This window comes from Cyprinus carpio, chromosome B22 (genome assembly GCF_018340385.1).
Source record: "Cyprinus carpio isolate SPL01 chromosome B22, ASM1834038v1, whole genome shotgun sequence".
In the NCBI taxonomy this organism is placed as follows: domain Eukaryota; kingdom Metazoa; phylum Chordata; class Actinopteri; order Cypriniformes; family Cyprinidae; genus Cyprinus; species Cyprinus carpio.
This window is the reverse complement of record NC_056618.1, coordinates 29,477,175-29,539,351: the sequence shown is the minus strand read 5'-3', so window position 1 is coordinate 29,539,351 and position 62,177 is coordinate 29,477,175. Positions and strand designations below refer to the sequence as shown.

Genomic DNA, 62,177 nt, shown 5'->3' with positions numbered 1-62,177 from the left:
TTCTTATTCAAATCCATCAACAAACTGACCAATATTATGCAAACATTCCAAAACAATCACATATATGTGGTGTCGTGTTAGAATGAGCCATTTTAGGGGGGTGTGGTTGACGCTTAACTTTTATAAAGAATATCTCTTTAGATTTGAGACTTTAGTCTTTGCAACTTTAGAGATCGTCTTTATGCACCAAGAGCTTTTAACACTCCAAAGAGAAAGGAAAACTTGAAATTGCATCATATGACCCCTTTAACAAGTCATGGGAACTAATTCTTAATTTGTGACCACAATTTCTTTTCATCCAACATGTCATTTGTACTTGACAGCAGCAGATTCCATTCACATTCATTTTATGGAAAAGAGCAGCAGGAACGTTCTACAAAATATCTTCATTTGTGTTCCACGAAAAAAAAAAAAAAAAAAAAGAGTCAGTCATACAGGTTTTGAAACACGAGGGAGAGTAAATGATGACAATTTTCAGTCTTCTGTGAACTCAAAGTGCCCTGTCCTTAAAACGCAGTGTGTTTGTCCTTGTGGTCCAGCATGGAATTTTTATTAAACTGTGAAAAACATGTATCAGAATGTGAAATGCACTGCAAAGTGTTGTGTTTACATCATCTGCATCTGCCTCATTCATACTCTAAAGCTTGCATATATGTTGAACTTTCTCTGTGGTGGACAAATATAAACTAATTTACACTTCTATTTTAATTTAAAGAGATGTAAAATTATCCTCAGGCTAATACTTGTGAATATTCTGTTGATGCTCTTTTAATAGTTTTTGTCATTCATCAGGTCTTCAGTCTGTTTCATGCTTGAAATATACACTTTTGAAGTGCCTTATAATGTATTAAAAGCCCCAGATGCTTAAAAATCAGCTGAACACAATGGAAAGCTTCTTCTGTATAATGTCTGCCATACTATTTTGCTTTTGATTTTCATTGTTTCTGTACACAAAGCTCAGACTTTAGGGATACTTGAACTGGACCATGTTTATTTATCTAATATCCAATTTATTTAAATCTGAGTGTGTTGTAGTGCTAGTATATTATTGGAATGGTTCTGGAAAACTTTTTCTCCTCCTGTTTTATATTCTGTTAATAATAGCACTCAATTTTATGGAATATGTATAAATATTTTGGGTTGCATTGATGCAAATATTAAATAAAAAATTATGAAAATAATGCTGCTTGATGTTTATGTGAAACGAACGACTAAAGAAGGTGTCCCATGATGGCCCTGAACGTTATGAAATATCCCTGCAACTTTTTTTAACCATCATCTTTCTTAAAACTGGGTCAGATGAATAATTTAACAAGAGAGAGGGACTCCATCCTCACCCATGCGCAATCTGTTACATAATGACATCACTTCTGATCCAGCGTTCATCGCAGAGCGGCGGAAAGTCACGATCTTCACCGAAGACCTCATAGAAAATACGAGAAAGATCGGCTTCATCTGAACTCAATTTTCATTGGCCACTTTGTCATCCGCCTCTATTATTCTAACCAATCAGAGAGCTCGCAGGGCAGCATTACGCTATCGAGTTGCTGGGCAGAGAACACAAAATCAACATCAACGGAGAGTCCGCACGAACTTGGACGACGCGATAAAGCAGGTTAGTAGGATTTGTGCCTTATCGACTGGCCGTTGGTTTAAAGAAACTTATTTTGCGATATTTAAGACTTTTGGATCTTTATTTTAGACGCCGTGTTAAATAAGGACAAAAACGGCGTTTGTTCGTTGCTAGTCGCGAGGCTTTGTTTATGTTTATGTTGCGCTCGTGCACTTGCGCGTGCATATAACGCCATCCATCGAATGCGTGCTCTACATCAAATATTAAACACGTTAATAGCAATTAACATCAAAAAATGAGTTTTTCTTAGCCAAAACACTTTAATTTTGCAGACTGCAGTCTTCTGTCTGCACGGTAATGCGATTCACCAAATGGACGCTGCTGATTGGAGCTCCAATGAGAGCAAATGAGCAGCTGCTTGTTCTCATTTATTTAAGCGTTTTTTCTTCGCAAAGAAATATTAACGTTAATATTTCTGCATCCTAGGTGCGAAGGCACATTTCATACGCTGTTAAAACTTCATTTCCTTAACCATGGCAACTGACTGCGAGGCATGGCTGAATGCAAACCCAGTTGGTAAGTTCAAGTTTATTTTTATCGCGATATTTAGTGATTTTTATATTACAGTAAATGTTTTTAGGTCAGTGTTTCAGTACTGTTTGCCCTCATATTTGGTATACGATATGAAAAGTACTGCAGAATTTGCCAAGGTCGAGACTATCATTTGTTTTTAACTCCCACATTGGGAAGGGAAATAAATAATGCTGTTTTTGAGTGCATATTTAGTCTCAAACTACAAGTTTGATATTTGTATTCGCATGTAAATGGTTCCAAACACTCTCGTCATCCACAGAAGCTGGAGATCTCAGCGATTCCTTCCCCTCTGGGGACGAGGACAACACCTTCACTGGAAACGTCAATAACGAGATCAACGGAAACTGGATATCGGCTCCCACCGGCAGCATCCACGAGGCAAGACTCAAGGCCAAGGTGAAGAGACGTCTGAGGAAGAACTCCTCCAAGGACTCGGGCCGGGGCGACTCGCTGAGCGATAACGGCGATGTGGTCCGCTCTGTGGTTCCACCCACCAGCCCTAAGGGCAAACTGCTAAACAGGAGGTCGAAGATGGGCAAGGGACGAGGCCTGCCGAAGAAAGGTATCATTGCTGTTTGATTCCTTAACCTAGAACTGCAGGGGCTTTTGCGCTGGAGGAACCTTTTCAAAGTTCGTAGCACTACTTTGGAGTTATTTATTCTTGTGTGATAGATTTAGAATGATTATTAAAACGTTATACTTATCGTTAAATTTACTGCTGTTGGCATGAATAGCCCTTTAGTCTGATCTTTTCTGTTTGGAATTTGGATATTTTGATTCAGTTGAACTCGGAATGCACGTAAACATCAACAAATTAGAATTTAGAGTCTTGGAATTCTGAAAGTTCCGGAAGTCCAGTGCATGTGGGATTCATTTATATGAGTTCAGAGCACATGAAGTGTTGACTTGGTTCTGTTCCAGCATCTGCTCTTTCATTTTAGCCAATCGCATGGTTAACAGACATCCGAGCGATTCTTCACACAAGCGGACTGACGCACTTCAGTAACCGAACTCCACCCACGTTCACACTCATAACAGACGGTCGCTTCTATTCATTCAGTTGTTGTTTCGGTCCGTGTTTGAGGGTTCATTGGCCCTGAGTGCAACAGACCTGAACTGATTTGGAAAAGTCTGGCTTGCAGAAATGTCCTACATGCGGTCTGCGTCAAGTACACTATATGTATGCTGACTAAGCTTTCAAAAAAACATTTTGACTCTACTCTCTTTGTGTCTAATGGCGATCATTTAATCACTTAGATGAGATTTGAAGTGTTTTAGTTGTGACCTTTTCACCTCCCCCATTACCCACAAGATGACTTCATGCCACACTTCTGTTTTTTTATTCCCTCAGCGATGGCATATTCGGCCCTGTGTGTGTTATGTAATGGGTGGTTAAGTCAGCCTGAAGGGCAGGGCTGCAGTTCCTGTTAGCTTTTTTTGGCCAGAAGCCTTAAGATGCAGACATTGCAGTGAAAATGTCGTCGGTTTAGAAGTGCCATATGTACGGTCGAATACTCCACTTCATCCATTGAGGCCTGAAAAGTGGATTACAGCACATTGACAATCTTCTTTGGAGGCTTTGTGGTTCAAGCTGAGCAGAAGCCAGTCCTGTTGTTTTGCATTTAAATGGGGGATTACAAATTGATGACAAATATTTTCATTGTCAAATAGTAGTCTGATCCAAAAAATATATAATAAATTATCCTGAATATTAAAAAATATATAATAATAATAATAATAATTCTCTGTGATTAATTGGACAAGATTAGGTATTTTTGAAAACCACAAAAAAATTTAAAATAAAAACACACCCCATATTACACCTAAATTAAATTGTCTCTAAAATATATAAAAAATTTTATATTATATTAAAAAAAACTTTATTAAAAAATATAGGCCTACTTTATTATTAAAGATTTCAGTTCCCTATTTTTGTGCCTGAGGGGGAAAAAAAGTAAACAGATTTAAGTTGACAAAAAAATACATTTCTAAATATATTAGAATTTAATGCTTACATTTATTGCCTATGGAACTGTTTTCAAAATGTTAAGGAAAATGGCATATTCTTATTTTATGAATGCAAGTTTGATGTGAATAACTTGTTTCTATATTCAAAAAAGGTGTTATTTAAAAAAAGCTGAACAGTTTACAAAAGTGTAGCTCATTCATTAAAGATTTCCTCGTTCATATCAAACTTTTGACTTCATTTCTTATGTGGAACCGAAAAGAAGAGATTTAGAAGATGGTTAGGAACCAAACAACATTGGACCCCACTGAAAAAAAATACATTTCTATCTCCCAGGTTTGGAACATATAGGTTAGCAGAACATCTACATATAATGGGTACATTTATTGCCTATGGAACTGTTTTCAAAGTGTTAAGGAAAATAACATATTCTTATTTTATGAATGCAAGTTTGATGTGAATAACTTGTTTCAATATTCAAAAAAGGTGTTATACAACCTTTAAATCCAGCCAAAAGCTGAACAGTTTATCAAAAGTGTAGCTCGTTCATTTAAATGATCACCCTTGTGTCATATCAAACTTTTGACTTCATTTCTTATGATGAACAGGAACCAAACAACATTGGACCCCACTGACCTCCATTGTGTGGACAAAAAACTATTACATTTCTCAAAAAAATCTACATTAATAAAACACAAGAAAAAAAACCCCCCAAGTTAGAAACAAAAAAAACAATCGCCCAAGTTTGGAACATCATGAGGATGTAGAAGAACATCTACATTAATAAAGGCCACGCTAAGCCTTGCGTGCATCAGTTTCTGTTTCTCGTTCAGTATCAGTTTGGCACTTGTGGTCAGAGCTCTGCACATCTCGAAAGGTGATGTCAGCAGCTGTGAATTAAAGGGGCGCGGCTCTGTTTAGGGGAAGGGACGACCCTGTGCAGTTAACATGACAATGACAGGAACAGTATGTACTTTTTATTGGCTACTGCAGAAGGCACTGAAAGAGTCACATGGTTTTCTTTCTTCTTTCTGCTCTGACATGTCATTTTTAAAGTTATTCCAATGCATTTTACTGTTTTTAAAAAAGCTATTCATGTGTTTTGTATCCAAAGGTGGGGCAGGGGGTAAAGGTGTATGGGGATCACCTGGGGAGGTTTACGGTGAAGATGAAGTTGACGTTAAAGACCCCAATTACGATGCGGAGCAGGTAAGAGCCACAAAGGATGCTAGCTTATGTTTTTTTAAAGTAATAGTTTGCCCTAAAATTAAAATTTGCTGAAAATGTATTCACCCTCCGACCATGCAAGATGTAGATGAGTTTTTCTTAATCAGATTTGCCGTCATAATGAAAGTCCAAACAGCTGATAAACGGATCATGATGATCCACAAGTAACCCACACCACTCCAGTCCATCAGTTAACATCATAAGCTGCACATTTGTAAGAAACAAATCCATCATTAAAGCATTATAAATTTAAATCATTGCTTCTGGCCAAAATATGGGTCCATTATCCATATTAATGCTGCTTCCAGTGGAGAAAGTTCTGATCCCCTGTTGTTCTTTCACATTAAAATCCACACATATTTGTTTAGAGATGTTTTAGACTATTTTCGCTTGTAAACAGTTCTTGATCTGTGCAGATTTCGCTCCTGATTCAGGCGAGACGACTTTTTCATTGGAGAAAACAGTATTATGTATAGAGGACTTGAATACTAGAATTAAACAATTAATCAATTTAAATTATAATGTTTTAATCTTTTTTTTTTTAAGTTAATGCCATAATTAAAGCTTTGTTTCTTACAAACATGCAGCTTTTCGCTTCACAAGATGTTAATTGATGGACTGGAGTGGTGTGGATTGCTTGTGGATTATTGTGATGTTTTTATCAGCTGTTTGGACTCCCATTCTGACGGCACCCATTAACTGCAGAGTATCCATTGAGCAAGTGATGTAATGCTACATTTCTCCAAATCTGCGTGTCCATTTTAACCATGAAACTGGCGCACAATCCATCAAATTTTGTTTCTCCAGGAGAACTGCGTATATGAGACGGTCGTCCTCCCTCTGGACGACGAGACGTTTGAGAAGACGGTCACTCCTATTGTTCAAGAGTACTTTGAGCACGGAGATGCTAATGAAGTGGCGGTGAGATTTATTACTGTGTTGTTGAAAAAGGAGATGGCTTTTGCCCTTTCATCATATCTAATCAGTGCCGTGCAGTCCTGTGCACTAATGATTAAACAAACCTGAGGAACACTGCATTCTCATTATAATCAGAACATCTCGCTCTGGTTCTTCAGGAATTGCTTGCTGAGCTGAACCTGGGCTGCATGCGTGGCGACGTGCCCATGCTAGCTGTATCGCTAGCGCTGGAGGCCAAAGCCAGCCACAGGGAGCTGACGTCACGACTGCTCAGCGAGCTCTGCGGGTGTGTGCTCACTGCGGGCGACGTGGAGGCCTCCTTCCACAAACTGCTCAAAGAGCTGCCCGACCTGGTGCTGGACACACCTGGGGCTCCGCAGGTAACATGCTACAGCTACATATAAACACTACCAGTTAGAATTGTGATGTACTTATACTATATATTTATATTATAATAAGTATATTAACTAATATATGTAGATATATATTATAATTATGTGTACGTGTATATATTTTGTATATGTATATATTTTAATTATTTTATTTTTTTAACATCTACTTGTTTATTTAGTTTTAAAATCATTAGTTTGATTTTGATCAATTTTACTATTAATGTTTTCAGTTCCATTTTTGGACCCTGCAGAAAAAACAAAAACAATAATTTAATATTAAAAGTAATTATTTAATGTTTCCAGTTGTTCATACAAGTGTTTTTAATATAATATTTTAATTTTTATTTTCAATTTATATAATAATATTATATAATATTATGTACCTTAACTATTTTAGTATATGTTAGTATTTATAATATACTACTGCAAGAATATTATAGAATTAATCAAAAAGATTAACTACAATATACCGGTAATACAATATTATTATATTATTAAGTTCTATAATATTGTACATTGTTTTATAATATTTATGACAATATGATCAGAAAGTGGACTAAGTTGAACAGAGAAATATTCAAATTATTTGTTTATTAATGAGATTAATATGTAATTAAGTAATATATTTAACATATATATGATTTGTGTATAATATGTATATATAATTATATATTATCTAAATTATATTTAATATATATCTAATAATTTAACATAAATACACATGTATACATTTAAACAGTAAAATATCTGATATTAAAAATTTTCTTTATGGCAGTTTTTAAAGTTAATTGTTTTGTTTTAAGAAAAATGTTAAATTATATTTATATATCGACAATATGAATGAAGTTTAATATGAATTAAATTGTTATTCACGATTGTTTGTATGACATTTAATCATGAGCCGCTGTAGTTGAGGCACAGTTTCTAAGCTGCGGTGCGTCTCTCTGCGTGGCATGTTTACTTAGTTGCAAGCGTGTTTGGTAAGCTGCGGTTGACAGTGAAAGCTCTGCGGTCGGAGCACGTCTGGTGGTGCAGAAGAGACTTTCAGCTGTTTCCTTTGGCTTCATCAAAACACCAGAGCTTGTGCTTTTGTCTGGCTGTGTGCAGAATGCTGGCTCAGCGCTGTGCCTCAAACACACTGTCTGCTGTACAAACAGCAGAGCCAATGTCGCTCCAGTAGCAGGATTTGGCAGAGGCAGCCCTTTCCTGCCCTTAAAACCAATACAGTCTGAATACAAAGGGGAGATGTGCCAAAACGGCACGTGAACAAATATTGACCCCCGACTGCATTAGTATGAGCTGATATGTGTTACTGCATTATCTGACTGTGTGTTTCCTCCAGCTGCACACACGACTGCACTGTTTACAGTACGACACACAAATCTCATGATGGGGCTTTTTTAAACACTTTTCAAGTGAAATTCTGCGGTTAAGTGGCTCAGTTCCTTTTTTGTATCACATGAGGGGTTTCTGTGTGCGTAGACAAGAAATATAGAAAGCTCTTGGAATGAGTGAACTTTAACTGAAAAAAAAAAACTTTTATTTAGATTAGAAAGTTTTGGTTTCATTTTGATATTTTACTATTGATGATTTCAGTTCCTTTTTTGGACCTTGTGGGGGGAAAACACAATTTAATATTACATTTTAAAAGTAATTACTATATTTCCAGTTGTCCGTACAAGTGATTTTAATATAATATTTTCCTTTTTAATTTCCAATTTATAATTATGAAATATACTTATTTTAATATGTTAGTATTTATAATTGTAGAATTAATCAAATAAATTACAATATATTACAATATTATTATACTTAAGATCTCTAATATTATATATAGTTTTATTATATTTATGACCATATGATCAGAAAATGGACCAGGTTGAACAGAGAAATATGCCAATTCTTTCTAAATATTATTTTAATATTTGAGATAGAATGAGTGATCTTTAATCTTTTTCTAAAATGACAGTGCAGTTATTTAGAAGAAATATAACTTAAGAAGAAATTAAGTGTATATTATAAAATGACTTAAATAGAATAACTTAGTCTATATTTAGTTGTTAAATAATCTTTATTTTATTCAGTACAGTGTGATTTGAAAATAGACAAAAGTTGCCAAATAGTAATATTAAAATATATGTATATTTGTATATGTATATTAATATTCAAAATTACTGTTTCTTAATATTTCATACTTTTATTATTTGTCAAAGTAATAATAAAAACAATTAATATAGGCCTATTTGGATTATAAATTATTCAGTTCCCTTTGTAAATAAGTGATCATTACCTGAAAATGATGTTTTTCCATTACACTATGATGGTAAACATACCAAAAAATAACTAATTTTAATACATAATAAAAATTTGTAAAATAATAATGATAAAAATGACTGTGATTGGAAAATGCACCAAAGTTGATCAACCATTTGTGAATATTTTAATATTATAAAAAATGACCATATTTAATATTGCAATTATTTAATATAAAATGTTAAATAATTCAAATATTTTATATATTTAATGTTTGTCGATGTTTTCAAGAGCCTCATAGGAAAAACCATAGGCCTATTTATAAATTATTTATTTATTTTTGTTTTTTTTTCATCCTGTGAACACAGTGGAAGTGTTTTGAGCTGAAAGCTCTCAGAAAGAGTGATCTTTAGCTGGAAATGTTTAACTTTTGTCTTGCAGATGCTCGGTCAGTTCATCGCTCGAGCCGTCGCAGACAACATCCTCCCAAAAAGCTTCATAGACGGCTACAAAGGACGAGTGGACTGTGAATACGCCAGGTACTGCGTGTTTTCCTCTCAGTGCGTCTCTTCTGTGTTTTGATGGGGAGTTTGATGTGGGTTTGTGTCGTTGATCAGAGCAGCTCTGGATCGCGCCGCTGTGCTGCTGAGGATGAGCCGATGGACCGGCCTGCGCATAGACAGTCTCTGGGGCTCAGGCGGCGGACAGAGACCTGTCAATCAACTCATCAAAGAGGCAAGGACACACCCATTCACCGCCTACGACCTTACATAACATCATCCTTTGTCTACGAGCTGGAAGATGTTACAGCATATCAACACATGCATTCAGCCTCTAACTCCAGATTACATAATGGCTGTTGTTGCAGGTTAACCTGCTGCTGAAGGAGTTTCTGTTATCAGGAGACACGGTGGAAGCCGAGCGCTGCTTGAGAGAACTGGAAGTCCCACATTTCCACCATGAGTTTGTGTATGAGGTAATAACGGCAACAAAACAGGGATTTAAGAGGAACGTTTGTGCCTGATTGTTAATTTTTTGTTCTCTTCACATTGTTTTCTTCAGGCGGTTATCATGGTCCTGGAGTCTAAAGGCGACAGGACGCTTCAGATGATCCTGCAGCTGCTGAAGTCTCTCTGCGCCTCCACGGTCATCACTGTGGACCAGCTGAGACGGGTATGACGCCACCTGCTGGTCAGTGTGGATCACCGCAGCTGTGGAAGCACATCTAAAGTGAATGCTGTCCTCTTGCAGGGGTTTGAGAGGGTGTATCTGGACATGGCAGATCTCAGTATTGACGTGCCGTGTGCGTATTCGCTCCTGGAGCAGTTCGTGGAGCAGAGCTTTAACGCCGGGGTCATCGATAAAAAACTCAGAGACCTCTGTCCTTGTCGGTGAGTGGGGTGTGTTTTAACTGTATTTTTAACTTACAATAATAATAATAATTAAATGTATTATTATTATTATATAGAAATATATATTTAGGAAAATTAGTAATATATAAAATTAGATGTATTGTTAATACTGCATCAAAATTCATGTAGCTGAATAAACTTTGTTTTCGTTGTTGTATTTTTATGAATAGTAATGTATTATTATTATTATTATTATTATTATTTTTTATTATTATTATTATTCATTAAAAAATTTACAAATATAATGTAATATTATATAATAATATACAAATATATGTATAATGTTATTATACCTAAAATTATTTGTCATGTACTCAAATTAACTTGCTAATTGATTTTATTGTTGTCAGTTATTATGAAAAGTAGTCATATATAAACATAATTTATTATTATATACAACTATAATAATAATAATAATAATAATAATAGTAATAAAAGTATGAAATATTACATCAGAATTATTTGATTTGTCACTACCAAAATGACCTCATTGCCATTTATGGCATATTTATTATGAAAAGTACTCATATTTAAACATTATTTATTACACAACTATAATAATAAATATTCATACAAATACAGTAAACATAATCATATTTAAATTATTACATCAAACTTATTTTTGATTTGTCATGTACCCAAATACACTTATTGTTTTCATTGTTGTCATATATAAACAGTAGTAATGTGTACACAATTTTTATAGCCATTTATTAGTATTATTACAGTTTATTATTATTATACTACAGATATATAAAATGGCTATAAAAATGTCATGTTGCATATTAAGTTAAGGAAAATGCTTTTTTTCTGTCATATTTATTATGAATAGCAGTAATGTATAAACACGTTTTATATATTTATTATTATTACATGATTATTAATGTGTTGACAAAATGTGTTGTGATGATGATGATGATGATGTGTGTGAGTGTGATAATATCGGCATGTACTAGGGCTGCCCCTAATAGTCGACTAGAAGAGGCTTGGTCGATCAAAACTTTTTGAGTCGCAGAAAAAACAAATAAATAAAAACATATATCCACAGGCGCGGACAGATCGTTAACAGCTGGTCTATGTGGTAATGCAGGACATCCAAACACTCGCCTATCATTCATCGACCTCAAATATGTCTTATCTGAAATATAGAAGTATTAGCAACATTACATGACCGCTAATCTAATGTTAACCTAAACAAGTGTGCGCTGTTTAAGTGTCTGTGCGGAAGCTGAACAGTAGCTCACTGCATAACTCAATAAGCTTTCTACCGCCTCGGCCTCTGTGAACTTGAGCGTGAAACTCTGTGTATATCTTTACCTTACAGACATTAAAAATATGTCTATAGAGAGTGAAATATCTACACTCAAAAAAAAAAAAACAAAAATAAAAAAAAAAAATTAACATACTAAGAAATTCATATCCAACTACTGCGGAGATGACGAGTCAGTGTCACAGAGTTCATCTCTGAAGCTGAAAACTAAGAAAGCACTAGTTTATCAAATTATTAAAATGTTAAAGCGGTCTCCTTACTGTTTTCCCCCTGACACATTCATAATCATTACTTCTGCCGGTGCACTGTGGCAGGCTTTATGCGTGTCCTTGAGCACACTCATTAGGCTATGTATGCGATTTTAAAGGCTCATTATAATGATTTATAAATAAACGTATGATAAAGTCGACTAATGCTTCAAATGAATGACTTCTAGTCAAACAGAAAAATCCTTAATCGAGGGCAGCCCTATCATGTACCCCAATGAACTTACTAGTTATTGTTCTGTTTCGGTCAGGGGCCGTAAGAGGTTCATCAGTGAAGGAGACGGCGGGCGTCTCAAACTCTCGAGCTAATGAGGTCAGGAGTCCCAGCCATTTCCGTGGCAGCTGCTCCAGCCGTGATGCTCACCGGAGCTTTGTATTGCTTTAAGTTGCTTGTATTTGTCATGAAGGTTTAAGTACCAAAACCGTTCCTCCTGTCAGAACACAATTGGACCACAGGGCCAGGCACTTTCAGTCTGAAGGAGACGTAATCCCCCGATCCTTCTGATGTGACTTATATAAGCTAATAAGTGCCACACTTAAGACTTAGTCATTCCATGTTTTGTATTCCTGAGTTCACTGCCACTCCTGTTCTCCAGTCAGCAGTGTTTGTAGAGACTTGCAGATTTGTGTACATAGCTTTATAAGTGCAAGTTCAGAGCTCTTTCTCCTCCTGGGCTGCTTTTGTATACTGTGCTCCAGTTTGTGTTTTCCTTTATTTCCTCTCTGACTTCTCAAAGATGTCATTTCTGATGGTCACTGACGAAAGGACAAACCTGAGCAACGCACAGCAGCTGGGATCATTTCACAGAACATTTATTTTTATATTTCAGTAGACCGGTGGATGTGGAATGTACCCTGACCTACTTGCTCTTTGTTTAAATTGGTTGATGAATAAATAATAAAAAGTTATTGTCATCACTGATGTGGGTGGATGTTCTTTGTAGATATTACGAAAAAAAAAAAAAAAAACATTTTTAGGGACAAAAATCATTTCCATCATGACATTATTTATAACAGCATAAACTGCAACAACAAAAAATTATATTTTTATATATTATTATTTAGCTTTAGGAGTGAAATATGACTTGGGCATTTCCTGAAATATACAGGAAAATTTTTTTTTTTTTTTTTTATAATTAGCAATCAAAAACCAAAGCGGGTGGATGATAGATGTAATGCAATGACAAATGGAACAAAATATTAAAATTAATGCATTTTTAATCAACATTTACTTAATTTTCACTATGTATTGACAACAGTAAATTTTAATAATCCACAATCTAAAAATAGTGAAATATCAGTCTACTTAATGGTGATTTTTTTTTTATGCTTCTGAAAGTCTCTACTTTTTCAAAAAATACAGTAAAATTATGAAATATTATTACAATTTAAACTATGCATTTTCTATTTTAATATATTTTAAGATATAATTTATTCCTGCTATGGCAAAGCTGAATTTTTAGCAGCCATATTTTTTGTGGAAACACTTTTTCATGATTATTTAATAAATAAAAGTAAATAACAGCATTTATTTGAAATAGCGTTTAACTGTCACTTTATTTATTAAATGTTCTTGCTGAATAACATTACACATTTCTCAAAAAAAAAAAGTAGTAGTTTTGAAGTTAAATATATATTTAAATATGACATTTAAAGTGGATGTACTTAAAAACTAGACAGAAGAATGTAAAGACCTGTGCATTATCGCAATTTCATGCATTAATTAGCTGCCATTTTGTTTATTCTACAAATAGCCCAAATTTACAGTGTTTATATATATATATATATATATATATATTAAAAAATTAATTTGAGAATATAGCCTTTAAAACCATGCAACTGAGCTGCAACTGTTATGAATGAATTTTCCTGCATCTGGAACAAAAATGCATAGAAACTAAATAATCATTAATGTGCATATGAGGCCTTATGAACTAAAGCACACCTAAACTCATGCATAAATATCATTTCTACCAAAACGGCAAACAAAAATCAAAACCTTTGATCTGAAAGTTGACCTATGGCTGACTATATTAGTGATATGTGCTGATATTAGGTTGTGATGGAAGTGTGTACTTCATCCCTCAGAAGTGTGCCCTACTCTGCTCTCTCAGACTGCTGCTGCTCCTTCGAAGCCAGCTCTTGTTGTTTGATGATCTCCTGCGCTTCCTGCTGCATCTTCTCCAGTTTCTCCAGAGTCACAGACTTCAGAGGCAGGAGTTTGGGTTTGCACAGGACCATGGTGGGAACGTCCTCCGCGGACAGCTGACCTGCACAGACAAAACACAACACACCCCTCATGCGCTGGGTGTCTGAAGCGAGATCCGGACTAAAGCTGAGCTGTGGATTCCAGTGCTGCGGTTGTTTCGCGTGTCATGTGGGACGTCCTTCAACTCAGTCTGTATAAGGGTGAGGTTTTGAAAGCTGTGCACTACAAAAAATGCAAGTCTGCTGAACAAAACAACTCACCCACAGCAGTGGAAAAACTCACCTTGTTTAGGCAGAACCTCTCTGAACATCGACTTCACTTCAGGCATTGTGCTTCAGCGAGGAACCTGTTAATGTCATGCAAATAAATAAGCATATATACACACATATATACTTATATATGAACAGCAATACAATCTAATCTATCATGTATTATTAGTCACATATAAAACAAAATACACACGCATAAATCTTAATTCATACATGCAATCTTAAGAAATATGCTTCTTTCTTTTAATTCTGAGGTGAAATATGGCAGAAATGCCTTCCTAAGCTTCACCTTATTAACTTTATATTATAGGAGCATCGAGTCGCCGGATTTCTATTAGCTTGTTGACTAACGACAGGCAAACGTGACTGCTCTTAATCGACTGTTAGCTAACTATGCATTTACAGAGATAGTGCACTGTAAATAGACATTAAAAACATAAAGTATGCTTCGTGGATTTACCGCTTATCTCATCATCAGCTGGTGTTATACGCACTTCCGGTTCAGCGTCTTCTACTCGCGCGAGCTCTTCTGCTGCCGCCGCCTGGCGACACTGACGCGTTATCAGCAGACGACGGTAAGTTAGATGTTTGGGCTGATGAAGGTGGTAATCATTTTTGCATGGTTTATTATTTTGGTATAATCAATAGATATTGCCTTCATAAAGCGAGCTGCCTAAAAGTCAGACCTATGTCTGTCTGAATTTGCTGAGGAGATGTGTGCAGAAGAATTACAGTTTGGTTCACTTCACATAATCTACTCAGATAGGCTACTATTTTATTTTTTCTTTATTAATTTCTCCTCCTCCGCCTCCTCCTCCTTCTTCTTCTTCTTATTGTTAGTTTATTATTGGATTTGAACACAGTTATCTTTCACTCCAAAATTATTATTATTATTATTATTATTATTACACTTATTATTACACTTATTGGTCATTTTTTCACTTCATAATTAAAAGAGAATTATAATTAGAAATGTTATTTTACATAAAATACACATACTTCTAGACTACTATTATTATTGTTGTTGTTGGTTTTGAACACATCTGGGATATATTTCACTCCTAAATTATTATTATTAATATTATGGTTATGTTTATTATTATTGTTGTTTTTATATATATTATTATTGGTTTTGAACATATTTTAGTTATATTTTACTCCAAAATTATTATTATTATTATTGTTGTTGTTGTTGTTTTAGTTATTATTGTTGTTTTATTGTTAGTTTTTAACACTTATTGGTCATTTTTTTTCTTCAGAATTAAAAGAGAATAATAATTAGAAATGTTATTTTACATAAAATATGCATACTTCTAGACTATTATTATTATTATTATGATCATTATGATTATTATTGTTGTAGTTGTTGTTAATTTAATAATAAAAATAATATAATAATAAAAAAAAAAAATAATAAATACAATAAATATTATAAAGGTTATGTTTATTATTCTTATTGTATTGTTAGTTTTTAAGATGTAGGCTATTTGTTGGAGAATAATAGTTGGACTATTATTATTATTATTATTATTATTATTATTATTATTATGTTGTTGTTTTGTACTAGTGTGATGATATTTTTACGACATTAAAGTACATTTCTCAATTTCATGGCTTCGCTTGTGACTCTTCCGTCCCCCAAAAAGCCACTTTCTCCCCCGATCCCTCCGAGGGCACTTTATTGCGTCTGTCATCAACATTTTTTAATTGTTTTTATTATTATTAACAAGAACAAGTCACCTGTATATAACAAACATTATACGTGACATAAACAATTATACACTAGAGAGGCTGTATACTGATAGATTTATATAAAAATATTAAAGCGTTTATTTCCCAAACACAAATAACGCGGAGCTGCGAGGTCTCGTGACACGTCCGTGATGCGCGCTGGGGAGGGAGCGGAGCGGAGCTGCGGCGCTGCTGGAGAGGAGGAGGACGCGAGGATGGCGGCGGAGGCACACCTCTGAAGGTAAAGCGCTTTCGCGGCTCTACGCGGCCTCGGATCGCACCTTCCGCGGCGCGGCGTTGATGTTCGGCGCGATGAACGCCCGCTTGCGGCGGCCAGGCGCGATCGACGCGGCGCGGTCCGCGTGCGGCGGGTCTGAATGCGCTCTTTTGTTCAGTCCTGGAATGGCCGCTGCTTTAGTGTGTGTGTGTGTGTGTGTGTGTGTGTGTGTGTGTGTGTGTGTGTGTAGAATGTTTTTTCTTTTCTTTCTTTACATATTCCGTAGGCTTGCGAAGAGAGAGAGAGAGAGAGAGAGAGAGAGAGAGAGAGAGAGAGAGAGAGAGAGAGAGAGAGGAGAGAGAGAGAGAGAGAGAGAGAGAGAGAGAGAGAGAGAGAGTGGGGGAATAAAAAGAAAGGCGCCGAAAGCCAAGTATGCGTGCGGAATGCGTCTGTACAGTAAACAAAAGAGTGATTTGTCCCAAAATGGTCATAGAGTCAGAGTCAGCAAAGCTTTACTGGCACGATTGTTATCATTTACAATATTGCGTAAGCGTTTTTATTTAAAAGATAATAATACTAAACATAAATAAATAAAGTGACAGTGGATGCACAAATGACGGAAAAGAAAGAGACATGGTAAAAAAAAAAAGTTAAAGTAAAAGTAAAATAAATATACCTTCCTAAGTGTCAGTTCAACAGACAGTAGAGCACGACTGCTGCTGCGCGCTCACGCGCACACTGGCGATATGCGATTCGCGACTGAGTCGTTCTTTTGAATCGGATCTTCTTTGTGAATTGACTGAACTGGTGGACGAAAACTAAACTATTTGTTTACGAATTAGCCTAAACTATTCATTCGCAGACTGAATAGGACCGAGTGGTTTTGTCTGCAAATACCCAATGGAACACACTTGTTGTAAAAATGCCAGTGACCATTTTACTGAGCATTTATTTAAACAATTTGATTTTTTTTTCAATATTTTGCACTTGGAAAATAAAGTATAAATATCTGTTCAGTCAGTAGTCTGTATGCAACGAGACACAGTTCAACAGTTGTGTTGCTTCTAATTAGCAGTAGCACACATTTTACAAAATACTACTCATCGATGCACTAATAAAATGTGTAACACTTTACATTTTACTTCCAAATTACAACCTATGTAATATCTTATTAATTTAACTTACAACAGTACTTGGTGTGAACCCGAAGATTTGACTGAAAAGTAAAATAGGTATGTAGAGTATGCAGTATGGTGCGCTGGGATATCATGGACTACTTGAGGACACAATTTCTTAATGACTAAAAGTCACAATAAAAACGGAAGTAGCGACAGACTGTAGTAATTACTGTAATGTATTAACGAAATAAAAAAAATTTAGCGAGACATGGTTCAATGCATTGGTTGTTGATTAGATGTTGAGATGTGGGTGTTACAGTGAAAGGTGGTGGCAGATCAACCCGAGCTTGCAGAGGTGGACTTTAAAGATAGGGCAGGGGATTTTGGAGAGGCTAACAATGCTTTGAAACCGTAAGATCCCTCCCTCTCTGCAAATCACTCTCCAAAGCCACACCTCCTCCAAAACACATGAGCACGCACAGGCAGACCAGAGGCTAACCAGCGACACGATGAGAGATGGCATTGGTGGAGGACTAAATGCAAAGCTGTCTGATTACCACGTCTCATTCACCAGTGAGAAAACATTATAAGACAAAGCATAGGGCTGCACAATTAATCGAATGTTATACACATAAGCATCTTCTCAAATAAGCAGTAAATCTAAACAACATTAAATCACAAGTACCAGCATTCACAAAAAACAACATTAACTAAACGACAGACATACTCCAAATACAATCCACTACAAACAAACGATCAAAACCGCAGATAATTGCACGATTATGAAATTGAAGAAATCCTTCTGCGATAATGAAAGCTGTTTGCGTATCTTCTTAGTGAACTGCAGCTCTGTGTAGTAAATGCTGCTCCATCTGAAAGCACGTGAAAATACCGCATTTAATAACATGTTTTTACTCCAAACTCATTTCATAACGTCAGTCAGGAGTTTGAAATAAATCTTTCTGTGAGATGATGTGGCTTCTTAAACAGATAAGCAGTGATAAAGGCTATGTCGATTAGCATTGCATCATTATTAAAATGAGAATTATAATAATAATTATAATAGGAACTCAGATAAATCATATATTGTCGTAGTCCTGTGTTTATAAGTCATGCTGAATCAATGAAAAAAGTTAAATCTTCTGTTTATTTAGCTAATGCGAGAATTGCTGGATTCTTCTGTGGGGGGGTATTTAGACTTTACGTGCGAGAGCGCCGTCTGGCCAATGGGGGGGAGATTTACTACTAATAAATAAACCACTGGTCAACTAGTAGTCGTTCATTTTAAGCGATTGATTGACTAAACCAAATACTTGGGCTGTCCTCAACTAAAGATTCTTCTGGTCAACTAGTAGTCGTTCATTTTAAGCGATTGATTGACTAATCGCACATTTATTTAGTAAGCCATTTAAATCATAATAATGAGCCTTTAATTGCCCTTGCAAATACATAATTTAACAGGCAGGTAGGACAGCTCATTGTTGCCCTCAGACCGAGGAATATGATTGGACGAACATGTTTGGTCTAAGCCTTCCACAAACAATATAAATACACTTATACGACTTAACCTAGTGATTGCAGTCGGGATGTGAAGAGACTTTCAAAAGAAGAGCATGTCAAAAAAATGTTTTTGAACCAAATCACCTACCCTGCCTTTAAGTGGACTGAATGATTGATCTTTCCAAAATACTATTTTGACAGAGGAGAAAACTGCGGATAAATTAGGCTAGTTTTGATTAACAGTTGTTCTGGTTGTGTATGGCAACAAAACCAGACCTGGCAACCCTGATGTAACCATTGTTCATAGTAAGATCTATAATATACATTTAGGGGAAAAAATGGTTTAATTTCTTTAGGTGCATCCCAAATCATGTACATGTGCACTATTCTATGACATTTTCTAGTATAAATAGTGCAAGTAGTGTACACTGGAAAAATTCCAAAAATAAAAAGTGCTTTAAATATCCAAATAATGCATTTAAAAACAAAGTCTATAGAAATACAAAGACGGTTCACTACTATACTTATGCCGTGTTCCAGGCAACCCATAACCCGTGTTTTTCCAACCTTCTACCCGTTAAAGTGCACCGGAACGGCAGTCAAACCCGTGACTTCCCACCCATGAACTCGTACTAGATCGATGTACTCCCAGTTCCGATCTCTGACGTCACATAGTCCCCAAAAACAACAATGACAGCCCCTACGGATAATGTGGCCTACGGATGCAGTGTTTATGCAAGTGGTACACGTTGAAAGATAGATCTTCGGACAATATAACGTTGCAATAAAGGAAGTCGCTCAGGAAGTTTGGCATGACTTGCCTGGAACGCTACAAAGTCGTGAGTCGTGGTTTGAAGTCGTGACTTACGGGCTCAAAAACTTGCCTGGAACGCAGCATTACGAATGGCAGAAACTGCAACGCGCAATATGGCAGAATAGTCCCGCCTTCTAAATGAAAGAGCCAATCGCTGAATGGTTAAGTCATTGCATCACTGCAGCGGCCTTTAGAAGCTCCGGTTCCCATAGAAACCTGATGCTAGACCAGCCGATGTGCATACGCAGTCATAAGCGCGTTATAACTGCGCATGCGCATTGACTGGTCTAGCTGGAAAAATAAGCTTTTTTTAATGCTATTTGAGCATAAGAAACAACATTCATGGGGGCAGTTCATTTCAGATTTTGTTGCTGATTTGAAATATGTAATTTAATCGTGACTTAGCGAGCAGTTTTTGAGATTTCAGGATTCATTTAGATAGGACTTGGTCTTGTTTGAGCTGCCCAGAGGCATTGCAAAATGGCTGCTGAGTGAACAGACTTTCCTTGAAAGGGTCTTTGACTTAAATAATCAAAAGGAAGTGTGGAAGCTTTAATGACGTAGTGAAGGGGGAAGGGCTGTGAGACGCCATTATAAATGACAGAGGAAATGACCTTATATTATTCCTCCACTACATAGTGCATAAGTACATAGTGTATCGTGTGTCATTTGGGACGCAGCTATGCCGACTTGCTGATTCGGACTCCTTGAATCGAGTGTTTAAAGCGAAACGTTCGAAAGAACCGATTCGCGCGAACGAGTCGGGCTTCCCAGCACGCACGCGCTTGCGGATTGAGCTGCTCTTCCCGCTTCGAGCTCGAGCTGCTTCGAGCGCCGTTTGGCGGATGATGACAGTTTGTTTTCACAGAGGGCCTGTCTGAGGAGAAGAACGAACATTTACGCCCTCAGCTACGGGAACCGAATTGCTGTTCGTCAAGATGAGACCGCTTATTCCCAAATGTACGCGTTTGGTGAGAAGCGTGAGGTGACATTTGTGTTTTGTGCTGTTTTTTTTTGTGTGAGCTCGCGCAGGGCTAATGCTGCTAGCCTGTTAGCCGCAGCTGAAGGGTGGCTAATGCTAGCGGAGAGATTTCCTTAGCCTGTATGTGCCGTCAAATATCACGACACGGCGAATGCGCTCATTTTCGAGTATTTTCGTACTTTTTATCCTTTAGTCACCAATATAATGTAAGTCGACATAAATGACAGTTATGTGGGTTTCTGTGGTTTAATAGCGAGAAACGGTTAGCTAGTTAGCCGTATCAAAACAGACGCTTTGCACTCCGAGCCCCTTCACACACATCAGACAATACTGCGTGTGATTACCATATCTAAACGTTTTATTACACTTGTAAATGTGCGTTAGGTTAATAATCTGCTCTGTTAGTAAACGAAATTAAACATTTGCAGCTTTTGCTGACTCGTTGATGTGTAGAGATATATTAAGGCCCCCAATCTACATCCAGACATGTTCACAAGAAGTTATATGCCTTAACAAAGCTTTTTTGTTCTTATGGTTTTATTGATAGTGTGTCAATGTTCTGTCAGTTTCTCAGAAAGGCTTACATCGCATAGCGAGGCACAGATCATTTTAAATCTGTCTTTCATTTGAGGAGTGTCAGTAAAATGTCTCTGTTCTCGTTCGAGTTTATGCTTGTGTGTGTGTAGAAGTGCATCTGTTACCTGTTTAGAAAGCATTCTGTGGGTTTCTTAGCCTTGTTTTAAAGCCAACATCCTAGTCAAGCTGAGCATAAGAAATAGTCATATTTAGCGAAACCTTGAACTTTCAGGTGTTAAAACACACTTTATGCAACATACCAGTATTGCACACATCCATGCAATATTAAAAAAACAAGAGTCGTTTGCTTTTGTCTTGATGGGATTCGTGTGCATTTGGGTATCTGTTTCATAAATATCAGATGCCTCATCTCTGCGAGCTGATGTAAGTGTGTCCGAAGCGTGGTAAGAAAGATGTATTTTTTCCTGCAGTCGGATGTGAGATTAGGAGAAAGTTGTGCAGGATGACCCCTGCCTCACAGCGCTGTTCAGCAGGCTTCGCCCACCACACACATCCAGAATCACTTCGGTTTTCTGCATGTTAAGTATCCTGTTTTATTTCCTGTACTTTGGATGTTTCATTGGAGATGCACTGCCTAATAGCTGATAATTATGTTATGGCTGATGATGATCAATATTATAGGCTTGGTTTGTCTTTTGTGTGGGCACCAATCTGGACATGTACTTTTACAGAACGATTGATTGTCGTTTGGTACTTTCGTAATCGAACTGTTCCGATTCCACTCAACAGTTCTCTTAGTGCTCTTTATAAAGAAATCTTTGGGAAAACAAATCTAGTGTTTACAGCCTTCTCAGTCAGTTGTCAGAAATGAGGAGATTATTTTGGCACACAGATTTATAACAGAACAGTTGTCATATTTCAGAAATTAATTTTGAGCAGAGTCATACAGTTGTAACCTACCGTAACCTCAGTTTTTGATTTTTTGAAAGAGGGGCAAGTCAAATGTGTTTTTTATTTTATTTTTTGGTAATCAACATTATTGCCACAAAGGCATTGTACTGTAACCAGAATATTTCTTTAAAGGGATAGTTCACCCAAAAATGAAAATTATGTCATTAATGACTCACCCTCATGTCGTTCCAAACCCGTGAGACCTCCGTTCATCTTCGGAACACAGTATAAGATATTTTAGATTTAGTCCGAGAGCTTTCTGTCCCTCCATTGAGAATGTATGTACGGTATACTGTCCACCACAAAAAAAATAAAAAAAACATCAAAATAGTTCATGTCACATCAGGGGGTCCGTTCGAATTTTTTGAAGCATCGAAAATACATTTTGGTCCAAAAATATCAAAAACTAAACTATGACTTTATTCAGCATTGACTTCTCTCCCAGGTCTGTTATGAGCGCGTTCACAACACTGCAGTTTAGTGATATCCGGTTCGCAAACGAATCACTCTACGTAACCGGATCTTCTTGAACCAGTTTAGTTAATCAAAATTAAACTTTAGAAACGGTTCGCGTCAACAATAAGCATTAATCCACAAATGACTTAAGCTGTTAACTTTTTTAACATGGCTGACACTCCCTCTGAGTTCAAATAAACCAATATCCCGGAGTAATCCATTTACAGAGAGAACTGAAGATGAACACCGAGCCGAGCCAGATAACGAACGAAAGATTGACTCATTCTCGAGTCAAGAACCGTTTCTGTCGGACGCGTCCGATTCGAGAACCGAGGAGCTGATGATACTGCGCATGCGTGATTCAGAATGACACACAGCGCGTCTGAACCGAACTGGTTCTTTTGGTGATTGATTCTGAACTGATTCTGTGCTAATGTTATGAGCGCGGGTAAACCGAAGGCTTGAATCAAGGGCAGTCATCGCCAATGAAGTCATTACGTCGAGCGCAAAAGAACTGGTGAACCGTTTTCGGCAACCGGTTTATTGAATCAAACTGTCCGAAAGAACCGGTTCGCGGAAAAGAACTACCGGTGATCCGAAAACCGATGCAACCGGTTCTTGACTCGAGAACGAGTCAATGTTTCGTTCGTTATCTGGCTCGGTCAGCAGTTCAGTCAGTGTACTGTTTGAGTAAATGAATTACTCCGGGATATTGGTTTATTTGAACTCAGAGGGAGTGTCAGCCATGTTAAAAAAGTTAACAGCTTAAGTCATTTGTGGATTAATGCTTATTGTTGACGCGAACCGTTTAAAACGATTCAGTTCGATTTGGTGAACTGGTTCAAGAAGATCCGGTTACATCGAGTGATTCGTTCGTGAACCGGATATCACTAAACTGCAGTGTTGTGAACGCGCTCATTACAGACCCGGGAGAGAAGTCAATGCTGAATAAAGTCGTAGTTTTTGATAATTTTTGGACCAAAATGTATTTTCGATGCTTCAAAAAAATTCTTAACGGACCCTCTGATGTCACATTGGACTACTTTTGAAGATGTTTTTATTACCTTTGTGGACGTGGACAGTATACCGTACATACATTCTCAATGAAGGGACAGAAAGCTCTCGGACTAAATCTAAAATATCTTATACTGTGTTCCGAAGATGAACGGAGGTCTTACGGGTTTGGAACGACATGAGGGTGAGTCATTAATGACATAATTTTCATTTTTGGGTGAACTATCCCTTTAAGCACATTGTCCTTAAATTGGCATGGAATGAAAAATCGCCATCTATTTTAAGTGTATATTACAGATCTAATAGTGAGTCATGCATGCATGCATTTTTGAAGCTTTTTAAAGTTTAAATGGACTAAATGATTGGACAAATCCTGCATACATCACCAGAAAGAAGTCTAAGAATTTCACCGGAAAGCTTCAAAAATGCATGCATGCATGACTCATGTGAACATGAGCTTGCAGAGGGCGGAGTTAAAATTTTAAACTCCGCCCTCTGCAAGCTCATGTTCACATGCCTCAACTTTTTGAGTACCGCGCCCACATCTCAGCATGCATTCAACAACTGATGCATTGAACAAAGTCTACATCCTACATTTTGTTTTTTCAATTCCGATAATTTGTTACAAGATCTATTGTAAAATGTAAGTATTTTACATTTTGACAAATTTGATTGAATTTGTATGTTTTCATGAAATCTCAAGGTTAGGTTTAGGTGTTTTTTCTCATGTTATCGGGTTGATTTTACCCCTTTTTCACCCATAATGTATAGCATGTTTGCTTTCATAGTCTTCAGTTTGCATGGGATTTGGAGAACAACTTTGGACGTGATATGCAATTTTCTAGGGCTGGGAAAATAAATCGATGCATCGCGAATCGAGAAATTATTTAGCATCAATTCTGAGATTTTCAGAATGCATCGCGATTCTTTCTTGAATCGATTCTGAGCAAAGTTTTGAACATCAGATGGCACTCCATGCTTTAGACACAACCGTACTCTGCTTGTTTCCAAATCCTTACACACACTTGAACCTAAAATAATAATTCAGAAAATTCAAAAAGGGTGAAGTGAATTACAAAGTTGTTCACAGTGGGCTGTGTTTACATTAATCTCGTGTCATAAAAGCCTTCTAAGCTGAGGTGAAATTGCATGATATGCCGAATGCACTAGTGCTCTTTAGCCCTCTTCTTCATGAGCATTTGAGTGTGTGGATAAAAACTAGAGCGCCATCTGCTGTTAAAATCTAAGATCAGAATCGATTCCAGAGGAATCGTGATGCATTCTGAAAATCTAAGAATCGATTCTGCATCGATTTATCGTCCCAGCCCTACAATTTTCTAATTTTAAAGGAAATACTGAAAATAAAATTTTTAAACATTTGACTAATCAATAATTTGAAGACATAATCAACAGATTAATCAGTCAAAATCAAAATAATCATTACTTGCAGTTTTAAAATTTAGACCGCAAACTCATAGCTGATAGAAATAACTGAGTAATTACAAAAAAAATATATATATATTTATTTATATTTTGATCATGTTCAATTTAATTGAACGGATAATATAGAACAAATATCAGCTTTAGATATCAGCTAAAACAGGCATATTGAGAAAAAAGGAAATTGTAGCAAATAAAATAAAGAGTAGAAAGTATGCATTAGGGGTGCGACAATAAATCTATTCTGCGATTTTGAGAATGCATCGCGATTCTCTCTGGAATCGATTCTGAGCTTAGTTTTTAACAGCAGATGGCACCCTAGGCTCACGAAGAAGAGCACTTGTGCGTTCGGCTGAGTCATGTAAGTGATTAAATGTACTTGTACCTTGTCTTTTATGCTTTTATGATGCAAGATTAATGTAAACACAGCCCACTGTGAACACTCTTGTAATTCGCTTTTTTGAATTTTATGAATGAATATTTTAGGTTCAAGTGGTGTGTGTAAGGAACTGGAAGCAAGCAGAGTACAGCTGTTTCTAAAGCACACAGTGCCATCTGCTGTTAAAAACTAAGCTCAGACTCGATTCCAGAGAGAATCGCATGCATTTGGAAAATCGCAGAATCGATTTATTGTCGCACCCCTTGTATGCATGGATATGTTTACTCATGTACTCCACATGTAAACCTACAATTTGTGTTTGCATCTGTATATATACATGCATACATTTTTTTTTAATGTCAGATGGATGTTTGTCTGTCACATCACATTTGTATGCTGTTGTTCAGGATCTTGATTTTGATTTTTTTTTTTTTCTGTGTACGTTTAAATATTGATCTGCAAATGTTTGTTTTGTTTTACTCTTCCCTCGTGGCAGACTTGTTCTGCGAAACCAGTGGCTCACTCAGAAGTGGTATCAAGTGGCTTTTCTGCGAAATATCACAGCGTTGGGATTTATAGGGAGCTTATCTGAAGTCGTGTGGGCTTACCTGCATCTAATTTAAAGGAGTTGTCCCGGTTTAAGCGTGTCAGCATCTAAAGCTGACAGTGGAAACATACAGATCCTACAATGAATCAAAGGCATCAAAGTAGCTGACAAAGTGACCTGTTTACAATGCAAACAAAGCATTTTTTTGACTGCGTATAAAGATGCAGGTCAGCAGAAACTGCAGCAGTTCACTTTTGCACTCTGCTCACCTCAAGATGTAACCAAGATTAGTATGTAGAAGGTCGTGAAACTGAAAGTTATTTTGTCTACGCTTCAGGTAAACTCGGTTACACATTCACTGGTAGGGAAGGTCAGTTAATGTTTGACAGATTGCTTGGTCTTAAGAGGATAGTTTACCCAAAAATGAAAATTTGCTGGAAGTTTACCTACATTCAGACCATCAAAGATGTAGATAAGTTTTTCTTTACCAAACAGATTTGGAGAAATGTAGCATTACATCATTTGCTCACCAGTGGATGCTCTGCAGTGAATGGGTGCCGTCAGAATGAGAGTCCAAACAGCTGATAAAAACATTGCAGTAATCCACACTAGACCATCAATTAATGTCTTGTGAAGTGAAAAGCTGCGCATTTCTAAGAAAAAAAATAATTGTTAAAGCAGTTTAATGTAAAACTGTCACTTCTGGCCAAAATATCCAGAATCTATAGTCCATAATCCATAAATTCATCCCTTGTTGTCCTTTCATATCAAAATACACCATCATATTTGTTCAGAACAGTTTCCAGCTGTTTTGTCTTGTAAATTGTGCTTAATCTGTGCAGGTTTCTTTCCTGATTCACAACTTTTTCACTGGAGAAAGCAGTATTTTGGATTATGGACTTTTAGCTGGAAGCAATTTGAAGTTAAAAATGTCTTAATAATAAACTTGTTTCTCAAAAAACACGCATCTTTTCACTTTTACAAGATGTTAACGGATGGACTGGAGTGGTGTGGATTACTTGTTGATTATTGAGATGTTTTTATCAGCTGTTTGGACTCTCATTCTGACGGCACCCATTCACTGCAGAGGATCAATTGATGAGTCATGAAATTTTATTTTTGGGTGAACTGTTCCTTTAATGTGAGGACTTTGATGCACTTGTGGTCTGTCAGTGTCTTAACATGCGAGTCTTCATGTACACATTCAAGATAACTTCATCATCATTATTATTATTATTATCATTATTATTATTATTATTATTGCAGACGAGCCGGACTCTTTGGCCATAAAGGTCTTCTGACCTGTGGGAGGCCTGAGCTTTGAAGAGCACTCCCAAAGATTATTCCCTGCGGCCATTAACCTTTCTGCAGCTCTGATCTGGGCTTGGACTAGGCACACACACGCCGAGCACTTCAACTGCACACACACTTTAGAATTTCACAATACAGGACAGAGGAACACATGCTTATGCAAAGATAGCATCTCGCAGAGTGCTGATGCGTTTCTGTTTAGGGCTGGTTGTGGTTTTTGTTGGATTACTGGGTGTTGAATGTCATTTGTGATTTAAGAAGCGTCTCACAGGTAAAGGTAAAGCTACTGTTCCTGTAATTGATGGAAACCCAATGCAAAGCTGCTTTGTCTTTTTATGAGCAAGTAAACAGCTTTTCAAACTTGGGGCTCAGGGATGCTAACCATTCTGTGAAAAACTGTACCAGAAAAAAGTATTTTAGAAAATGTATTTTGGGGCTGTCATAGTAAACATGCACTTAAGATATAATTATTATTATTTTTTTTACTATATATATATATATATATATAATATATATATTATGTGATGTGTCTGTTTAACTCTGCTAACTCATTTAAATATTTTTTTTACTTTGATGTTTAACAAATGTGATGTGTCTGTTTAACTCTGCTAACTCATTTAGATTAGGCTAATTGTTAGATAATTGATATTTCGATTGAGTTTTGATGGTAAAATAAAAAAATCTGCATATAGTTTTTTTTTTTTTTTTTTTAAGTGTCTTAGATACACTGTTAAATAAAGATGCAAGTAACGATTTTGTCAACTGATTTATCTTTTTTTTATTATTATTATTAATCTAAAGATTACTTTCCTGCTAGATCTATTGATTGTTTTCTGATTAGTCGATTAATCCTTTGGTTAACTCCTATCATTTGACGACGCTCATTTCAGCAAACCTGGGAGCTTTAGCTGCACTTACTGGGGATAAATGAAAATATGATGCATAATTCAACACAAATTGTCAAATTTACGCAGTCAACGCTGACGTGCTAGTCTGGCCATGCTGTCAAACTAATAAGAAACGAAATTATTTTCCAGAAAATGTTTAAATGGATAGTAGCTACACCTAAAAATAAAAAAGGCAATTTTTTAATTACCGTGGTGTTGCTCTAATGGCCACAAAATAAGAAGTCCTGCTTCTCCTCATCCATATAATGGCAGTAAAGAGCAACCAGCTTCTAATTTTGAAAAAAAAAAAAAGATGCAAACATATCACAGAATCATAGCATAGAGTCTACAGAAAAAGTACACATAGGCCTATAGTTTGTTTGGTACAGATGAACTTGAAGTGATGCACTTGTGTGTGTTTTTCTTGGGTGAGACGGAGTGAACTTATGCTCATGAGCAGAAAGACCAACGACCAAAGTCAGGATTTTGGATTTTCATATTACACTGCATTTAAGTTTTGGTTTATTTTTGGTTTTAATCATATACCATCAGAACACTTGGGAGAATATGGCACAAGTAGTAAGGGATCATTCTGTTATAGTTAATTTTTTTTAAAGCTTGAAGCCAGTCACTGTTCACTGGTATTTATATAGACAAGCACTAGCAGACAATTTCTCATTTAGTGTCCTGAAAAACAAATATGCCATTAGAGCAACAAATAATGACTTACTTTTTTTTTTTTGGGGGGGGTGAACCATCACAGTTTGCTCTAGCACAATGACAATATAAAAGCCAACTGTATTATTTTGGAATCAGACAGGTCTAGTTATGCTTTTGATTTAAAGAAGAAAGAAAAACAGCTTGGCTTTTTTCACATCCTCAAAATGGATCTAATGCATTCTTATCAGTGAAACGCTCCCAAGCTATTCCTAGTGTAAAAGCACCCTGTGTAATTTTACTTCCAGGGTGGTTAATAAGTTCCTGCAAATCCTAGGGATAAAGTATCATCGATGCATGGCCGTAAGAGATTCAAGATTTAATTGCACTCGATTGCCTGAAGTGGCTGACCATTGACGGCCTGATGCCGCTTCTTCCCGAAAGAGCTTGTGGTACAAGCATACAGGAAGGAACTGTGTGTTTATTAGTTAGCGGCTCATGCATTTGCGTCACTGAGGGAAGCTCTTACCTTTCTCACATCTGAAATCTGAACACAACTTTTGTCTGCAAGTCATTCCCGGTATTATGCATCCTAACTGAAACCATTTGCTTTGTTTAACAGCCAAAGGATGTGAATCCCGGCGACCCGTCTGTGCACAACAGCTGTAGCCGAGCCGAGGGGAAAGAGTGCAGTTTGAACAAGCATGAGGCTACTGGCCTCCTCGCCACACCAACTACAACAAACACGCGTCGTCCCGGTGGAGTTTTAACCCCTGCAGGAATACAGACTGCTCAGTCCACCGAGGCTGGTGAAGAAACACAGGTATGTATGAGCACACGCAGATATAACCGCCCCTCCCTTTGGTTCGACGCCCTTGAATAGCGAACAAAATACTAGAGTGAGAGAAAGCGAGCGAGAGACTGAGGGTCCCATGTGCCATTGGGCAGCGGGGCTTTCGCCATGAGCAGTACTCTGGGCAAAGATAAAGACTCTAAGGAGAGGGAACCCAAAGCCGAAGGGAAATCCAAAACCAAAGGGAAAGATGCCAAAGACGGGAAGAAAGACACGAGTGGCGCTTCGCCCGCGGTGGCCTTCACCTTGGACAGCACGATAAAGCGACCCAACCCGCCGCCTAGTACGCGCAAAAAATCCAGCAACGCGGAAGTCAGCAAGGAACTGAACAAGTGCCGTGAGGAGAACTCGATGCGCCTGGACCTGTCCAAGAGATCCATCCATCTGTTGCCCTCTTCCATCAAGGAGCTGACCCAGCTGACCGAGCTCTACCTGTACAGCAACAAGCTGCAAAGCCTGCCGGCTGAGGTGGGATGCCTGTCAGGACTGGTGACGCTGGCGCTCAGCGAGAACTCTCTCACCAGCCTGCCAGACTCGCTGGACAACCTGAAGAAGCTGCGTATGCTCGACCTGCGGCACAACAAGCTTCGGGAGATCCCAGCCGTGGTCTACCGCGTCATCTCCCTCACCACGCTCTACCTGCGCTTTAATCGGATCACCACCGTGGAGAAGGACATCAAGAATCTGTCCAAACTCACCATGCTCAGCATCCGAGAGAACAAGATTAAACAGCTGCCCGCAGAGATCGGTGAGTGAGCTGCTGCTTAAGACTATTCCTTTAAAAAAAAGTACATTATGTCTGTGGGGAAAGTTTCAGAAACACTATACAGCACATATTTTACAAATATTTTTAGTACCCGTCAATATTGGATATTGTGTTGTACGCTGTACACCTGTGCATGCTCATTTTCATTATTTTTACATTTGGCATCATGTTACGGTTACTTAAAGTAAACGGACACATTTTTACATATTTAACATTTTAATATCAACTTAATGCAATTTTTAGCAAATCTCAAAATGAATATTCATTTTAATACTGTACATTTTAATATTGTGATGCCTAAATCAGTGTTATTGTAGTGTTTTTTTTTCATATAATGTTGTATTTATTAACATTTTGAATTAGTTCTAAGTTTTAAGTTGAGCTAGAATTAATTTATGGGCTTTTGCTATTTTTAAAAGTTTTTTTGTCATTTTTAGTATTTTTTGTAATTTATTTTTGATTTTATTAATTTAACATTTCTTCAAAAGCAATTTGAATAGGTTTAGTTTTAGTTATGAATAACAGCTCTGGTCTAAATTCACTTGTAGCATTTAAAATGATTGCATCTATTATTGTTTTATCTTTGAATAATTTAGACAAAATTGTACACAATTATAGTTTCATCGTATTATGGGTTATAGGCCATAACATAAAAATAATTATTGACTTATCAATATCTTATCAGCTTCCTGCTTCCCATATATGGGCTGCTCTGGGACCCCTCAAAATGATTGGCAGGCAAAACATCTTCTGATTGGTTTACAAATCTGACCATATCTCATTTATACATGAGTATCATTGTGCAAAATCTCTTGCATCATTATGCATGTGACTGTTCAGTGTTCATTTACGGTGATTCTGCCGGCTTGTGTTATAGGTGAGCTCTGTAATTTGATTACGCTGGATGTAGCCCACAACCAGCTGGAGCACCTTCCTAAAGAGATCGGCAATTGCACTCAGATCACCAACCTTGACCTGCAGCACAACGAACTTCTCGACCTCCCTGAGACTATAGGTGAGGATGTACTCAAGGTGGAATCTTTAAAAACATTTTACTATACAGCTCTGCTTTTGGCCATTTGGTGAGAGTTCAGTTGTTCTTTATAATTAAGTAGCCTATAATCTCATCAGTGGAGAAAGTATGCATAGATGTCCATGTAAATTAGATTAAATTAACAGTTTACACATTTGAATCATAAACTGTTCATTTACTGTTTCAGGTAACTTGTCGAGTATAAACCGTCTGGGTCTGAGGTACAACCGTCTATCAGCGATCCCTCGATCTTTATCGAAGTGCCGAGAGCTGGAGGAAATCAACCTTGAAAACAACAATATCTCAGTGTTACCAGAGGTGAGCCTTGGTTTAGCTCATTACCGCTTTTAATAATTATTAGTTCTATATAATTTATCCTTGTCCCCTTTTATATTAATATTATATTGATCCCTGTCTGTTTTTCCTCAGGGTCTTCTCTCCAGTCTGGTGAACCTGACGAGTCTGACGCTGGCGCGAAACTGCTTCCAGTCTTACCCAGCGGGCGGCCCATCCCAGTTCTCCACCATCTACTCACTCAACATGGAGCACAACCGTATCAACAAGATCCCTTTTGGCATCTTCTCCCGAGCCAAAGTGCTCAGCAAACTCAATATGAAGGTGAGAGCGCATCTACTGTTGAAGATCACTGTTGAAGATATGTAGGTAACAAACTTGCCCTGAAGGACACACATCACTAGAGACCTGGACCAATAGGCTGCACCCTGTCATCACTGTGGTTAGTTTACATGATCAAGCAAAAGAATTGTAAACCATACCATCCTTTTTTGAAACTATGATTATAGGACAACCAGTTAACGTCTCTTCCGCTGGATTTTGGGACGTGGACCAGTATGGTAGAGCTGAACCTGGCAACAAACCAGCTTACCAAGATTCCCGAGGATATCTGTGGACTTGTGTCTTTAGAGGTGACATGCTCTTCTGTATCTTACCATCACTCAGTTTCATGATAGCAACCCCATTTTTGTCATGTGGCTGGGTCTGTATTTTGGCTCATCGTTTTTCCTTTGATTCCTTCAGGTCCTCATATTGTCTAACAATCTTTTGAAGAAGTTGCCTCATGGGATAGGAAACTTACGGAAACTGCGGGAGCTTGACCTGGAGGAGAACAAACTGGAGTCCCTCCCCAATGAGATTGCCTACCTTAAAGATCTTCAGGTAGGACAATTGTCTACAAGATCAGCTTTTTTAAGGCAGTGCAGTTGTTTCCATTGGAGTCTTTTGTTAGTATGTTGCTAAGCTAACAAAAAGTGATAGATACATAAACAAAAAATATTATGGACACAAAAATGTACTGATACTTTGCAGTACTGTGCAGAGCCCCTAAAGGGGACATAGGGATGGGGAAAAATGAGGTAGAAGAAGAATTTATTTATTTATTTTTTTTCACAAAAGTATCGCATTCCCCGAGAAACTTTGTGTTTGTTCAAAAAAGCATTAAAATATAGTTCTTCCTCCCACCTCGTATTATTTCCAGCACTGAAATTTTGTGAGCAAACAAACTTTCTTGGGGGAACGCAAACGTTTTGTGAGAAAACGCGAAACTTTTATGAGCAAGCACAATGTTTCTTGGGAAGATGCAAAAGTTTTAAAAGTGAGTGCAAAGTTTCTTGGGGGGGATGCAAAAGTTTAAGAGCAAACTCAGATGAACAGTTTATTGGGGGAACTTATAAATTTTGCAAGAGAACACAAGTTTTAAGAGCGAACAGTTTCTTGGGGGAAATGTTTCATGTGAGAATGCTAAAGTTTTGAGCAAATGCAAACTTTTTTGTAAGATTTATTTTTGTCATTTTGCCTCTTTAAGATAGACAGAAAGCGAAGTGGGGGAGAGAGAGGGGGTGGGATCAGGACAGGTCCTCAAGCTGGGATTCAAACCTGGGATGCCCGCAACGCAACAGCATTATTTGTTGGCGCACTGCCCACTAGGCTGTCGGCGCTGATGAATGCAAACTTTCTTAGGGGAATGCAAAAGTTTTATTTGCGAATGCTAAAATTGTAAAAGTGAACGCTATGTTTCTTTGAGGAAAGCAAAGGTTTTAAGAGTGAACGAAAAGTATGTTGGGGTAAAGCAAACAGTTTGTGCAAACACAAAGTTTCTTGGGGGACTGCAAATGTTTTATGTAAGAGCACTAAAGTTTTGTGAACTAATGCAAATTGTTTTAGAGGAACAAACATTTTGCAAGAGAATGCAAAAGTTTTAAGAGCAAACGCAAAGTTTCATGGGGAAATGCTTCTATGCATATTCATTCTCAGCCCAAAGTATTGCTAGATAATGCAAAAGCATTGAAATCCAATTTCCCCTATTTCAATACAAATGGATTATTTTGCTTGGTGCAGTGATTTCTGGGATTGCCCCATCTGTGGGGAAACTGAATAGATGCTTTTTATAGTGTTTAGGGTGAAACTCATTTCTCAAAATTTATTTACAGAAACTTGTGTTGACCAATAATCAGCTGACCACTTTGCCGAGAGGAATTGGTCACCTGACCAACCTGACGTACCTGGGCTTGGGAGAGAACCTGCTGCAGCACCTACCTGAGGAGATCGGTATGAGCACACCGCTGCCCTCGAACGCACACGGCCACACCGATCCATACGCAACTCGCTTAAAGCCTTTCTCTCTCCAACCCACAGGTACACTGGAGAACCTGGAGGACCTGTACCTGAACGACAACCCTAACCTGCACAGTCTGCCGTTCGAGCTGGCGCTCTGCAGTAAGCTGTCCATCATGAGCATAGAGAACTGTCCCCTCAGCCACCTCCCGCCGCAGATCGTCGCCGGAGGCCCGTCCTTTATCATCCAGTTCCTCAAGATGCAGGGTCCCTACCGCGCCATGGTCTGAGGCGACTCACACACTGTACAAAGAGGAAACCGATTCGCCACACGACGTTACCTTCGACGTCATTATATCTCGGACAAGAAACTGCTTAACTGTGTTCCAGTCGATGGAGGAATCACAGCCAGTTAGGTCCCCTTTACCCCCGTAGTAAACAATGTCTAGACTTCAGTTGCCAAAATTAATGTACATTAGTGATTCTGAAGAGGCGCTCTTAAAATGTTTCAATCATTTTGCCAATTTATTGAAAGTTATTATAGGGGTTTTGATGCCAGGAAACAGTTGTATGCAAAAACAAAACATTTTTACAAGTTCATTTTTGCTGCTGCTGCCGCCATACTGTATGTGAAGTTTTTTTTTCTTTTTTTTTTTTTTTTTTTTTGTTTAGCCAGAGATTTTTTTTTTTTCTTATCATCCCACAACCAAAAGAATTTTATTGTACAGAGGACCTGTTTGGAAGCAGTGAACAAATTTTTGTTATTTTTTATTGTTATTATTAATTGTTATTCTAGAATTGTGCCTATCCAGTGCAGTTGGGTGGTTTTTGTCTGAACATTATTATCCAAGAGGTTTTTAATACAAAAAGGCTGAATTTACAAAATTATAATTTATTCTGTAATTCCTTTTCATTGTTATTGATTATTTTATCGCTCCCTTTTTTAAATATTTCATTCATCTTCGCTATCGGGACGTGTTGCTGCGCTCAACATTTTAAAATGAATCTGCAATCTTTTTTTTCTCCGAAATAGTGAAGCAACAAATGAATCAAAAATCGTTTTTGACAACGATCACACCATGGGTTTAGCAAGCTAGCGTGTCATTCAGAGGTGCGGGTCTGGTTTCGGGGGTCTTGTGATTGTTTACTTGTTTGCCATATCCACAGTGTTGCGCTCTGCTTGTGTCTATTGGTGAGAGTCGCATCTACATATCAGGTGCTGAACAGTGCTAACAATTAAAGGCCCACGTTTACTGTGAGGAATGCCAAACACCCATTCAACATCACTTCCGTCCCTTTTTCCGTCTGTGTCATCGGACTGGTTTTAAACCGCATGATTTCTGGTTTTAAATTCACAGAATATTAAACAATGGTTACAGTTTTTTTTTTTTTTTTTTCACCATTTGTCCCACATACCTTCCCTCTTATGCTGCTGCTTTTAATGCACTTTGTATTGATATTTGGCATCCTCCTCAAGTAAAAGGGTCGCGATATTTCATGTTACCGATTAAACATATGGAAGGGGGCATTTATTATTATTATTATTATTTCTAAAGTATTTTATCTTTTATTTTAATTCTCTATCATGTATATTTTATAACAGTGAATGAAAAATTTGCCTCAGCAAATTCGAACGATAACATTCTATTAAGAACCTTTTTTTTTCAAGGCTTTGACGCCATTTCTCTTTATTAAATGTTTTGATTTAAACTTCTGTCTGACTAGTTTGTGTTTCTATATGTTTAAAAATTCATATCAGTTTCAAATGGTGCAGATCATCAAGTATTGCAATTAAAAACCCAAATGTTTCCATTATACGAATTGCGAACTTTTTTTATTTCACCTTTTTTAAGAATGGAGCTGTTTCGCGCAAGATGGAATTTCTTTTGGTTTAGTATTATATCGAGTGACTGTAAATTCCCACCTCCACTTTAGTTTATCAAGCCAAATGTATTTTGTATGTGTTGTGTCCACACTGTTTCTTTTCTTTTTTCTTTTTTCTTACATTTCCTCTCGCTTTGATTCGTAAGGACATTGTGTACATCGGCAGCAGTGTAAAGGCTTTGGAGAGGCACTTCGCATTCGTGGGGCCATGAAAAGGACATAAATCGCTGCTTTTTTTTATCAACCAGCAGAACCTGTTGCTGCTTATGGACCTCCTAGAAACGTAATGCTGTAAAAGAACCGGCCCGCGTGAGTCGATACGGACTGGCTTCTCGGGCCGGTTCTACCAGCATAGACGTTCTGCTACAGATGAAATTCCTCTGGACCTGCTCGGTGCATATGTTGCGCCTGACGCAGACACTGAATAAAAAAAAAACAAAAAAAAATACAAACTCTGTAAAAAGGGCTTTCTCTGTTCATGCTTAACTATACACCAGAGGCATTGCATTCCTGGTTTTGTATAAAAGCTTAGAACTGTACATTTGATTTTTCTTTTGTGTGTGTGTGTGTGTGTGTGTGTGTGTGTGTGTGAGGGAATAGTTAGATGTTAACAAAATGGAATTATTATGTGACAATAAATGCCTTTGAGTACTTCAAGTGAGATGTGCATTAGGGATGCGGCTTTGTGACGTGTCCCATTTAAGTTTATTATTTTATTTTATTTTTTCAGCATTTATGTGCCATTTATGCAGGGGAGTGGGGCTGGTTTTTACATAGGTTAACAGTATGATAGGTTTTGGATGAAAATCCATCACAAATCAGGAATGTATACACAAAAAGACAATAAAACATTATAGTTGTACTTTCTACTTTCAATGGTGAATACTGACAGCGCGGTTATAATCAGCCGGGGTGGCGATTTTAATTTTGATCTTGTATTGTTCTGGTGAATCCTTATGATTGGAGCTTAAGGGTATGGTTTATTTTTTTTATATATTGTCTGTGCATAAGGTCATAGAAATTGTGTAAATGAAGTTAATTTTCCATGTTTTTTTTTTTTTTTTAACACATGCTATTAAAAGTAAACAACCATTTTAACTTTACCTCCTATCTATATTAAACAATCACTTTAATTTCTCTCTCCATCTTTCTTTCTTTTTTTAAGATTTCTTTTCTTTCTTTCTTTCTTTCTTTCTTTCTTTCTTCATTTTTTTTTCTTTTTTTAAGATTCATAATTGTCTGGTTGGGTGGATAGGGATGTAAAAAAAAAAAAGTAAACAAGATAAAAATGTTGCTCTTTCGTAACTGCAAAATGTTTGTTTTTGTTTTTTTTTGTTTGTTTTTTGACCCTTCATAGGGTATCAAGTGTTGTGCGGTCATGTCTTAACACACTTTCTCTAGAAAAACAGCCTTAAAGGTGTCTCTTGATTTCTCTTTCTTTCTGACTCAGCCTGAGCAAGTAACAGGACCCTCTTCCATCAGATCAAGTCTTTGCTTTGATAAACATTCTTCAAATAAATGTTCATTTGACTGCCTTACGAATGTCAAATGTGCTCCTCTCTCACCCCTCATACATTTTCAAATGATCAGTTCAGAGTAATAATCAAATCAATAATGCTTTCAAATTATGGCTTCAGCCAGAGTGTATATAAAACTCATATCTATCTATCTTTCTATCTATCTATCTATCTATCTATCTGTCTGTATGTCTATCTATCTGTCTGTCTACGTCTGTATATCAGTATGTCTGTCTATCTATCTGTATGTCTGTCTATGTATCTGTCTATCTGTCTGTCTGTCTATGTCTGTCTATCTATCTATCTATCTATCTGTATGTCTGTCTATGTATCTGTCTGTCTGTCTATCTATTTATCTGTCTGTCTATTTATCTGTCTGTCTGTATCTGTCTGTATGTCTATCTATCTGTCTGTCTACGTCTGTATATCAGTATGTCTGTCTATCTATCTATCTGTATGTCTGTCTATGTATCTGTCTATCTGTCTGTCTGTCTATGTATCTGTCTGTCTGTCTATCTATTTATCTGTCTGTCTGTCTATTTATCTGTCTGTCTATCTGTCTGTCTATCTATGTCTGTCTATCTATCTATCTGTATGTCTGTCTATGTATCTGTCTATCTGTCTGTCTGTCTATGTCTGTCTATCTATCTATCTGTATGTCTGTCTATGTATCTGTCTGTCTGTCTATCTATTTATCTGTCTGTCTGTCTATTTATCTGTCTGTCTATCTGTCTGTCTATCTATCTGTCTGTATGTCTATCTATCTATCTGTCTGTCTACGTCTGTATATCATTATGTCTGTCTATCTATCTATGTATCTGTATGTCTGTCTATGTATCTCTGTCTGTCTGTCTATCTATCTATCTATCTATCTATCTATCATGTATGTCTATCTGTCCGTCTCTGTCTATCTGTATGTCTGTCTTTTTATCTGTCTATCTCTGTCTGTCTATCTATCTGTCTGTCTACGTCTGTATATCAGTATGTCTGTCTATCTATCTATCTATCTATCTATCTATCTATCTATCTATCTATCTATCTGTATGTCTGTCTATCTATCTGTCTGTCTGTCTGTCTGTCTGTCTATCTATCTATCTATCTGTATGTCTGTCTATGTATCTCTGTCTGTCTGTCTGTCTATCTATCTATCTATCTATCTATCTATCATGTATGTCTATCTATCCGTCTCTGTCTATCTGTATGTCTGTCTTTTTATCTGTCTGTCTATCTCTGTCTGTCTATCTATCTGTCTGTCTACGTCTGTATATCAGTATGTCTGTCTATCTATCTATCTATCTATCTATCTATCTATCTGTATGTCTGTCTGTCTGTCTATCTATCTATCTGTATGTCTGTCTATCTATTTATCTGTCTGTCTGTCTATCTATCTATCTGTCTGTCTGTCTATCTATCTATCTGTATGTCTGTCTATCTATTTATCTGTCTGTCTATTTATCTATCTGTCTGTCTATCTATCTATCTGTATGTCTGTCTATCTATTTATCTGTCTGTCTATTTATCTATCTGTCTGTCTGTCTATCTATCTATCTATCTATCTATCTATCTGTATGTCTGTCTATCTATCTATCTATCTGTATGTCTGTCTATGTATCTCTATCTATCTGTATGTCTGTCTATCTATTTATCTGTCTGTCTATTTATCTATCTGTCTGTCTGTCTATCTATCTATCTATCTATCTATCTATCTGTATGTCTGTCTATGTATCTCTATCTATCTGTATGTCTGTCTATCTATTTATCTGTCTGTCTATTTATCTATCTGTCTGTCTGTCTATCTATCTATCTATCTATCTATCTATCTATCTGTATGTCTGTCTATCTATCTATCTATCTGTATGTCTGTCTATGTATCTCTGTCTATCTGTCTGTCTGTCTATCTGTCTATCCATCTATCTGTCTCTGTCTATATGTCTGTCTATCTGTCTGTCTGTCTATCTATCTATCTATCTATCTATCTATCTATCTATCTATCTATCTATCTGTATGTCTGTCTATGTATCTCTATCTGTCTGTCTGTCTGTCTGTCTATCTGTCTATCCATCTATCTGTCTCTGTCTATATGTCTGTCTATCTATCTATCTGTCTATCTATCTTATCTATCTCTCTGTATGTCTGTCTATCTATCTATCTATCTATCTATCTATCTATCTATCTATCTTATCTATCTCTCTGTATGTCTGTCAGTAAATGTGTGAACACATCTGAAAAAGCTCATGATCATACATTTTATCTAAATGCTTAAAATGAGTTTTATAGAAATGTTTAATATGTAAATTAATTTAAAATGTAGACAGAGTTTTAACTGAAGGAAAAGAAAGTAGACAAAGTGGCTACTTTGAAGACGCATGAATGTAAGAGTTTCACATTTTTGTTTCTACATATTTCCCATCTATCATCTTGCAGCTCTGGTCCTCCACTTTCATGCAGTTTCACGCTATTCCTGATCGAACACCTCTTATGAAGATAGTATAATAGTATAAATGCTCCCGTGTTGAATACAGATACCGTGTTAGTAGTGAAGATGCCGTTAGCTCACATTTCCGGTAGATGTCACCGTTTCATCGCTCCTCGCGGCTCTCACTGAGCGAGTCCTCTGCACTCATCCATTGCTTAGCCTGCTACTTGAAAAACTATTTTGCAGTACAGCTTGGGTTCCCACGGTCACGGAAAGCCGGGAAATGTGAGGGATTTGTAAAACGGTTGATTTTAGCCCTGGACACATCATGGAAATAAGAGCTCGTGAATGCAAATCTTTTTAGTCGGGTTAGTCAGCTCAAAAACATTTAATTGACTACATATTCCTAAAATGTGTTTGAAAGTCATCTCAGAGTACATAAAATGGCCTTGATTTATAACGTTATAATGAACTACTGGTGTAACAATCACTTAGTTTATTCTCTCTTGTTCTGGTAAACACTAAAACAAGTAGTTTCATTGGTTTAAACCAGTCAGGCACGTATAAAAAGTGTTTTAAGTTGTTTCCGGACATGATTTCTGCGTTTCCACTGCGCCTCTCTTGAAGGCTGCTAAGCAACGTCAAACCGGGGGCTGGCGTTTCGGGAAAGTGGGCGTGGCTTGCGTAATTTAGACCGAGAACGCGCGCGCACTCACACTCTCCTCAGAGCGCGTCTCTCGCACACGCACGCGCTGCGCGCGCACGCGTAATTTGATTACGCCTCTATTAGCTCAGCGCGCGCACAGCTGAGTGGAGCGCCGGCGACGAAGCGAGGTCTTCACACGCGCCGCCGAGGAGATGCGAGGACTTACTCGTGCAGTTTTTTCTTACGCCGAGCCACTTTAAAAACAGAAGTCACACTCTGAGGAACATTTCTTGGATGTTAGGCTTTTTTCACTAAGGTAAGCTCCATTTCTGTCTTACTTTCTGCTGTTAGTATAGTATTGTGGTATTTTTTTTAACAAAGTATGAGAAAGAAATTGACTGTATGTGACCACAGAACCAGTCATAAGGGTAATTTTTGAAATTGAGGTTTGTTAGGATAATATTTGGCCAAGATATAACTATTTGAACATCTGGAATCTGAGGGTGCAAAAAAATTAAATTAATAAAAATATTGAGAAAATCGCCTTTAAAGTTGTCCAAATTAAGTTCTTAGCAATGCATATTACTATTTTTGGTATTTTTATGTTAGGAAATTTACAAAATATCTTAATGGAACATGATCTTTACTTAAATCCTAGTGATTTTTGGTGATGTTTGACCCATACAATGTAGTGCATGTATGACTGGTTTTGTGGTCCAGGGTCACATATTTTTTGATATTATGACTTACTTTTACATCTAAAAATTTATAAACAAAACATACTTAAAAAAATAATTCTACAAAATAATAATTTTACTCCTTTTTTATATTCCAAAAAGACAAAAAAATAACAAAAAAAGTCTCAATCAACATCAAAAAAATGGAAAAAATGAACTGCCATCAACCGAAAACATAATTTCAGTTGTGAGAGGAAGAGACTGTGAATCTCAACAATGGGGTGTGACAATTCGACCAATGTGACAGGTACGCCATACACCGTGCTGGTGGCCCTTCCTATGAGCGTCCTGGTGGGGTTTCTCATCCTCCTTATTGTCTTTGGCAATGTGCTGGTGATAATCGCAGTGTTCACGAGCCGAGCTCTCCGGGCTCCTCAGAACCTGTTCCTGGTGTCTCTGGCCTCCGCTGATATATTGGTGGCTACTCTGGTGATGCCGTTCTCGTTGGCGAATGAGCTGATGGGCTGCTGGGCCTTTGGGCAGGTTTGGTGCGAAATCTACCTGGCCTTAGACGTTCTCTTCTGCACAGCCTCCATCACTCACCTGTGCGCCATCAGTCTGGACAGGTACTGGTCGATCACGCAAGCCATCGAGTACAACCTCAAGCGCACACCGCAACGAATCAAGTGCATTATTTTTATAGTTTGGATCATCGCCGCCGTGATCTCCTTCCCGCCTCTGATAACCATGGAGAAGGTAGAGGGGAACACCTGCAAAATCAACGAAGAAAAATGGTACATCGTTTCCTCTTCCATTGGCTCGTTTTTCCTGCCTTGCATCATCATGGTCCTCGTGTATGTCCGAATTTACCAGATCGCCAAGAAGAGAACCAGAGCGCCACCTGGGGACCGGATGATAAAGGAAGTGGGCAAGAAGGAGAATGATCTGGAGAGGGATCCCAATGAGAAACTCAATGGGAATCCCAACCCTAAACCGGATGAGGACATGGAGGAATCGTCCTCCTCGGACCACAAGGTCTCCAACCCTTGCTCCCTCAAGAAGAAGAGCTCCAAAGGAAAGACTAAGCGGAGCCAAATCAAACCGGGGGACGGCGACAAGCGCGAGGTCCTTCAGACCACCAAGACCAGCAGGTGGAAGGGCCGCCAAAACCGGGAAAAGCGCTTCACGTTCGTCCTGGCGGTGGTCATAGGCGTGTTCGTCATCTGCTGGTTCCCGTTTTTCTTCACCTACACGTTGACGGCGTTTTGCGAAGAATGCGTGCCAGAACCACTTTTCAAGTTTTTCTTCTGGTTCGGCTACTGCAACAGTTCCCTCAATCCCATTATATACACCATCTTCAATAATGACTTCCGAAGATCCTTCAAGAAGATCCTCTGCCGGAGAGATAACAGGAGAGTGGTGTGAATTGGGTTGCTGTGTTCTTTTTCTTTTTCCCTTTCCTTTATCCAATGTAATATACCACCTGGCGTTTATGGGAAGTCCCTGTGTACAGTAAGCCAGCATGTTATGTGTCATTATACAACAAGTCCGAAGAGGGGGAAAAAAACACTCACATGCTTTGTACAAATGCAACAATGCATGGTTATGCAATTACAGCACAATGCATATTCATCCATTTCTGAAGTGTATTGTTGTATCGTTCTTGATATACAGTGAGTGGTGTAGTCTCATAACTGGTATTTTATCATCCGGAGGGATGTATTTGAAGACAATGCATCATTCTCAAACCACGCTGGATGTTGTTCAAAATGTGAAAAACAATTCAAAAAGGACTACAAACTTGGCCTTCAAACTTCATAATGTGCTGCAAAACTGTCAAACTACGCCGCGACATGCATGTCGATGTGTTCTCGCAGGGCATGTTTATTTTTCATTGTTTAATTAATTGTGAAGGTGTTGATATTGTTTGGTGGACTAATTGTCTTTTTTATCCCTGCCTGTAACGGTTCGTTTAAAATCTCGCTGTGGACCATTAGGCAAAAAGATGTTGAGCTCGTCTGACTGGAACCTGACGGGCCGGTGTCACAACAAATTTCTCCGGCTTCTGATAACAAATTTCTCCGGCTTCTGATATAGTTTATATCTGTCACCATAGATATAATGGATGGATCTTTAGTACCACAACACAAGGGACGGTTACAGTCTGCGACTAATAAACTGTGCGTCAAACAGGCTGCTGGTTTAGCTGGAGAATTTGTAGAAATGCACAACAGAAGAGAGCTGGATATTCAGCAAGACAACAGAGTTTCTCCAGGTCAAGGAGAGGTCAGGCCTCTCGCCGTGCTGTTTTTTTTTTCCTTCGGGATGTGTGGAGTGACCTTAGATATCCAGTTGTAGAGAGACGGAGCGAATCTCCAGTCCAATGCTAAAATGGTCGAAAAGAAAGGTCATGAATGACATCTACAAACTACCTGTCACGGTGCGTTATTGCCATATCTGAAAAACCTTATCATGATGTATGACTCGTTTCGATATATTGGCTGTTTTCTGGTTGTGCTCTCAACGTGTTTAATCACTGAGGTCTGAAAAAAAAATGGTGTTTGCACACACAAAGAGAGAAAACACTCAAAAAATAAATAAAGAGTGCAGAGCCTTTTTTGTCTGTTATCTTTCTGGAGTGGCAACTGGAGATTTTTTCTTAAGAAAAGCAAAGCTTCACGTATGGCAGTGCTTCTCAAACCTGTCCTCGAGTAGCCTGCCCCCAGCCCTGCATGTGTGTCCCTCATCTATCACACCTGATTCAACTCATCAGCCCATTACCGGAGACTGCATGACCTGAAGTGGGTGTGTCAGTCAGATACAGGGAGGCATACAACATGTGCAGTGCTGGGGGTACTTCATGGAAAGGTTTGAGAAGCACTGACTCGTGGGATCAGATTCTGAAAGAGCTGAAACTGTCTTCACAGAAGCAAAAATTGTGTTTACAGCAATGCTTTTTAAAAACGGAAAGACTGTGACAAACATCAAAATACACACAGTTTCAAAAATATAACCACAGAAACGAAGTTTTATATAGACAGATCCCTAACTCACGCCCACTTATTAGACAAGAACAGACATGCAAAGTGACCAATCGCAGCTCATTTTGTTTGTTCATATGCGTTTGTCTGATAATATTCCTTTAACTTCGTTTTTGCACGTTAGATCTTTTCTGATAATCACATGGAATCGCTCAAATCCCTCAGCTTTTTCACAGGTAGACCAATGAACAAACGGCAAAAGTTGCTTTTATCTGTCAGTGATTTTCTCTTCAGTTTCAATTGTTTTGCCCGTCTCCCAGTTCAGTTTGACGTTAATGTCTCAGTTAACCGTTCACCTCAGAAACCCGGTCGATTATGTGCCTGTTTGCTCTGCATGTGATTTACGCATTTCATTTTCCCCTCCGAGTTCAAATTCAGAAATAGCATTTTACAAAATTAGCGTAAAACACTGCCCGCGGTGAAGCTCCCCAGTGGCTGCAATACTTCTATATGCTGGAGAGAATGTACCGAGACCTTCGTAATTATGATGGATCATGATCATTTCGTCTCATCTGTAATCATCATTAAATCGTCAAGACAGCGGGGTGATAATTACGAAGTTTAAAATAAGGTTTTTATTACACGGACCTCTTATGAACTGGCATAAAAGCATTAAATGGCAACTTTAAAGATACGGCAGCGCATTAGCTCCCAATGCGGCAGAGATATATGAGATGATTTGAGCTGGAGGGAGGGCTGTGTGTGTGTGTGTGGCTGTGTGTGGAGACCGCAGAGATGGACATTCAGTGGGAGAGTGCAGGGGGTTGTACTGATGAGCTTAACTTCAAAAGTGTAAATGAGAGGGAAGAGGGTGAAAAAAAAGTAAAAATCTTGCTAGGTAATTACATCAGCGCAGGTGAGAGCTGTGAGCTCAACTGCTGCCAGACAGGTTTTTCAATAGTTTGACAAAGACAGGACTGGGAATCAGTTCATAAATCAATGGATATAAATAATAATACATTATTATTATTATTATCAGGGAAGGTTGTGCTTTATGCCACTCTTTAATGAACAGGCCACCTAGTAAATAAATCTGGACAAAACAGTGCTTATGTCTGTTATGTCTGTTGGAAGTCAGCACGTTTAATTATAATTTCCTTAGTGTTTCTTAAAAACACTTTTTATTTAATTAATAACAAATTAATTTGCGCAGTAATTATTATAATTATGTTTTCAAAAAATCATAAATAATCAACATTAAATGATGATGATAAAATACCTTATATACAATAATAATAATAATAATAATAATAATACATTGTACAATTTTATACAACAACAGTAATGATGATAAAAATAATAATACATTATCATCCTCACCATCAGGGAGGGTTATGAAAAAAAAAGTTATGCCTTGATAAACTGAAATTATAGAAACTGTTTTTTTTTAAATCCCAATAGTTATTATTATATAAATGTTTTTTATATAAATTATAATGTATAATAATCAAAATAATAGTCATCATTATTAAGAATAATAATTACAATTACATTAAAAATAATGAAGATGATAATAATAATAATTATTAAATATCAATTTTCATATATAATAATAAAACATTATTTTTTTTATTAAAATAATAATCGTAATTACATTTAAGATGATTCAACTTAAGATAATAAAAATAATAGTATAAGTAGTATTGTTAATAAAACAAACACAAATCACAACTATATCAAATTAATTAGAAATGCAAGTCTGTGTGGCTCTATTATGGGTTTGGAATTGGCTTACATAATGAAAGGAATGTTCTGAGTAATCTCTATCGACAGCATTTGATTACCATTGTGTGTGACAACAAACACAGATCTCATCTAGAGTAATGAACATAGAAATGCAAGTCTGTGTGGAATTATAACAGCAACTGGGGGCCTTCAAAGAAGCTGGAGCCCCGGGGCTCCCAGGACTATTATCCAATCTTAAACAGGATGCAGGCTAGACAAAATGAGTGAGAAAATGAGGGTTTTGAGAGCTGGCATATGTTGCACTGCATGATAAACTTTATTTGTAACGAACGCTACCTCATCACAGCAGATGAATACACTGAATGACAGAACCAACAGCCAAAATTCTTGGTCTCCAGATGCCGTCTCATTTGAAACTTTTAGATTTGGCTTGCGGCTATCAGCGAGCATAGGTACAACAGATCCGTGTTTGTGCAGCTTTTAAACGATGCCAATGAATTCAAAAAGTTGAGAAGCCTCAAAGGTCAAGCTTAAAGAGAGGCTGAGCGCTTTCAGAAGAGACCCCACTGCGCATTTTTTCATGCAGCGCTGTTAATCAATAGCACTTTCTCTCTCTCTCTATCTATCCTTTTTTTTTACAGCAGGCAAACAAAGAGGCTGACATCTTATTAAAGAGCGCGATGGGAAGTGGGAGGGGGCGGAAAAGAGGAATCTGTTTGCCCCATCCAGCGTGTTTCCTGGACCCTACTTTTTCCTCGCAATCCACCCTGTGGGAAATCAGTTTGTGTTTGTCAAATGAGCAACACACTTAAAGTGAAATGCAGCTGTGTACTAGAGAGTCGGCGCATATGTGTGTTAAGCACAGTAGCTAATGCAGTCTCAAAGCACATTTGAGAAACACAAACAGCAGAAATGCAGCGCTACGAGTGTTTAATTGCAGAATGCAGTTTATAAAATTAGTCTGCGGGGACACAAGCGACATGGGATGAATGCTGATGGGCTCCATTATTCAGTCTGAGAGTGACGCCAAAGAAAATCACAAATAAATCTCTAGAACATTTCAAATGTTTCTTTTAGACTTAAATGAGGTTATATGGTGCGCAATGGAGAGTCTGTGACTTCTCAGATTTGTCTTGTGAGATGCCCATAATCTTGACTATCCAGTATATAAATTTGCCAAGATTGCAGAGCTGCATTAGGCCACCTGAGTTATATAAGAGCAACATCTGAGCAGTAAAAGTTGCCTCTGGGGATGTTTTACTTTATTCAACAACCAGGTGATTGTAAAGATGCTAGATGTCACTTTGAGCTGAGGAAAGCTTGCAAGTTGAGATGTAAAAACAAAATTTGACCTTGATGTTCCACTAAACCAGAATGATTTTTTAGTCCCTGGAGGATGTCTATTAATTTTGTCACATGAACCGAAAATGGCCTAAAGGTCAGATAGCTTCATATCGTTATGAAGATGTTTGGGTTGGTGAGTTCGAGGAAGTCCACAAATGTCATGAGACACTTAAACAGTAAGTAGTTCCTGTGGTGAGCATATCATCATCGAGTAAAATCAGGCTCCGCCGGTAGTCCGTTCACACTGGCTCCGCTGGGAATTGGTAGCTAGTGTTTCAGACGGTTTCCTCTTTGCATCTGTTGCCCTTTTCCCTTGTGGCTGTTTTGGTAAGTGGAAATTTGCAGCAGAAATTTGAAGACCTGCCAGACAGAGAATGTATGTGCATTTGTGTGCGTGTGTACTTGTCAATATTAAAACCGAACAAATTGGAAATTGAGGTAAACATTGTCTCACTGAGGGAACACAAGCAGTGGAAAATAAGTGTTGTAGTTATAATGAGGCCATCTGAAGCTACTGAATAAAATTATTCTGAAGTTTCTTCCAGTGATTTGGAAAGAGCCCCTTATGTGCTTTCCAAAATGAAAAATGAAGAACGTCTGGAGATGCACTTCATCCAAGAAGGTCTTTATTACCTGGAGAAAACTATTCGTTAGCTTTCCCATTTATTTTAATGGCAGATGCATTATTCATAATATTTTCTTTTTTTTCTTGTTGTTCTTCAAAATTGCCACGACTGTAACAAACGACAGATTCGTTTGAATATGATCTTTTAACTGAATCAGGTTCACAAACTGGTCTCTAAACGGTTCATTTACGAACCGAACTAAATGATTCAGTCGCAAATTGGACTGAATCGGTCCAATTTTATACTCAAAATGTCTCGTTCAGAATAATCTGATAGCAGGGCCGTGCACAGACATTTTGAGGGGCAGTGGCCCAAACCAAAAAAAGGGGCACAAGGAAGGTGGGTGCTTGTTAATACAAATTATCAAGTTGTTACAAATATACAATTAAAAGAGAAGACAGCACACTCTGTAATACTTTCAGACTTTATTGTAGATGTTTTGATAAGAATGGGTTCTTCCTCACTCTCTGATCCTGCTTCTGTCTCATCTTCAGTGGAAGTAGGGGAGAGTGGGGTAAGTTGAGCCAGTGGGTAAGTTGACCCACCCCCTGCATTTTAGCAACTGTACACTTTTACTGTCATGTGACCATGTATTTTGGAACCACACATCATTTCTGCCAGACTGTGAAAAGGAGAAACACACGGAGGGAGTTGTAGGCACCACAGCCATAGCGAGGGATTGAAAATTAGTGTGGTCTGGGTGGGAATTGTGCTATAATAATCCACTTATTATATACATTAAACACTTTAAAAGAGACAGATATGTAGATGTTTGTGAAAGATGTTTTCTCTGTTTTGGAGGAATGAGCATTGTTAAATTATATCACATTGCACCATTACTTTAGGTTAGGGGTATATAATTTTATCGGTTGTTTATTATTAATTCAGCAATACATAGTTCTATTACTGTTATAGTTTTCATTAATAACCATTGCTATATAGATTATAACTTTGTCTAGTGCCCTAATAAAAAATCTCATCATGACTTTGTGAAAATGTAACTATAGACTTACTACTTACCTACTTGTTCTACAGATCTCTGCACGAGTGTTATATGCTACTGTTTTGATAGCGTTGATAACATTTCTGACATAATATCAAGATTTTTTTTTTTTTTTTTGCGTTTGCGTTTGCCTTACCGGATGTGGTATCCTGTCAGCAATAACATGTCTGTGGGCACTTTTGATTACTATCAGTTTAAGTTCTGGCAGTGTTGCCAGATATTGCTATGAAAACAAATAAAAATACATAAAAATATCTCACAAATGGCCAACAAACTCTCTGTTTAGTCTGTTTTTAGGAAACCTACAACTTTGGTGTTAAACATTTTTTTCAGAAATGCAAACAATCAAATATTGAATTTTAAACCTCATTTGGTTGGTTTTATGTTGTTAAATTAACTTTTTGGAAAGAAATATGACTGTTTGTAAGAGGAAATTATTAAATTTGTTTTTCCAATTATTATTTATTTCACATGGGTTTGAATCAGATTCAGTCAGATGGTCATTTTACACCCAGATGGTGCATTTTACCCACTGACTCGACTCAAACCCGAGGCAAACTGAGCCATGGGAACACTTTTTTTTTTTTTTATAAGAAGCCATATTTTTTGAACCCTTTGTCATATATACATTCTGATCATTTAAAGTGATAGGAATACTTTCATTTGAATAGGATAGATAATTTCATTGTACTTCTGCATCATTTTAACTTATCTTGAGGACCACAATACAAAAAACCCTATAATCATAACACACTCAACCCAATAATTAACAGAAAAAAAATGTTAATATACTAAAAAACAAATCTATATTATATACTACTAAACTAATTTAGAACATTTATTCTAATTTAGAACATTTATACTATATTCTTAACTATTTATAGGCCTACTATTAATATGGTTTTAATAACGTGTTATAGATTACTAGTATCAAGATAAGTGATTATAATGGGAAATATACTTAATTACAAGAATTAAAGTGTGACCAGCTGCTAAATCTTATATATGATGATTTACCTGCTGGCTTGCTGGAGCTTTGTATTCATGTTTGTAATGCTGAACTGTCTTTAGCAGCCTCCCTTCGCTCTTTCTCTCTCTGTGTTCTTTTTTGTGAAGGCATTTTTTATGTTTTAGGATAATGCTATTTCATAATGAGTTTGAAACGAACTTAAAAACGAATCACAAAAAAAAAAGAAACTGATTTGCCGAAATGAGTCGGATCGACTGTTTTCGCGGTGTCTCAATAGGAAGCCCCGCCCATAGCGAAACCTCATTGGTCGAAAGTCCCGCTTCATGTGACTGTGTATATTAATAATCAAATCTGATTGGCTGTTACTGTTTTACCTCAGGCAGCAGTCTTATTCACACTGTGGACGGACAAATCACTTTTGCTGTACGTTTGACAAGGTAAGCTCTGTCAACAGCATTTAATAATGTATGACAGTAAATATATTAAACAGTATTGACTGTCATAGGAAATAATTTAGATTTAGATTTAGTTTGGAAAAACCATTTGCTACAGCTTCACACTTACAATGGCAGTCTGTGGGTAGTCTTTTGCTGGTTGGTTGTTCATTTTTATGAAATGAGGGATGAGTTTAAATTATTTCCTGTGGTAACTGACAGTATTTCACAGGTACTGTCGATACAGCTTAACTTTTATTGAACCCAGAACATTAATTTTGTATTTTACCTTACTGTAGGTAGAACCATTCTGGCTGTAGTTCACCCCTGGTTTTATTAAAATATTTTATTTGCTTCATTTTGTCATAAGAGTGAGAAAAGGCATGGCACATTGCACACATATACTCTGGCAAACATAAAGTAATGGTAATCTAATCACTAAGAAAAGCTTCTGTGAGTAGGCCGACCGTAAATCCACACCAGACAGTAGCCAGACCTGCATATTTCTCATTCGGTTTAATAATACCACAGCTAAGATGAACAAATTCAACCATTCTACCCGAGGGCCAAGGCGTTCGTCTCTTCTGTCTTTATGTCTTAACGCTCAACAAAACCGAATGAAAAAATGGTTCTAGAGAGAAGATGTGGTGAACTTCTGAGTTGAGGTGGCAAAATCAGTTTGTGGTCCAATGTAAATTCATATTCAAGATCCATTTATTGTTTAGTCTATTTTGTTTCCTCTTAATGAAGAATAGCGATAAATAGCTAGTTTACAAGCTAGACTTTTGCAACCAAACTACATTTCCCATGATTCCCTCTGGCAGCACAAAATTGAAATAATACACTGATAAATCATCAAGTACACACAAAATGTGCATCCATTGCTCTTTGTGTTGTTTTAGTGCTAAAAACCTTGGAATGTGAATTTGTCTGGAAAGTTCTGAGTAAAATTTCCCTGTTCGCCCTCACAAAAAGGTGACAGACCACGGTGAGCAAGTACTTGCTATGCAAATCATGTCCCAATCCGTTTTAAAACCATTTTTATTGAATATTTTCCATTTCATGCTTTTGTTAATGCCTTAATAAATCCCGGTCCCTTTGTGATGTCAGTTAATTTATTGCAATTTTCCCAATCCAACAGATGAATCATGTAGGACATTACTGAAGAATGTGTTGAATTAATCCAGGTGAACAAGGGCTTAAGTAACAATATATATAGCATTATATAAATTCAGAACATGATTCATTCAAAAAAATTTCATTTCAAAATAATAAAAAAAAAATAATGGGTTGGGGCAGTGGTGGCATCAATTTCCCTTCATTCTTTCATGCCCACTCTCTAGGGCACTTACTCATAATTGATGTGCAGGTAATTCACAAGGTCCTTAGGGGACAGATATAATTAATATAATATAGAATTGATACATATAATAAGATATTATTATACACCAGTAGAAAAAGATTATATTAAATACATTCCCATTGGTATCGGTACATGAAAGCTTGACTAATATTAGAAAGGAAAAATAGTATTGTCTGAGAAATATGACCCCTTTTTTGTATATTTCTCTTAGTTCCCCTAAAAATGAAAATTTGCTGAACGTTACTCAACCTCAGGCCATTCAAGATGTAGATGAGTTTGTTTCTTCACCCAAACAAATTTGGAGAAATTAGCATTAAGCTACATCACTTGCTCACCAATGGATCCTCTGCAGTGAATGGGTGCCGTCAGAATGAGAGTCCAAACAGCTGATAAAAACATCACAATAATTCACAAACAACCCACACCACTTCAGTCCATCAATTAACATCTTGTAAAGTGAAAAGCTGCACATTTGTAAGAAACAAATCCATCAATGACACTTTTAATTGTCTGTAAAACATTGCTTCCATCAAAATACAGGTCCATAATCTACATAATATTGCTTCCTCCAGTGGACAAGTCTGGATCAGGAGAGAAATATACATAGATACATATACATAGATCAACCACTGTTTATTTGCAAAAACAGTCCAAACTAAACAAATATGGTGTGAGAGATTTAATGTGAGAGAACATCAAGAGATGGACTTTTTCCACTGGAGGAAGTGTTATTATGGATTATGAACTCATATTTAGGCTAAATTAAAATGTTAAGTTAAAATGCCTTAATTGTGGGTTTATTTCTTACAAACACAAAGCTTTTAACTTCTCAAGACATTCATTAATTAATGAACTGGAGTGGTTTGGATTACTTGTGGATTATTATGATGTTTTTATCAGCTGTTTGGACTCTCATTCTGACGGCACCCATTCACTGCAGAGCATCCATTGGTGAGCAAGTGATGTATTGATCCATTTCTCCAAATCTGTTTGGAAGAAGAAACAAACAATAGGTGCAATGTGCATTTCATTAGCAAAGTACAAGGTGTACTATTGCACCATTCAATCACATCAGTTTACTCAGTGCTGACATACACTTCCTCTTTCTGTTTCCCACATCAGTCAACGCAAGACTCTAATTCATATGGCGACCCTGATGTTCTCACTGTCTGAATCCCAGACCTCAACCTTCCTCCGCAATCACCAAAACACACACACACACACACACACACACACACACACACACACACACACACACACACACACACACACACACACACACACACACACACACACACTCATACACACAGAGTAATTGACTAGAGGGCGTAAAGACAGAGGGCAGTCATCAGCAGAGAAGGGCCTATAAATGTGCCATAACCCTGAGGTCAAAATTGCTCTATTTTGGAAAATAATTTTACACAAGCAATTAGTTTGTTTCTTTTCAGATTTTTTTTTTTTCTTAAAGCATGAAATGATTCAGCATAGAAAATTATGCATTTAATAGCACCAATCAGTTACTCACAGATTTTTAAAGGACTGCAGTTGATTTACAGTTAAATAAAGGTTTAATTATGCCATACTGCTCCAACAGTCGCATGCGGCCCGTCAGGCTATATTTTGTGACTCATGTCATGCCTAGTTATGAATGTGCTTATTATAATTAACTCATTCCTAAAAGTTGAATTAAAAATGAGACTTCAGTGACAAATTATAATATGAAAAACGTCAGTCTGCTTTCAATTTAGTGTCTAATTCAGTGTCATTCTAACCGACAAATATAAAGCTAACGCTTTCAAAAGAGCTCATGAGTCAAACAAGCAATTCTGATGATGATGAAAAAGAAAATAAACAGGCAAAGTATGAAAGTGCAAAGTATTATCAGTGTAATTTTTATTATCATCGAGATACTATTAGCATTTTTAGTAATATTTTAAGTTTTATAATTTCCTTTTTATGTTAACTTTTTTTTTGGCCTTTATAGTTTGTATTATTGTTTTGGTTTTAGTTATTTTAGTACATCAAGTTAAACAAAATGAAATAAGAATTAATAGAATTGTCCTAATAGAACGAGAATTATCATTAAGTTTCTTTTTTTACGTAAAAACATAACTTTTTAAAAATATTTTATTTCATCTTTAGTTGATGTTTATTTTATGCATGTTATTTTTATTTATTTATTTTGGTTATATTTTACAGAATAAGCATATATTTTGTAATATATTACAATGCTATACTATACAAATATATATTTGAGTCAAAGATGAGACATCCCATTATGGTATCCGCATTAAATTAAATTCACAAAAAATAAATATTAAATACACAAAAAGAATATTAAATTTTAAATAAATTCTTATTAAAAAAAAAATCTAACTAAATAAAATGTCAAACTATGGGTGAAATAATGTTTTATTTTCCTTCACAATATAAATGTAAAAAAAAAAAAAAATACTTAATTCTGACTTGCATGTATTAAAATATATGAAAAGAGAGAGAATTTTATTATATTGTAATTAATATTTTGATTACTTTTTGTTCAGAAAATTGAATTAAACAGGACACATATGAAAAAAAGATATACTATATATATATATATATATACACACATATATATGCATACAATTGCCATCCATTATGGATTGAACGTGGCCCTCTTGATTGTAAAGTTGAGTGGCTCTTTATTTGCTGTGTAGCTGAGGAGGGCTATCACACTGAACGTGTGATTCTACATTAGATGTTTTAAATTGTGAAGAGCATTTTTTTGCCGCCTCTGTAGCCCACTCTGATTTTTGATGCACTGTTGGATGCATTAGTACCTCTATGCTTTCCAAACCCCCAACCACCCGTTCCTGCCAAACAAGAGCCATTTTGTCAATTACGTTCTTCCAGAGTCACTTTAGCTAAATTCACACTTCACAGCTAATTAAGTAGAGCGCTGTGTTCTCGTGTGTCGCGTGCGTGGTAAGAGAGTCACATTTTGTATGCCAGTGCAATATGCACAAATCTTTCTTTTTGATTTCCCTTGAAAACTTCTTAGTAGCCCTAAAACAAGTTATTTACTTCAGAATCTTTGATTGGATGGTGTTATGTCTTTCAAAAAACTAAACCAATGCTATGTTGTTAAATATTTTATTTAAAAGCTGCTTCATCTGTTACCCTAACCAACAACGTGTGCTGCTGACAGCCGTGTTGCTCTATAAACCACTTTATTCACACTTGATTCAAGGTTTAGTCACCTACATAGTGTCATTATGTTGTGACTGTGACGCAAGCGCTCTCCGGATATCCTATTGGCCGATATTTTTCAGCTGTTGGCTCTTCAGCTTATTAGTGCTGACGCATTTGTGGAGTATCTGGAGCTCCGCAGCCCTCCGCCCTCCAGAATCATTTCCTTTTGTCTTTATCTTCTGACAGTGCTCATACATTTTGCATGTAATCACATGAGCTAATATCTAACTGCTATGCACAGCTTCCCGAAACAATATTAGTTAATCAGTCCTTCTTTGCCCAGAGCACAGTAGTTACAGCTACTGTGTATTACACAGAGTGATCGCAAATGTAGAAAAAAAGGTAGAAATGAGCATAATAATGTTCTTAAAATTTCCACTCCAACTTGTAATCCATTAAAAAATGTCATTTTTCAGAAATGCATGAACAACCACAAATATTTTATCAATTTAAAAATACCTTATAAAATATAAAAGCTATAAACAGTATAAAAAGGCAAGTTGTTATATAGATTATATATAAAATTAATATTTAAAATATATTATATCTATCTATCTATCTGTCTATCTATCAATGTATCTACACACAGTGCATTCAAAAAGTGTTCAGTATTCAGTATTTCAGTGTTTTCTTTTTAATAAATTTACAGACAAATAAAAAATTCTTTTTCCACTTTTTAACTATTTTAGTATAATAATGAGAAAAAAAATAATTTAAACAATTGTAGTATCAGGCTGCAACATAATAAAATTGAAAAAAGTGAAGGGCGTCTGAATACTTTCTGAATGCACTGTATATAAATAAAAATTCTGTCATTAATTACTCACCCTCATGTCGTTCCAAACCCATAAGACCTTCGTTCATCTTCTGAACACAAATTAAGATATTTTTGATGAATTCCGAGAGCTCTCTTACCCTCCCATAGACAGCAAGGATCCTTACACGATCAAGGCTCAGAAACGTAGCAATGACATTGTTAAAATAATTCATGTGATATCAGTGGTTCAACTGTAATTTTACGAAGCTACAAGAATACTTTTTGTGGGCAAAGAAAACTAAAATAATGATTTTATTCAACAATTTGTCTCCTCCACGTCACCCTATGATGCCATTTTGGAGAGTCTCACATAAGTAAACATATGCAACGTATGTACATGGATACATTGACTATGCTTTGATCTTCACGTAAACAATGTATCTGCGTACATACGTTGCATACATTAAGTATGTGATACTCTCCAATAGTATGTGTTACTGGTGCAGCTAGTGTTTCTACAGTAAATCCATGGTAAATGATGGTGATTTGTAGATTGACAAGCCTTCTGACTATCATTGTGCACAATTTTTCTTCTGTTTGTCAGCGCTGTTTCATCCGGTTTTAAACTAGTTTAAATCGCAGAGTCATTTATGTTCTTTGCTGAATCAAGTGCTTAACACTGGATCTTACATCACTGTTTAGTGCTTGTGTGACCAAGACTTGTCAGCAAGTAACGCATCTGCTCTTAAACTCCTGCTGCACTGCCACTTGAACTTTGAGTCGAGATGATAAACAGTTCGTGTGGTGTGATTCAAATGAGTAGTGCTGTTTCGTTCTGCTTTTAGAGCAAAAATATTATATCGAAGATTTATCAAACTCTTTACATCGTTTTACTGAGGAAAATTATATTGCGAAAAAAATATAGCTCCATATATATATATATATATATATATATATATATATATATATACTGCATTACCTGTATTTTTTGCCATGTAGATGTATATCTACTGTAATCTTCTCTGTAATCGTCTAGGGTGAACAGCAGTCCTTTACTGTTTGTGTTGCTCTTTGGGAAATTAATTGCTTGTCAGTTCAGGAATAGTTTGCATTCTCTCCCTGACAGATGATATGATCTAATTTCTATGAGACAGCGAACAGTCTGCATGAACAGATGATGTTACTGGGATCCTACCTGGTCTTTGAACAGATTCATGTTGGAGTTTATCTGAGCTTAAAAACACATGTTCCCATTATACTACATTCCATAAACTGTTTCACCTGTACATTTATTGTGCTTTTTTTATTCTTTGCACATATTCCATGAAAAATCTGTTGTTTCTATTTTATTACATTCCCTTGTTTGTTGTACCTGTGCTTTTTCCGGCTTCGAATGGCTCCATGAGGGGACATTGTGTTGCGTCCATCTGGCTGAAGTGCAACACAGTTCACATGACCTCTATTACAGTCCTTTAGTTTCTTTGTACTTTTCACGCCTCCTGGCCATTACACTGCCTGCAATTTTCCCATAACATGGGTTTATCTCTCTAATACAGCATGCTGGACAGACAGCCACGTTTTATGATGAATTATTAATTCATTTAGATGAAATTATTTCTTTAGAGCCACTGTGACATTTCAATCGTGCTCTCTGCATTGAAAATGCTTCACCAAAGTACATTAAAACTTGTCTTGTGTAAGTTAAATGGTGGTTAAACGCATATTAGCTCCATGCTCACATGTCGCTAAACACTGCACTAAACAATTAGAAAATTAGAAGAGCAATGAATCCATATCTACTTTGATCTGTGTGTTTTATTAATATTTAAACAATGCTTTGTGGAAGGTAATTATCTTCACGTAAGATACAAAAGCTTGTAAGTGGGAACATCTGGCTCAAGGCAACCCTTTTTTTGTTTGTTTTTTTTAATAATTGAAAATTGACAGGGAAAACAATTTTTAAACGTGTGTAATATATCAGTTATCCAAAGCTATATGCAAGTCATATATATATATATTAGTGCTGTCAAATGATTAAATCGCATCCAAAATAAGTTTTTGATATATATATATATTAGTGCTGTCAAATGATTAAATCACATCCAAAATAAGTTTCTGTTTTCATAATATGTGTGTGTGTACTTTGTATATTTAATATATGTATATATAAATACACACTCATACAGTATATATTTTGAAAATTTTTAAATGCATTTACATGTATACATTCATGTTCATATAATTTATATTAGAAATAAATATATTTAATATATAAATGTAACATATTTTTCTATGAAGTTATGATTATTCATTCTTATTCAGGTACATTCTTATTCAAAATATCCATGGCACTGGTTTGATGTTTAATGAAACATTTCATTACTTTTTAAGCATTCAGTAAGTGCAATAAATGCAGTATGATGTACTTTCATATCTCACATTACACATCTCTTATTGATTGCAGAAACAAATATTCAAACGTGACCTTGACTTTGCATCATGAAGAGCTATGCTTTATTCAATAACACATATTGAGTTTATTTATCATGCAAATGTCAGAAAGTAAATGGAAGAAACTGGAAATTAAACATTTGGACGTATCTGTCATTGCCATCATCACCTCCGCTTCAAAAAGTCTGTAAACAATGGTAAACACAGTCTTCATCAAAAAAAAATAAAAAAAATTGATGTCCCAACACACACACACTGCTTTAAACAACCTTGTCAACATCATATCAGATGTACACAATCGTACAATTGAATCCCAAATCCATGAAGTAGTCCCAGACAAAGCCTGGTGAAAGCGTTGGGCGTTAAGAGATAATCCATCACCTGGATCTACATCCTGCTACAGATGGTGTGCTATTTATTGAAAAGTCTCCCCAAACCTCCGTTACCCACAACAGGTTCTGTCTGAATATGCCAGTACTCTACGTTAATACCCTCTGGATCCCGTCCAGTCCACTTGTCCAATCTCCCATCCAAATATACTGTACTTCAAACTTGGGAGAAGTTTTTAGAATTGTGCTCAAATAGTTTGACAGTCGAGTTACAACAGAAAAGTTACATTTATGATATATTGGTCAGAGACAGAGGCTTTTCAGGCATCAAAACAGTGAAAGATATGTTATGACAACTCTCTGAGAGTTTAGGATGGTAGTATACATGGCAGTGTTAATGTGTTTGGTCTTGGTGGAATAGATCTGCTGCTGGGGCAGAGCAAGTACCGATATTCACTACTGCTAATACATCCACAGAGATGCTGCTGTGAGCATGTAGGAAATACTGCTGCTGCACACACAACATATATGAATAACCCCCATATATAACAAACATGAATCACCTGTGCAGACCTATACAGGTGGAGCTGGGGGAGGTGGAGGTTTCTGAAGTATGCTGCAACTGCTACAGCAAGCAGAGCATTTGAATGTTGAGCAGCAAATTTGGCTACTAATGCGAAAAGAAACCAATCAGCTGCATCATGATGTCATTATGTGAGATTGAACTTGACCTGTTGGCCTGCACCATCTAGAGTTTCATGACAGAACTTTGAATTTTAATGCAGCTTTAAAATGTAAAAAAAATAAAATAAATAAAGACCTGGGCCCGTTTCCCCAAAACTTTCTTATCGCTAAGTAGTTCTTAACCTATTCCTTAACCTCTCTCTTAACGTTATGGCACGATTCCCGACACGTTCGTACGCTAAGTATATCTTCTGTAAGTCACACTTTCATAAGGTTGGTCTGGACCATTCGTAAGCTCTCTCTTAGCGTTGTTTGAGCTCAAGACGCTAGTTGCCGCCACTGTGCAGCAGTCTTTAGAAATCAGCGCAGCGCAGTACAAGTCAAACTATGGTATTTTGACAATGTTGTGGCTCAACAAAGATTTTATGTTATGGACATTTTAAGACTTATAATAAAATATGTTCACAATGGATACAGGCCTATTTATGAAGTTGACTTTATTTGGTATCAGAACTAATATGGTGGTAATTAACCTAAGGCTATTTCGTAATGTCATTAAAGCGTTTAAATTGGCAATCACTTTTGATATTTAAAATCTGGCAAACAATTTGGCTCTAAATGGCTAAGATCTATAAATGGGTAAGCATGGTGGTGTCCAGAAAGCGACCAACTATGGCAGCGATTCAACGTGTCCTTGTATTGAATCAAAGACGGCGCCGTTTAGTCCATGTCAATTATTTTATTCGGCAAAACTTAAGCCCTTTTGACATTTTGCCTGACATGGCTATATTAAAAAAAATTCGCCTCCCAAGACAACTCATTATGGAGCTGCTGGACCTGCTCAGACCTGCGCTTGCCAGGCTAACGCGGCAAAATTTTGCTTTAAGCCCTGAAGTCCAGCTGCTTGCAGCGCTAAGGTTTTTTGCTACAGGGAACTTCATCGAGGTCGTGGGAGAGGGCTACGGCCTAAGCAAGACCTCGGTGTGGAGGTGCGTCCACACTGTCACCAACGCCCTTCTGCACCATGCCGGGATTACAACCGGGGAATTCTGATTGTAAAGTACCTTACCATTAATATAAAAGTGTATTACATAATTTTTATAAGTCGTTAAACCCATGTCAAGAAGTGGCACAAGTGGCACAACGGGATAAGGAGGGTGGATGATTAGCGAGGGATACCTGGTTCGTCTACCCGTCACAACATATCGTGTGAACATATTACTGACAATTTGATAATTTAATTAATAGTCTATATTTTACGGATAACTTAAACTATGTTAAAATAAATGTTACTGGAATAATTTGAGAAATGTTTTATTTGCATAGAACGTGTTGTCTTTCTTAACGGCGTAATGCACCTTCGCGTGAAGTGGAAAATCGATTCCTGAGCAATCGATGGCAACTAATTCAGCACCTTCACTTGGGACAACGCCTTTGTAACGTCGAACGTAAGAGGCAGCGTGTAAAGAAGCTTCCAAAGGGACACTTCAGGGAACACACTTAGGAACATAAACAACTTTGGTAAGATATATCTTTCGAGTCTTCTTAGCGCGCTAAGAGTGAGCGTTATTGGGGAACCGGGCCCAGGCCATTACACTGCCTGCAATTTTCCCACAACATGGGTTTATCTCTCTAATACAGCATGCTGGACAGACAGACACGTTTTATGAAAATGCTTCACCAAAGTACATTAAAACATCTTAATGGTTGGTTAAACACATATTAGCCCCAGGCTCACGTGTCACTAAACAATTGAGGAATTAGAAGAGCAATGAATCCATATCTACTTTGATCTGTGTGATTTATTAATATTTAAACAAAGCTTTGTGGAAGGTTGAAGTACACAATGATCAAAACAATTATCTTCACATAAGATACAAAAGCTTGTATCAAGTGGGAACAACTGGCTCAAGGCAACCCTTACAGCAAATTATTGTTTATTCTCTCTAATTAAAAATAAAAAAATTACACAAAAAAACAATTGTACAAAGTGCGCGTATTTTGTGTGTGTGTGTGTGTGTGTGTGTGTGTGTGTGTGTGTGTGTGTGTGTATATATATGGACACTGTACAAATTGTGAGTAAAAAAGGAATGGAATAATTTACAAATCTCATAAACTTATAATATTTTATAATATTTTATTCACAATAGAATATAGATAACATATCAAATGTTGAAAGTGAGACATTTTGAAATGTCATGCCAAATATTGGCTCATTTTGAATTTCATGAGAGGTACACATTCCAAAAAAGTTGGGACAGGTAGCAATAAGAGGAATACTAATATGTAATTCAGTGTAACAGTAGTTATAATATTTTCTTCAAAACCTGTTTTCTTGGGAATACTGTTCCCATTAATTGATAATCAATTTATAGATTTGCCTGTGTCTTTTCTGTCACTTAACCTCTTTCCAAGCAGACAGAATATCCATGTCAGATAAGATCTGAGAAGATGGAAAACACTTCCAATATTATTAGACAGACGTTTTAGTAGAGCGCTTGAATGTCTTTCATTTAATTTGCTCACATTGCTTACGCCAGGTAAAACTGTGAGGATCACACTTCTTGGGATTTAAATTATGAATTATGTAGCAGTCCCTAAAAAGTCAGTTTTATTAAAAAGTCAAATTTATTTCACTTGAATTTGGCACTTGAAGAGATTTATGTTTTCAGTGTTTATTTATTCATCTATCAATCCCAATTTTACAATGAACTGTCAATTTTTTCCTTTTTTTCCCAAAATCAAAATGGAGATATCAACTTACATGCCAACATTTCTTATTTAAAAATAGTTAAATTAGTTAAATAAAAAGTACAGAATTAAAAAGGTAGGAATGATCTAGGCACGATAGACAAACTTAATGTTAATTGAAGCAACAGTGTGAAACTGGCTAGATGCACTTTAGTAATGAATCTCCGTGTGGCAGAAAAGGCTGTTTTGCCAAAAATAGAAGCTGAAACGGAAGCAAAAACAATTCAACATGGCAAAATGCAAACTTCACTCAT

General features: G+C 36.8%; 3 protein-coding genes across 6 annotated transcripts; all 3 read left to right on the top strand.

The window, feature by feature from the left end:
- The first annotated feature begins 1,466 nt into the window (after positions 1-1,466).
- LOC109047385 (programmed cell death protein 4-like) lies at positions 1,467-12,793 on the top strand. The gene is made up of 12 exons (XM_042749102.1): positions 1,467-1,615; positions 2,060-2,149; positions 2,427-2,729; positions 5,248-5,342; positions 6,168-6,281; positions 6,437-6,658; positions 9,365-9,462; positions 9,541-9,658; positions 9,792-9,899; positions 9,986-10,096; positions 10,175-10,314; positions 12,123-12,793. Exons 2-12 carry the CDS (start codon positions 2,107-2,109, stop codon positions 12,178-12,180), a joined length of 1,410 nt encoding a protein of 469 aa, XP_042605036.1. The 5' UTR covers positions 1,467-1,615; positions 2,060-2,106; the 3' UTR covers positions 12,181-12,793.
- A 1,176-nt stretch (positions 12,794-13,969) lies between these two features.
- On the top strand, positions 13,970-36,859 carry LOC109047606 (leucine-rich repeat protein SHOC-2-like). 4 transcript variants are annotated; one of them, XM_042749934.1, is made up of 9 exons: positions 13,970-14,280; positions 29,513-30,491; positions 31,387-31,524; positions 31,730-31,860; positions 31,972-32,160; positions 32,346-32,468; positions 32,581-32,718; positions 33,990-34,107; positions 34,195-36,859. In XM_042749934.1, the coding sequence occupies exons 2-9, from the start codon at positions 29,852-29,854 to the stop codon at positions 34,401-34,403; spliced, it is 1,686 nt and encodes a 561-aa protein (XP_042605868.1). In that variant the 5' UTR covers positions 13,970-14,280; positions 29,513-29,851; the 3' UTR covers positions 34,404-36,859. The 4 variants fall into 4 exon arrangements, with proteins under 4 accessions (XP_042605868.1, XP_042605866.1, XP_042605867.1 ...); XM_042749932.1 differs by lacking the exon at positions 13,970-14,280 and adding an exon at positions 16,191-16,321; XM_042749933.1 differs by lacking the exon at positions 13,970-14,280 and adding an exon at positions 20,251-20,714.
- A 4,595-nt stretch (positions 36,860-41,454) lies between these two features.
- On the top strand, positions 41,455-43,078 carry LOC109047386 (alpha-2A adrenergic receptor-like). The gene has a single exon (XM_042749474.1). It carries the CDS (start codon positions 41,530-41,532, stop codon positions 42,676-42,678), a length of 1,149 nt encoding a protein of 382 aa, XP_042605408.1. The 5' UTR covers positions 41,455-41,529; the 3' UTR covers positions 42,679-43,078.
- Positions 43,079-62,177: the final 19,099 nt, after the last annotated feature.

Bases quoted from the DNA above. Each gene is read 5' to 3' on its own strand.
- LOC109047606 (XM_042749934.1), top strand. From the start codon at position 29,852: ATGAGCAGTACTCTGGGCAAAGATAAAGACTCTAAGGAGAGGGAACCC. The intron at 32,469-32,580 runs GTGACATGCTCT...TGATTCCTTCAG, and splicing joins GTGGACTTGTGTCTTTAGAG to GTCCTCATATTGTCTAACAA. The intron at 34,108-34,194 runs GTATGAGCACAC...TCCAACCCACAG, and splicing joins GCACCTACCTGAGGAGATCG to GTACACTGGAGAACCTGGAG.
- LOC109047385 (XM_042749102.1), top strand. From the start codon at position 2,107: ATGGCAACTGACTGCGAGGCATGGCTGAATGCAAACCCAGTTG. The intron at 2,730-5,247 runs GTATCATTGCTG...TTGTATCCAAAG, and splicing joins ACGAGGCCTGCCGAAGAAAG to GTGGGGCAGGGGGTAAAGGT. The intron at 5,343-6,167 runs GTAAGAGCCACA...TTGTTTCTCCAG, and splicing joins CCAATTACGATGCGGAGCAG to GAGAACTGCGTATATGAGAC.
- LOC109047386 (XM_042749474.1), top strand. From the start codon at position 41,530: ATGGGGTGTGACAATTCGACCAATGTGACAGGTACGCCATACACCGTG.